The sequence below is a fragment of the Rissa tridactyla genome, chromosome 1 (genome assembly GCF_028500815.1).
Source record: "Rissa tridactyla isolate bRisTri1 chromosome 1, bRisTri1.patW.cur.20221130, whole genome shotgun sequence".
In the NCBI taxonomy this organism is placed as follows: domain Eukaryota; kingdom Metazoa; phylum Chordata; class Aves; order Charadriiformes; family Laridae; genus Rissa; species Rissa tridactyla.
Window position 1 is genome coordinate 168,974,976 of NC_071466.1, and position 71,185 is coordinate 169,046,160.

General features: G+C 41.4%; 2 protein-coding genes across 5 annotated transcripts; one reads left to right on the plus strand and one right to left on the minus strand.

Annotated features, from left to right (window-relative positions):
* The first annotated feature begins 5,330 nt into the window (after positions 1–5,330).
* USP44 (ubiquitin specific peptidase 44) lies at positions 5,331–28,642 on the plus strand. Of its 4 annotated transcripts, none has more exons than XM_054198299.1 (6): positions 5,331–5,414; positions 11,046–12,560; positions 24,230–24,428; positions 24,887–24,995; positions 25,807–26,012; positions 26,926–28,641. In XM_054198299.1, the coding sequence occupies exons 2-6, from the start codon at positions 11,127–11,129 to the stop codon at positions 27,123–27,125; spliced, it is 2,148 nt and encodes a 715-aa protein (XP_054054274.1). In that variant the 5' UTR covers positions 5,331–5,414; positions 11,046–11,126; the 3' UTR covers positions 27,126–28,641. The 4 variants fall into 4 exon arrangements, with proteins under 4 accessions (XP_054054274.1, XP_054054283.1, XP_054054263.1 ...); XM_054198308.1 differs by lacking the exon at positions 5,331–5,414 and adding an exon at positions 5,616–5,692 and having other exon boundaries at positions 24,917–24,995; positions 26,926–28,642; XM_054198288.1 differs by lacking the exon at positions 5,331–5,414 and adding an exon at positions 5,616–5,692 and having other exon boundaries at positions 26,926–28,640.
* A 7,544-nt stretch (positions 28,643–36,186) lies between these two features.
* METAP2 (methionyl aminopeptidase 2) lies at positions 36,187–53,216 on the minus strand. The gene is made up of 11 exons (XM_054198333.1): positions 52,956–53,216; positions 52,096–52,197; positions 48,737–48,802; positions 48,317–48,419; positions 43,546–43,707; positions 41,759–41,940; positions 41,580–41,674; positions 41,397–41,493; positions 40,778–40,881; positions 38,269–38,384; positions 36,187–36,979 (listed from the first exon to the last, which is right to left on the minus strand). The coding sequence occupies exons 1-11, from the start codon at positions 53,134–53,136 to the stop codon at positions 36,727–36,729; spliced, it is 1,461 nt and encodes a 486-aa protein (XP_054054308.1). The 5' UTR covers positions 53,137–53,216; the 3' UTR covers positions 36,187–36,726.
* Between the last annotated feature and the right edge of the window lie 17,969 nt (positions 53,217–71,185).

Sequence of the window (71,185 nt, forward strand, 5' to 3'; positions counted from 1 at the left end):
TTTGGTTCTTCTGCAGACCCTCCATCGTGCCAGTCAGCATTCAAAGATGCCTTTGGTGCCCATGGCCATCTCTAGGGCGTACATTTAGGCAACTAAATGTGTCTGCATTCCTGTTACAGCTGATGGAGATCCAAGGCTTGATTCAGTTGCCTACACGTTGGCATCTAAAGCGATGTGAGAACCCCTAAGGTATCTGAGACATATCTCTGGAGGTAGCAGATATGGCACATGGGAACTGATGCTTTCCAGAAGGGTAGCCTGAGACCAGATAGGTCATCCCACAGCTTCTCAAGTGGCATGAGATGTTCACAGAACTGACTGAGCTGTTGGTCCATGTATTCAAAGGAGTCTGGAGATTGACTCATTTAACTGGCCATCAGCTATTTGCTTAGGGTCATCCTAAGAAGATCTCCAGTGCTCAGTTCAGCTGTCTTGGCACCCAATACCATTTGAGAGGCTAAAGGCTACTCCATCTTGTCTCCAGTTGCTGCTCCAGAAGGGCGCTACAGTCCTGTAGATTGTGTGCCAGGTTGGCCAGCCCTGTCGGAATGTCTCACGCACCAGAAGTACCTCAGATATAACTGATGCAGGACTCCCTTCCTTCCCCAGCTCTACTGGGAATTAAAACACCTAGCTCGTATGTAGACACCAACATGTACGTGACTTCATCTTGAACTGAACTGCAGCCCAAAAATTTCATGGGCACTGGAGAAAATCCTGTGTTATTTTCAGGGTCGCACACACAGATAATTTCTGTTTGAGTCCTGAATCTATTTATAGATAAATTAAAGCATTTTGTTTGTATCGAGAAACACGGCAACACAACAAATGCCCAGTGCAGATGTTGCATGAAGGTAAGCATGCAAACATTCCCAAAACATGTAAATAACGGTGTACATGTGTATCAAGCTTTTAGACGAGCTTTCCAAGATTCCCTTTGTTATGTGCTGTTTTAAAATGCTCACACTGTTTTAGAAAAAAATAGTTTTCTGTTCATCATCGAGAGCTGAACTGGAAACCATCAAGCTGCTTGTATTAATATACACAACTTTGTGATTTATTATGGGTCCCCTCATCCCATCTATTTTCTGCGCCTCAGATGTGTAATTAATTCCATATTGTGAGACCCATCTGCTTAGGTCTACACAGGACATGTCTGTACTGTCATAAAAGCAAAAGAACAAATTTCCCAATCACCAATATTGCCTTGCACTTCAGGGAAGCCGCTGGCTCTCTGGGAGAAATTTCATGTAGGAACATCTTGAACCCGAAACAGTTCCTGGTGCAAGCAGTGTGGATGCGGGAAGCTTGAGACCAGAGTGGTGACAAACATGACCTCACATCCCAGCAGTGTGGCCACCAGGGTGACATCATACCCTGCAAGCGCAGTTGGGATGCAGGGGCACCACTCCTAACTGGGGTGCTGCAAACAACTAACGGTGTTCACATCAGCAAGAGCAAAAGGTGGCTGCATATTTGTTTAAAGTTCATTTTTCATTTCCTTGCCTTATATAAGGTTTTCTCATTGTCTCTCCCTTTTTGCCAGTTCTGAACATACAAACCACAAAACCAGACCCAAACCTAGTGGAGACAAAGATGCCTCTGCATCCAGTCTTCACTGATACGCTGTGTCACATCAACTTTCTTTTCAGACAGACTCAGAAGGTTTGGTTAACCTACCCCTCTGTTGTTCTGGAGTATCAAAACCTATTACTGTTTTATAATTATGTTTATGTTTGACAGAAATTTAAAATTTCAGGCATTTGTAAAAGTTTAGGTGCCTCATTCAAAATAACAGCTTATGATGTCTGTCTCCACCCATCAAATGAGCTAAGTAAATATTTTTTCAGTTTTATTAATGCAGTAAGTGCACAGAGGGTATACAATGCACAGTGTATCTAATGCTAGGGACCATTTTAAAAACACATTAAAACTATTTGCTGTATTGGAAAGTTTTTAACACTGAGTCAGAAGTGGTGTTTTCCCCTCCAGAGAATGTTTTTATACATAAGAGGAAGAGAGGAGGTTACATTACTTTTAGGGATTTATTATATTTGCTTGCTTCTTGGCTATATATTATATATCTGGCATGCATTTTCATAAATGCCCAATGAATTTAAAATTAAATTACATTTGGGAAATCAATTTCTGGCTGTCTCAATAAATCACAAACATTCTAGCTGTAACGTCTGGATGGTGGAAAGGAGCTGGGTCTTATGTGTGTCCCTAAGGCTCAGGAATTCTCTTACCAGCCTTGAATGTTTTTAATGTGGCCATTATTTAGGAGAATAAATACGCGACTGTGAGAAAGGTTAAAGCAAGGTGAAAAATGTTAAGTGGGATGTCACTAAAGGCACACATGAAGCAGGATATATATGGTAAGACCAGCACATAGCAATTCAGTGATTTGCCTGTTATGTCGGAGACAAATTCTAACTCAAATCAATACTTTGCAATGGATTAGCCTACGCGTCAGGAAGGGAGATTGAAGGCTGCCCTAAGCCAGTAAGGGTATGAAGTGTGTTTAGTAAAAATCAGCGGAAACGTTGTCCATTAACACGGGGAATCCACCCAAACAAAAAAAAAACAAAACCAAACAAAAAAAAAGAGGAACTTTATTCTGCGTTGAATCAGATACTGCAAGAGACAGGGCAAATCTCTGTTATCACTAGAACAGGATTTTGAAAGATAGGCACTATTTGGTGAAAGAGAAAAGGGTAGCACTGTGCATTAAAGGGATGATAGGCATAAAAATACCATAAATAAATAAGAATTTTTGAGGGTCATAATCACTTTGGGAATGGCTCCTAAAAGTGGCCATTTAGGGCATAAAGGGGATTGGTGACAAGGCCTCAGGCTGTGTCTGGATGAGTAATGGGCTCTGTAGTGGCATTAAGCATATGCATGGCTGAGAGCCACCATTTCCCATTTACATTGCTGGTCCTAGCCTTCCTGTGGGCAGCCCAGGATCAGAGTCTCCCTGGTTGCTTAGGAAAACCAGGATTTGGGATTATTTCTCAGTGCCCTGAATGGCAATACCCTGAGCCTCATCTAGACTTCATCCACCCGCACAACATGGATAAGACTTCCAGTGTGTGCGCGGAGCCACCAGGAGCTTGGGCTCTCCCCCTCTAGAGAGTTACGGGAGCTGAGGAGCTCAGGTGAAGGTAGCCTGCAAATGCAGCCGAAGAGGTTACAGTAGGGAGCCTGTCCGGAGAGCAGATCCAACATCCACACAGAACTGGGTTTAGATATGGAGCGTGAGAATATTTTAAGAGGATTCCAGTGATGTATCACTACAGAAGAGTTAGTTTCCCAACTATGACGGAAGAAAAAAACGCTACTGTTAAAGATGGAGGTAGTAACTTGACAGAAAGAAATATAGTTATTTGAAAATCGGGAAGATTGTCTTAAAAACACCTAAGAGGGATGTGCAAATACATGGAATCACCATGCATGAACAGTTTTCATTAATATTTTGATTAGGCAACAGTATTCCTCACTTTAAATTTACAAGTGAGAAACACATTGGAATCATGAGAGAAGGCTGGTGAGTTTACTTTTTCCGTATACTCTTTATGAGCTTCTGAAAGCACCATGATGAAGTGACCCTGCAGGAAAATTGAATTGTGTCTCTCTTGGCCACATCCTGCTAACACCACCTCAGCAGTCTCATTAGAAGCAGCAAGAACTGGAAAGTACTACTGGAGGAGACAACTGGGGCCTATAGATTTCATTTCAAGTTTTAAACTGAAACACATTTTCTGCGATGACACAATTAGAAACACAGAAACAGATGTGCGAGATTTTGATGCCGTCATGAAAACATCCTGATGCATAACGGATCCAGAACGAGAATGGGGGGGGGGGGGGATCTGAAGCGCTCACGCTCTGCATCAAAGCACCACTTGTTTATCGTGGCTACGAAGCAGCAGCACACACACACACCCCATGAACACGTTCAGCAATCACTAGCAGCACCGTGGGTAGTGTTCTGGGCAGGTTCATATAAACCAAGAGCCAAGCTGCTTGAGCACGGACGTTTGCTTGATCAAAAACGACCTCAGCCCAGCCAGGAGGGTGTTTTCACCAAACACCTCTTGCCCCCCAACACAGGCAGCCTGTGCCCGGCTGCCCAGTGCCTCCCAGGGCAGAGCAGAAGGCATGCCCAAGTGTAAGCTCACTCAATTCAGGACAAGCAGAACTGGAAAGCAGCTAAAAAGAGCTGGCTGCATCTCAGAAATTTTAGCTTTAAAAGGACCCGTGTAAACACGCTTCATATTTACAAAACAGGACATCTGCAGGATGTGAGTGTACAAGTTTTTGCCTATTCAAGTTTCTGTAATGAAACCCAAGACTGAACAAGTACCCAATAGATGGGCAATGGGGGCCTGATAAGAGCTTTTTTTTGATTATTACTTTTGTGTGAGCTGCCTGGCAGAAGTTCCCACAAACAACACACACACAGAGACGCTGAAGGAGCCTGAGCCCCCCTGTACCGTGTGTTTGACGGTCACGTCCCGGCACATGGACCCCAGGCACCAGCAGGGCCAGAAACAGCCCCTGGCAGCACCTGCGAGCCCGGGGATGCATCGCTGCGCTTGGCCTGCCAGGGAAACACACACAGAGGTCCTCTTCTGACTGAACAAGGATGATGCCACACGAGTGAAATGTAGGAAGGAAAACCAGAAAGACACCCTCTGCGGGCAAGCCCAAGACCCGTCGTCTTCCTGGTTGGCTGCAGAGTCATAGAATTGCCCAGGTTGGAAGGGACCTTTCAGATCATCAAGCCCAACCATCAACCTAACACTGCCAAAACCATCACTAACCCACGTCCCTCAGCACCACGTCTACCCGTCTTTTAAGTACCTCCAGGGATGGCGATTCCACCACTTCCCTGGGCAGCCTGTTCCAATGCTTGATAACCCTTTCGGTGTAGAAATTTTCCCCAATATCCTTATTAAACCTCCCGTGGCGCAACTTGAGGCCGTTTCCTCTTGTCCTATCGCTTGTTACCGGGGAGAAGAGCCCGACCCCCACCCACCTCTCCACAACCTCCTCCCAGGTAGCTGCAGCCCCGCCGCCGGGAACACAGGTGCCCGGCGGGCACAGGCCGGGCGGGCAGAAGGAGCCGCTCAGAAAGCAGTTCCCATCGCCCGCCCGCCTCATCCCGCCCGCCGCGCTAGGGCAGCAGGCCCCGCCGGCCCCCGCCCGTCTTCCTGCACCCGGGCCCCGCGGGACCGGCCCGCTTGGCCCGGCCGGCGGCGGCGGCGGCGGCAGCGGCAGCGGCGGGCGGGGGAGGCCGGGGGAGGTGGGAGGAGACGCGGGGAAGGACTCGGGTTGCCGCTACAAATCCGGTGACAGACCCGCCGCCGGCACATGGCGATCGGCCCTTCCCGCCCCGCGCTCGGCAGGTGGGTGCGGGGCGGCGGCACGGGCCGGGGCGCCCATGGCGGGGGGTGTCTGGGGGTGCCTACCGGCGCTCCCCCGCCGGCTCGACGCCGCGTGTGTCCCGGCGGGTCCCCGACCCCAGCGGCTGAGGGAGCAGGGATCCCAGCGCCGAGCGGGCGCGGGGGGGGCACGCGGGGCGGGGGGGGGGGGCGGCCTCTGCGCGGCGCTGACGTCGCCGAGGGGCCGCTCCGAGGAGGCTGCGGCTCGGGGCGCCCAAGATGGCGGCAGCGGCGGGTGACGGGTGCGTGCGGGAGCGGCCGGCGGGACGGGACGGGACAGGACGACGGCTCTGAGTCCTCGCCGCCCGGGGGCGGCCGGAGGGAACCCCTCGGGGGAGGGCAGGTGGCCGGCGGGCGGGAGCCGAGGGCAGCAGTACCCCTTCCCCCGGGGAGAGCGGCGGCGCAGTGCCCGCGGAGGGGCACCCTGAGGAGGGGGCGCCAGTTGCCGCCGGGGCCAGCCGGGCACGCCGCGGGGCCGGGGGAGCCGCCGGGGTGAGGTGGCTGCGGCCGTGCCAACGGCTCCGGCGGGGGAGCGGGGTCCCCCCGGGACCGTCCTGTCCCGCCGCCGTCGGTGTGTGGTGGGGGAGCCCATCGGGGACGGGTGAGGGGAGCGGGCCCCGCCCGGGGCAGGGGGACGGGACGGAGAGACGGACTCCCGGTCCGGAGGGCTCGGAGGGGCGTCGAGGTGAGGGAGAGCCGGGGGAGGAGGAGAAGGAGGGGAGGGTGTCGGTGTCGGGGCTGCCAGGCCGGACGGTGGGGTCTGCGGCGGGTGCCCTGGTTGTGGGCGAGGGACGAAGAGCCGCGCCATGCCGCGGGGCGCTGGCAAGGGCCGGGCGGTCGGGACGGTGGTGGGTCCCGCTCGGACTCCCGCACCCAGCCCACGGGTGAACTGAGCTGGCGTGTCCTGCTCGGAATCGCTGTCAATGCGGGAGCCAGGCGTTGTCCGAGGAGCTGTCGGAGCGGCCAGGGATGCTTGTTTTCCTAAACGGGAAGAACATTCCACGAGAGTAAATACAGAGTAATAAGAAATGCCGTGTTTTTCGTGCTTCTGGGGCAGTGCTTCAGTCTCGAACTGTTTGTTTACCTTGAACTCTTCAACTGCAGGAAATGCGCGGTTATTTTGCAATAAGAGACACGAGAGTGTAATGCTGCACCGGTGGCTGGTGTCCTGTCTGCTTCTGAGCAGCAAAGTCTGTATACATTCCTTAGCTGGCGAAAAAAAGAGAGGGAAAAAGTTAAATTACGATCTCTATGGCTCCAACGAAAGGCGGCTGGAGGGTTTCTTGTCAAAGGCTGTATAGTTAAAAAAGGGAAATAATGTACAAAATTTCCTTTTTGAAGCGCTGCTTTGATTTCTGAGTACTTATTTACTTCTAAATCTTACGCCTGCAGGACTGTAGTGCAGCGTGAAGTTACGGACATCAACGTTTTGTTGGGTTGTTTTCTTTAAAAAAAAAAATTGGGTAGGAAAGCAGAAAAGCAGTACCTCTGCCTTCTAGCTAGCATACTTATTATCTAAAACTGGAAGTTGTTCAAGTAGCCATGATTCCTGTTTTTTCGTATGAAACAGGTACTCTGAACCTGATGAAAATCATCAGGTTCTGTCATCTGATTTAAAAGCAGTAATATTAATGGCACGCACGAGCACAGTGTGCGTGTATATATATTAGTAAAACTACATACTGCATTTCTAGTCTAACGCTTGAGATAGGTTTTGACTTTTTTTTTCCATTTACATGCCAAGCAATTAATTACGAATGCAGTGAGTAAGGGAAAATATTTCCTTTTGTTTACATTTAGAGTTACAATTTTAAAATTTATCATCTGCGAAGATGAATCTTAAATTTATTGTTTACATGAAACACAAATGGGAGGAAAACATATTTTCTTGACTTCTGCGTTGTTTTTTAACATCGATTTTTCAGCTCATGAGTTACCCCAAAATGTACACTTTGCCAGCCATTTTTTGGTGAAACTGAAGAAACGAACATTTCAATAAGGTTGAAATGTGGTTCATTGAAAAAAAAAAAAAATCCTATTCCATATGTCTTTATTTCTCAGTTGTGAAACTTTGGCGCAAGAAAAGACTTTTGCATATCTCTATTTTCCCAGACAACTTAATGCTTTGAGTAGTGCTATTCTGTATGTTAGTACTCGTTATTTTGCTTACTACTTGAGCTCAGGTCTGTGCTAAGAACGCAGGGGGGCTTGATCTCTGAAGTGCTGGTCAACTAATTCACAGTTTCTTTGTGTGTGTGCACAGAACTGAACCTCGGGAGAGAAGAATGCAGGAACTAGTGCTGAATAACTTTCTTTAGGGAATTTTAACGTTGGAGCATTTGTCTGTACTATTTTATTCCAGCTGCAGCTTTCTTGTAGGCGTGGGAATGAGTATGCAGTATTTTTTAGGTTTCGTCCACCATTATCTGTTACTTCACTCCAGTTTTTTTTCCCCAAGCTATTCTGTCTTCCCCAAGCAAGGCTCTTGCCAGGTCTTGGTTCTAAGGTAAAGTTTTAAAATTTTGTGACTTGATGTAGTTTCGGTACTTCAGCGCTCCACGTCTGAAAGCATTCATGCTGTCAGTGTCCTGCTTGACATTTAGCTGAAGTTTTCTTGTTCTCAGTTTTGTATTTTTAGCTTTTTCACAGTCTTTTCGGGTATTTCTGTCTTTTTGACCAAACTCTGCATTTTGATTTCTTCGCATTTTCTTCAAAGAAAGACTTCTCCCGTGCCAAGATGTTTCCTCCCCCTCCCCCTTTCCACCCCCATCTCCTTTCTCCACACATCGACGTAGGTGGGAAAATGTCATGCTGGCTTGGTTGCTGGTGGGGGAGCTGAGGTTTTAGTTTTTTTCTCTTCAAGGCGCTGATCTTGCGCTTTCGCAGAATCGCATTGCTTTTGCGTGAAGAGCTTGATTGTGCAACCCCTGGTTTACACAGTGGTCGTCCTGAAATCAGCCGACTGTTTTTGTCCTCAGTCCAATATCTGCTTACCTTGAGGCGTGTAAGTAGTTTCACTCTTGATAATATTTTTAAAATGGAGAAAACCAAATTTTCTGACCACGTAATATTAAAAAGAAAGAAAAAAAAAAAAGGGCACAGTGTTTACACAGTGACTTCGACAAAACCAGAAAGGGTCGACCTCTCAGAGTCCTCTGACTGACAGCATTGCTGTATGTGACAGCCCTGTGGGAAGGCAGGGTTTAGTGTCCTTATCTGGCCTGCTGGAAAAGGTCCACTACTAGTATGTTATGCAGGAGAATCTATTTCTGTTAGCCCAAAAGCACAAAGATGAGTCTTGTCTCTATAAATCCTGTCTACCATATTTAATTATTGCAGCACGCTTTACATAGGTATTACTTTAGTATTCCAGGAGGGATTAACAAATAGTCTAACTCTGAAATCTATGTGAATTTTATCAGTGTTAAAAACAGCTCTGGGGAAAACAGGTTGTCAGAGTAGGTGAAGACATGGGATAATGTAAGTAGTCTTATTTATAAAGACAGTATAAAAAGCAAACTTCGTATGCAGGACTGTTTATAAAAGAATCTCATTAGCAGCCTATGAATAGACTACCTGTTAGAAGGAATGTTGTGGATGCTAGCAAGCTGAAAAAGTTCAGCAAGCCATTATTTTTGTGATCTGTTGACCATGGCACACAAGGGATCTCAACCTCCCATAGTACACTATGGCTGGTACTTAATCTGGGAATTACTGAATTGGGTACCCAGAGGTCATGGTGCCTGAAATCCTTCAGTGCAGTCAGTATGAACTGGAGACAAATCTTAAATAAGTTGAATGAGAATGATGAATATGGGCATGTAAAACTGTGTACATTTGCTAGTTTCACTACAGCTGTCTCAGCCTTTTCTGTGTTACGGAGTAAGATGTACGCAATGCTGGATACTGGCTATGTGCTTAAAGAATTATTAAAGCACTTATGCTGGTATCTATTGTAACATTTTAAAAGTCTCTAGCTGTGGGCCAATTAACCAGTCAAAGCCATTTTTTGCTAAATCTTTAAAGTACAGTTTTTATCTAAGTACCAGATAAAAAACAAAGCTGCTTTCCTATCCATCAGAACTGTAAAACTGGATAAATATTAGCATATTCAAGGATAATAGCTGTATTTTATCATTTTGGGTTCTATCCAGAGTTGTCTACATCACTTAGTATTTTTGTAGGCTGGTTTACTTACCTGTAAAACAGAATTGTGGACCTTGAAGTTCTACAGCTTAGGCCAATTCCACAGCGTGCATGCATTTGTAATAGCATAACTTGTCTCGCTTGGCATAGCCTGGATATTTGACAGACCCTTGGTACTTCTCAGATGAAGTAACCGTTTCATCTGGCACGTACAGCTTATAATAGTTCTGGTGCTGTGTGCTGTTTAGCCCTTCTAGTCAGTGACATCGTGGGCACAAACACCCAGATCAAATAGAATCACTTCCTGACACATTATTTGTCTCTAGATGATATCTCTCAACTAGACATAGTCAAAAGAAAGATGGTCAAAACTTAATGAATCCCTGTCTCTTTAATTTTAGTTAGTCAGAGCCTGCCTGTTTGGTTTAGGTAAATGCACCTTATAGGAAAAAGCAAATACAGCAGCTTTGAACAAGTAAATGCTACCACATAAACTTATTAAAGGATGTAAGCCAGTGCTAGCCAAATTTGTAAGTGATTTTTTTGAAGATATGGATTAGAAAGATCTGTTCAAAATGCAGGTTTTTATAAAGTTTGCAGCAACTGAGGTAGATATCTAATGGTATTTCTGTCTTAAGAAATCAAGTTCTGCTTTTCCAAGTCACTCTTTTTCTTTCAGAGATATTAGGCTGACATCTAAAAATGTACTTATTGAAGATACATTATTGTAGAAAGCAGTGGTATAATGGTCTTGCCCGAGCACAAAGGTGCAGTGATTTAATTAAAGGTGTGGTTTAATTAAGGGTTTGAGTTGTAGAAAGCCTCATTTGTCTGAACTGTTGGCACTGTGTAAACATAATAAATTTAAGTGAACTTTGCACTTCTGCACCTGTATGGTTAGGGACAGAATTAATAGGAGCATTTTGGAATCATAGAATCACAGAGTATTTTGGGTTGGAATGGACCTTCAAAGATCATCTAGTCCAAGCCCCCTGCTGTGGGCAGGGACATCTTCCATTAGATCAGGTTACTCAAAGCCCCGTCCAACACTTGAATACTTGCAGTGGTAAGGCATCCACAGCTTTTCTGGACAACTTGTCCCATTTTAAGTTGTGTTTGTATGCAAACTCTGTAACGTCTTTAAACGAAACTGGTGCTCCTTTGAAAAATCCATGCCTAATCTGAAGTGTAGCAAGTATGCTTCCATCCTCAGCCAGATGGTACTGGGAATATAAACAGTGTTATTCAGACCGTTTAGTCTGAATGTCGAACTGCTGTTGATAAAGTAGATTGTGGCTCCACATAACTGATTGCCTTTAATATGTTTGTTGGGACTTGGATGGAGATCATGATCGTAACCTCAAGTATGAGTTATTGAAATGCTGACATCTGTAGAAGTGATACAGCTGGGTATTTATGAACTGTAACATAACTTTTTTTTTTTTTTAGGTGCAGATTGAAATATCATGGACAGAAAATAGTTTGGATGATGTGTTTTGCCAGCGTGTCACTGCAGTTTCGGTTTTAACAATGGATAAGTGTAAGCACATAGGACGTCTGCGACTGGCCCAAGATCACTCCATTCTGAATCCTCAGAAGTGGCATTGCGTGGACTGCAATACGACGGAATCTGTGTGGGCGTGCCTCAGCTGCTCGCATGTGGCGTGTGGAAGATATATTGAAGAACATGCACTAAAGCACTTTCAGGAGAGCAGTCACCCAGTGGCATTGGAAGTAAACGAGCTGTATGTTTTCTGTTATCTCTGCGATGATTATGTTCTTAATGATAATGCAACTGGTGATTTAAAATTGTTGCGAAGTACATTAAGTGCAATCAAGAGTCAAAACTATGAGTGCACTACTCGAAGTGGGAGGACTTTGCGTTCTATGGGTACAAGTGATGATTCTTACCTTTCACATGGTGGTGCCCAAGCCTTGCTTCGGAATGAAGATCGCATGTTCACAGCTCTCTGGCACCGACGGCGTGCGTTCCTGGGCAAAATATTCAGATCGTGGTTTGAGTTGACACCTACTGGGAAAAAGATTTTGGAAGAAGAAAGACTTCGGGAAGAAGAAGAGGAAAGAAGGGACAAAGCTAGGAAGAGAAGACAAGAACGAAAGCGTGAGTTAAAAGCAGAGATGGAAAAGATGCCTCCAAGAAAGAGCAGTCGTTTACAAAATCAGATTAGAATGTCCTCAGAAATATCACCCTGCCTGCAAAAAACATCCCAGAACATGGAATCTGTGGCAGAGTTGGAAAAAATGTATACCTCAGATGAAGAACGATTGAAAAAAATAAGTGACTCTCCAATTAAACGAAGGCCCACAGTGACTCCTGGGGTAACGGGACTGAGAAACCTGGGAAACACATGCTATATGAATTCTGTCCTGCAGGTATTAAGTCACTTACTTATTTTTCGAGAATGCTTTTTAAAGCTTGATCTCAACCAAACTCAGGAACTGCTGGCAACAGCAACCAATGGTAAAACCAGATCTTCATCTAAACACCTGTCAATAGCTGCCTCCACATTGCATGTGAATGAGAACCAAGAGAAAGTAAAGGGATCGTCTTCTGTGAGGCGGCCTAGTTTATCCTCTGGATTAAGTGGAGGAGCATCAAAAAGTAGAAATATGGAACTTATTCAGCCCAGGGAGCCCAGTTCAAAGCATATTTCTCTCTGTCATGAGCTGCATACTCTGTTTCAAGTTATGTGGTCTGGCAAATGGGCACTGGTGTCTCCTTTTGCCATGCTTCATTCTGTGTGGAGACTAATTCCAGCCTTCAGAGGATATGCCCAACAAGATGCTCAGGAATTTCTCTGTGAACTTTTGGATAAAGTGCAGCAGGAATTGGAGACTACGGGGACCAGATACCCAGCTCTCATCCCTGCTTCTCAAAGAAAACTTATAAAACAGGTTTTGAATGTGGTTAACAACATTTTTCATGGACAGCTATTAAGTCAGGTATGTTTCGTGATTATTTTTTTTTTAAAGTGTGGAATGATTTGTAGTTATGGTTTTATATTGGTCAGTGATGGGCATACTTCAAAGGTTAATACATTTATAACTATTGAGGTGTTTGGGGGAGGGTATAATAAACACAATTTCAGAAGAAAGGTGGTTTCTAAGCCACAACAGTACTCCTAAAACTTTCAATACGAGAGTCACCTGATAAACATAAGTGTTAAATTTGGTATTTTAAAGCACACCTTTGCAACTACTGAGAAATATCTGACTTTACTATGAAGCACCAACTCATTTGCAGGAGTAAAGAATTTACAGTTTTGGGCATCCAGCTTATCACTATAGTGATGCTAGATAAAAGGTGTTAAGGAAGGTGTTAATCTCCTATAAGTGGAAACTGATTAGGTAATGGATGCCACATAGGCAATTATTTCAGTAAATACCTTGAATTTGAGATTCATTACTACAGAGTAATTGCCTGTCATGATGCTATGTATGGGAATACTAATACTTCTTTTCTGTTACAACACAAATAGAAGGCGCTGTCAACACAGGAAAACACCCCACCCCAAATTTGTGGGGTGGAGGTGATGCTTGTTTTCCTTTTTTTCTGCCTGACTACTCACCTTTTTCCTTCTTCTACTGTTAAGTATTTCAATGTGTCCACTTACTATTACGCATATCCCATCTGTGTGTGTGTTCAAACATCTGAGAACTGTGTGAACAAACGATGCTGGTTTCTGTTGAATTAATCTGAAAACTAACCAAATTGCAGCAGGAGCAGGAGCTGAGAAAGTCTTGGCCCCCTGGAATTGGTCTTTATGCATGCACACGTTAATGAGGGAGTCCAGAAGCATTTAATGGATGTGTTGTGTGAAGGAGTAGAGGTTTAATACAAATAAACAAAAATGTGGATGTTCCCATTATTCTGACTATTTGATGGCTTAATGTTTTAGTATGTTAAGCTAGAAATCCAAGTGGTTTTTGACTAAGGTAGGATTGTTTACTGCTATGATATCTATAAACTTTATAATAACAGGGCTTTTAAAATTAGGGCTGTTTGCAGCATATGATAGCTTTTATGTCATATGCGATTTTGCATAACTACTAGAAATTTTGATATTTACTAATAAAACCAGATCATCCTCTACCTTCTCTTTGTTCCAGTGTAAGAGCATTTCTGTTGGCATACTTCCTTTCCTCGGGGTAGTAAACATATCTTGTATCAGGGTTGCGCTAATGTAAGTGTCTAGTATATTATGTCATTAAAGCTTTCTATTTGAAAAACACATTCCTCTCCAAAATAGTAACTGTTAGTAAAACGAAGTAATTGCCTAAGTATACTGACAAGGCTTGGTTACATTCTAAGCCTTCTTACAGGGCTTGTTTTTTGGAAGAATTTTTAAGGCTCTGAAGACACAAACTTTTTTTCAGTAGTACCACTTCTTTCACATGTTTCTAGCTTCGTTATGTGAAGAGGCTTGTGACTAGAAACCCTCCCACCTTCCTGAAACCAGGGAGGGGAGTAGTGAGAAGTGTCATCGAGTAAGACTGAAAGGGAATTAAAACAGTTTTGAGCTCTCCTGTGACTACAACTCACAGCTCTTTTACTGCAGCTGGTTAATGTCCGTGTGCATAACACAGCCTTGATGAACTTCAGAACACCTAAAGTGAGAGGGACAAGGAAAAAGACATGGAGGCTGTTATCTGTAGTAATTTCTACCTGGCTTATTAAGCAGTTCCCACAGGCAGTGTCCAACATTTTACCTCCTAATGTTGCCTTTGTCTTCTGCCACTCCTCTGTTTCAGTTTAGTCTTTGCTAGCACTTTTGAATGCTGTAAGTATTAAAAGCAAAAGGTAGCCCCTGAAGATTTGTATTTCTTCCTTGATAAAATATGTTCAGGTCATCTTAATGATTTGGTCCCTGGTGTTTGCACATGGAAGGATAAGCTTTAAAAACTATTAGGCAATTACTTTCCTCTCCTCAAAAAGATTCCTGCTATCAGGATTTTCCTAGGCGTTTGTCAGAACTGGCACAAACTGCTATAATGAAGTTAACATAAAAGGCAAGGAAACATCCATACAGGGCTGAAGAAAAATATGAGACTTCTTGCTATGTCATCACACCTTTAACGATGTTAGCTCTTAAAAGCAAGGACTGTATGCTTTGTCCTTGTAGGCTTCACTTTATCTTAAATTTAACTACCTACAAGCTGTAACAGTACAACAGAATCACAGAATGGTAGGGTTGGAAGGGACCTCTGGAGATCATCCAGTCCAACCCCCCTGCCAGAGCAGGGTCACCTAAAGCAGGTTGCACAGGAATATGTCCAGGTGGGTTTTGAATGTCTCCAGAGATGGAGACTCCACCACCTCTGGGCAGCCTGTTCCAGTGCTCTGCCACTCTCAAAATAAAGAAGTTCCTCCTCATGTTTAGGCTCAAGTATTACAATATGCTCAGTATTACAGTTTCTCTCTAGAAGATGGCTGGAGCTGTAGCCTGCTGCATTTAGTCTAGACTATTCAATAAGCTACCTCTTAATTCAGCGAATAAGGGGAATTCAGAAGCTTGTTTCTGTGCAGTTGCTTTCCATTTTAAGATCACTAGAAAAGTTATTATACTTACTATCCCTTAGTATTGAAAATATTACTTAAAGATATTTGATTCTGTGAGATAGTCGAGTGCAGTGAAGTCAATCTTCTTGACCTTCAAACTTTATGAATACTGTGAACTGCTTCTGATACAGTACACAGAGGGTCACTTACAATCCAGATAAGCTGTACGTTTACTTAGGTTTCACATGACTTTTGCATGTGCAATAAAACATTTTCCCTTTTCTTCTAGCTGTTCTATTTTAACTTGAAGGGAAGTCGTAAATCTGAGTTTGCCATCAGTCTGTTGCTGTTGAAACGTCTGTCTGCTTCAGCACTGCAACTGAATTTAGGATTAAGAAAGGAGAAAATTGTGTGTGTGAGAATCTTAGGCAGATCACTTTTTGATAACTAGAAAAAGCTTTAGGTGATGTGAAAACAGCTGCACATTTTATATGAGTTAGTGGTTTTTGATTTTGTTTTGTTGTGTTCTGAGCTGATTTAAAGTAAGCCTTCTTCACCTACTACTTGAAATCTTTTACTATTTTATGGAATACTAATTTAGGTAATGAGTAACTCCAGGAATAGCATGAGTGTATTGCCTCTTGACTTTTTTTTTTTTTAATGTTTTATTTATTCCAATATCCTTTTTAGGATTACAGCTTTTTCCTCTGCAGTACAGACTGTGAAACTTCAATACCCAGTACATTGAAGGGAAGTAAAGATAGGATATATAGCTACAAAACCCTTCCCCTCTAGTCTTTCCTTTTTCACATGCCAGTCTTCCTCCAGTGAATGCCTGGAGAAAGTTGTGCTGTAGCATTTATTGGGCAAAGGAGCCTGTATCTCGTGAACCTGTGCTTTCAGAGGCAGATTTGCTGGAGCAGTGGCTCATCCCTTAACCCCGTTGGGACTGCAAGGAAATGCCAATATATATGTATATTAAAATCCCAGTTGTTTTCAATCCCTCAGTGTTTGTACTCTTGTGGGGAGGTACCCACTGTCTCCTGTCCTTGATTCTTCAATGGGAAAAGAGGAAAATACTGACTGCACAATGAAGTTACGTGCCACTGGTAAACTGACACATGCTCATCCACAGATCTTTGAAGTACACTTCAAGAGCTCAAGGAGATTAGCCACCATCTCCCTCAAGAGTTTTTTTTTTGTTTGTTTGGGTTTTTTAAATGTTCCCAGCTGACTATCACAATATGCAACAATCTTTAAATGATCTATATTTCAAGTTTTGTCCATACTAATCAAGGAAGTGGGCGGGTATATTAAAAAAAAAAAAAAAGCACAAAAACCAGAGGCTGAAGTAGCATATTTTATCTTTCAAAGTAAATGTATCTTTTCAGCACTGCTTTGGGAAAAATTGTGTCCCACATGTCTGCAGAAATCATACTAGCAGAAACTCTGGTGTGTGTAGTTATGCTTGTCAGGATGATTTATACTGAGGGGGAGGGAGGCAGGGAAACTAGTATGAAGAATTTATGAAAGCTGATGTAGACAATCTAGCTGATCTAGGAAGCTAGCCTAGCAGATCTAGCAAATTCACAGATCGCTGTCAAATCTTATGTGTAGACACAGCTTTTACCTCTTGAACTTTAGCATTTTAACTAAATTGGTTTGCCCTTAGGATAATGTTGAGTACACAGGTTTTGATTGTTTGAAAGCTAGAGGGCTGTTTTAGGTTGTATTTTTGAAGATTTTAATATTCACAAAAAGTATAAGTCAAAACTATCAAGACATCAAAAATGGTGAAAGAATAGACATGTGTTTCTGATACTGCTGATTTGATGGCAGTCTTGACATTGGAGCATAGCACATATATGTGCTAAATAAATTGCCCATATATAACTGTCCCCCAGTTCACCCCGTATGGCATGAAGCTTTCAGGAACTAAAAAGTGGTAGTTACTAAGGAAAATGGACACTGGATGTTTTATATATCTTGTGCTTTTTGGCTACTGCCTTGGGAAAACTTCTACCGCTGTGTTGATAAAACCTTAAGAATTTCCTAAAGTTCAAAGTAAGCTTCTTGTCATGAGAATTATAAGGAAAAAATGACTTTTCTGTAAGACAGACAGGATGATTCTAAATATTTCTACCTACTCTTAAATAATGCCAGAATAATAATTCAGATTATTGAATGTCTTAGTATTCTTATTTTGTGTATGCAGAGATGTAAAGGCATGTTTGAGTCTAATAACAAAATAAATTGTCAAAATAGTCACCGAAGATCAAATCATTTATTTTAGAAAACTTTTCTCTTACCAAAGATTGTTTATCTTCCCTCAGTTGCTCAGCTTTCATTCCTTATTTTTCTGATAACTTCCTGACAGTTAAATTCATGTGTACTTGTGTGCATGCAGATATGCGCATGCGCATACGAATGCACATACAGAATTGTTGAGGTTGGAAAGAACCTCTGGAAATCACCTAGTCCCACGCCGCTCAAAGCAGGGTCAGCTAGAAGAGGTTGCTCAGGGCTGTGCGCAGTCGGGTTTTCAATAGCACCGAGGATGGAGACACCACAACCTCTGCGGGCAACCTGTGCTGGTGCTAGGCCATCCTCACCCTACAAACACTTGCTTCTTCTGTCTCAGTGGACCCTCCTCTATTTCAGTTTGTGCCCGTTCCCTTTTGTCCTGTCACTGGGCACCACTGCCTTAATCCCCCCCTTATCAGGTATTTACACACATGGATAGGATCCCCGTGAGCTCCCCTTCTCCAGGCTGAACACTCCCAGCTCCCTCGGCCTCTCCTCATATATCAGTTGCTCCAGTGCTCAGATGCCCTTTCATCATCTTCCTGGCCTTTCGCTGGAGTCACTCCGGTAAGTCCGTGTCTTGTACTGGGAAAGGCAGCACCGGACCCAGCCCTCCAGCTGCGTCTCACCAGGGCTGAGGAGAGAGAAAGGTTCACCTCCCTCAAGGATGCTCTGCCACATGCAGCCCTGGAGGCTGCTGGCCTGCTTTGCCATAAGGGCACATTGCTGGCTCATGGTTTCCTTGTCCCTGGGGACCCCGGGACCTTCTCTGGGGAGCTGCTTCCCAGCCTGTACTGGTGCCTGGGGTTATTCCTGCCCAGGTGCAGGACTTGGCATTTCCCTTTGTTGAAGTCCACGAGGTTCCTGTTGGCCCATTTCCACAGCCTGTCCTCTCTCTGGAAGGCAGCACAACCTTCTGGTGTACCAGATGCTCCATCCAGGTGGAGCAGACTTGATGAGGGTTTAACAGAATTGTCCCCAATATCAACCCCTGGGGTACACCAGTAGTGTCTGGGCTCCAGTTGCATTTGATGCCGCTGACCACGGTGCATTGAGGCTGGTAATTCATTCAATTTTCAGTCCATCTCACTGTCCATTTATCTAGCCTGCACTTTGTCATTTTTTCTGTGGGCGTGTTAATGGGATACAGTGTTGGAAGCCTCACTGAAGTAAAGATAGACAACATCCACTGTTTTCCACTCATCCACTAGTTACCTGTACCAGTCATCTTATCGTAGGAAGAAGGCTATCAGGTTCATCAACTGTGATTTTCCCATCATCAGTCTTAATCTGCTCCCAATCATCATCTTATCCTTAGTATCTTTGGAAATGGTTTCCAAGATTATTTGCTCCATCAGCCTTCCCACAGGTGGAGGTGATGCTGATTGGCTTGTAGTTCCCCAGATCCTGCCCCTTGAAGACAGGAGTGACACTTGATTTCTTCCTGTCCTCAGGAACATCCCCTGATTGCCATGACTTTGCCAGGACCTTTCAAAGGTGGAAGACGACCTTGCAATGCCATCAGCCAGCTCGTTCTGTTCTTTCAGTTTAATCAGGGGTAGTTTCTGATTCTAGGGAAGCGGAAACAGGACAGTTGATATTTTCTGTGGCTAAAAAAGGCCCAGTAAGGGAGGAGAGAAAATAAGGTTTGTGCTGATTTAAGTGAAAGCTGCTTGGGTACGTAATTCAAGGAAGAAAATGAATGTTGAATTATGAAAGTAGTGTTATACTGAACTGGCACATGTTGCAAAGCAGTAAATAGTTGTTGATGATTTCTTCATAGAGCACTCTTGATGAAATTCAGATTTAATGTAAATGATCAAAGATATACCTAGCCAATGTAATTTTAACATCTTTTTGGAGTGGTGAGGAACCCTTCAGAAACTGTTTTGCTTGGGGTTTTGAAAGGCAGTGAAATCCTCTTTGTGAGGATACCACTGCTTTTGAATCTGGTGCCTTATGTAAAGCTCTTTGCCCAGATTCCTGTTACAGCAACACCAAACAGCAGTGCAAGTGAGGAGTGGTGGCTGTGCTGGTGTAGTAGCGAGTTTCCTTTACAGCAAAGTTGTGATTAATTACCGTTTCTTCTTAGGACAAACCTATCTTGGTCTGTGAGGTTTTTTTCTCAATAATTCACCATTTATTACAGCGATGCCTAGTAAGAACTAGCTTTTAATATCTCTGGGCATACTTAAAAAAAAAAACAACCCAAGTGGTTTGATGACTTCCTGATGATGTTTAAGGTGAAATCTGAGCAAAGTGCCTCCCCCCAGCCCCACTCAGCAGGGCAGAAGAACAATGTGCAGGGAAATGAAGAGAAATGAACAAAGAGAAATTAATATGTCAAGACCTAGAGAGTGAAGTAGGTTCTAGCCAATGTAGTATGCAAAATATATTTAAAGTTTTAAAAGGCAGTGGTTCTCCTTGTAAGTCTTGCTTCATTTACTTGCTCAACCGATGTATTTCAGGACAGATTGTCTGAAAGAAGCGGAAATGTGCAATCTTTGGGTTTTTTAAAGCCCTTCAGTTTTGGGTAGTGTGCTGTGAGTTAAAAGTTTGAGGGAGAATGCTGAGGGTGACCAATGTTGCACTGTGAGACTGTGTGTGACTGTTAAAAACTATGAGAACTTCAGGTAGGTAATAAGAGGATTTGCACTTAGCCCCATCCATGACCTGTATGCTGATTTCTATATTCTGGTATTAGTCTCTGTGCTTTTCTGTGTTGCCTGAATGACAAAACGATTGTCAAGTTGCTTTCCAAATAGATGAAGGTGACATTTAAAAAAATGTTAATCCATAAGAGGCCATTGAATCGCAGACCACAGTTTGTTATCATTATGCTTATGTTATTCTGTTAAATAGGTACAGATCATTTTGGTGATGGTCTATGCTCACCACTACAAAGTTTAGCTATTTTTATAACTGAAGAAATACAGTATAGACTGTCGTGTGGAATTACATATTATAGCAGCATCCTAGGAGTCCCCTTCTCTTTGATTACTTTGCTGTGGAAAAATTCAATTACCACTCTTTCTATATATGTCTCATATAGCGAAAACTTAAGTAGTAGGGAAAGCATAAAAATGGGGCTATTCATCTTCCTGTTCTTAAAAACCAAAAAAGAATTAGAGCAGAGATGGTAACAGTTGTCTCTCTTCCATGCAAGTGCAGGGAGCATAGGCTAAACAGTTGATGATGGAGTTGGCTTTTTCTGCAGCAATATGTTAACTATTTTCTTTGGCTGCATTTAGGCTGAATGCCATCCGGGGCAGTGGCTGTCCATCAAATAATTGTGGGCACAATGATGCTTGTCTGAGTGGCCTCCGTGCTTAGCTTGAATCAAGCAATTTGATCCAGCTCTTTTCAGCCTGGCCTTTGGCCCATGATTGAATACTGAGCTGTAACCAAACAATTGTATGTAGCACCCGCGTTTCAAGGCGTGAGCGGGTGGTCAGGACAGAACATAAGGTAGAGATTTCAGACTAGCTAAACCCAGTAATTTACTTTCTTTAATGTAAACTTCTCATGTAACTTTGTTATAAATGACAGAGTTAAGGCTTCTTAGAATAGCAATTGTGGAATATAATGGGGAGGTGAAATCAAACTCTGAATTTGTAAAATACCGTCATAAAAAGATACATGTCACTGACCAGATAGCTAGAGCAGACTCACTTCCCTATTACTGTTGTGCATGCTTATACCATAAAAAGTTACACTGGACAGATTAATAAAGTTTTTGCTAGCCCTTTGAGTTCATGTTTGGGGAGGTTTTGTTTTGTTTTGTTTTTTTTATAAAAACCTCACATCTTGTTCAACCAACTTTTGAACAGTTTGTACAATTTCAGTGCTTTTCATGAAAAAAGAAAATCTGTGTCGTACTGTGTGAATGGTAGTGGAGTGTGAGATAAAGGAGTCTCATTTAGGACAGAAAGAGAAGTGATGGGAATATTGTGAAGCCCATGCTGATGGACAAGCCAGTGCAGATGGATTCCACAGAAGGGCAGGGACCCTCCTACTTGTTGAGTAATCCAAATCGTAAGCTTAGGCCTGGCTAAGAAAACTACTTCCAAGCTTTTTTCCAGCCCTGATTTCCCTCTCGCTTACCATTGAGTGAGAGTGTGTACAGGAGCAGTTAGCGCACTGGGGCTGATATGCTTGGGTTGGGTGTATGCTTATCCAAACATGTCACTTGGCTCTTGGCAGGTATGGAAATCCCAGATAACTCTTCAGAGTTTAACTCCGCTGCGGCCTTACGGTGAGGAGTGTCTTGCATTTGGGGAAATAAGTACAGCTCTGTATCACTACAGGATTTTGTCAGAACAAATCAGCTTTGCTCACAGTTGCATGACGAGATGAGAAGCAGCATGTTTACCTTATTTTGTTTTTTTGGGAGGCAAAAATTGGAAGCTGGTACAATTATTTTTTTCTTTGGGATAGAACTTATAAACCAGTTGTTGAAAGAGGATCTTAAAATAACCTAGATTGAAAACATTACATACTAAATTTTAAACCCCAGAAGTTGTTAAAATTATCTGTACTGAGTTCATGTATGTACTTCGTCCTGAGCCTGTTAATCTTTGGTGTGCATTCATGTGCAACAAATTCTTAAGTAACTCATCCATTAAATAAACTTTTGGCCCAACAAAATCACCCATTTGTACAGCAGAAATCTATTAGTCATTCTGTGTTTATGCTGAGAGTTAGCTTGAACTGTGGCCAAACATATCATTTTGTCTCCAAGTCTAGATTCCAGCTCTGAATTACTAATAGTTTGTGGCTTTGAAACGTTGCCAGATGTTAGCACTTAAAAAGAAGCTCCTGTCAGTGTAAATTAAAACAGAAGATTCTCCTCTTTTCTGCCATGTAAGTTCAAAGTTGTGTTTTCCAAGAACAAGGCAGCGGCCTTTTCTTCTTAGAACTTAAAGCAGCTAACAGCTTTCCTAAAACTCCACTGCTAAACACGTGTGCTTGTACACAAATACACATCCACATGAGGTAGAATGCATGGATCATGTGTAAACTGTTTCAGCTAATGAATGTATCAAATAATTACTCACAAGAACACCTAGGAAGAAGGTACCATAAGGTGGGAGATCTGTCCTCTATAAATGATGATGAAATAACAGACAAAGCAGGGTGAGTAATTACGTAGCAGAAAACCTTCAGAGGAAAATAAAGGAGCTCTTGAACAAAACTGAGCGTATTTTCACACTTGTGTAGGCTTACTAACCTAATTGAAGGGAATGACACTAAACGTATGTAGAACAGCAACGCAAAGGCGTGCCTGTGAAATAGCGGTATTTGGATCCCTCATGGATTTTCATTCCTTTATTATTACATCTTTGTATTACTTGTTCCAAAAAACTTGTGGTATTTTCCTAAACGGGAAGCATGCTTATAGAGGTTTAATTTGGCAATTATTTACCCTTGTGGTGCAAACAAATAAGGAAATATTTGATATTCCATTTACTGTAAAACACAAAGGGTGGTGTCTCGTCACACCTGGCTGTTATCCTGAGCTAGTAAATAGCAGTACCTTGACAGTTGGTCCTATATGAAAATTTTGAGTTCCTTTAATCTTTTTGGTGGGAAAGTTTAATTGTTGGGGAAGGGGGTGGGAACATGTTGGATGCTTACGGAAGTTCTGTCAAAGCTATCTATGTGAGCCCAATTAAAATTCAACTTACTGTCCGAATGCGTCTTTTCTAGAGCAGTGAGGTTAAAGCTGCTTTGAGTTAGGGGTCAACTGCAACTTAAAAGCCAACGGTAGAAAACTCAGGTAATTACTCTTCAGGATTGTATTGTACTTGGTTGCACTGAACATACAAAGGTGAAGATATATTTAGTCTCTCACACACACTTGGTGTTTACTGTTATTTCTTTATAGCTTTTATGAATTACGCTTGTTACAATCTAAATGGAGTTTCACTACTGCGTAGGTCAGCTGCTAGTTGTTCATCCATGTGCATGGTGGAAGGGTGGAGGTCCTTTGGAGGAGGGCTCGAGTGATGTGACACTCTCCTATAATCAGCTTGAGCTGGCTTTTAGAAACTGCATTGCAAATCAACACCTAATGTGTTGCCATTCCAGCGTAGAAGAGCTATTGCTTTTAACTTACTTTCCTAAATATTGAATGTTATCATAAATTGTCCCCTGCTGTATTATCTGCATTTTCCAGGTTGACTCACTTCACTTCTTGACATTTTATTTATGTTGTCTTACTGCTTGTCCTTTCCCTAGTGTGACGATGGATCCACTTACTGAAAGAAGAAATAAATTATTTTTACCTGTTAATTTTTCTTTGAAGAAGTGTGCTTCCTAATCCAGGCTTCCCTGGAAGACTTACAAAGTAAGAAGGATATGACTTTAAAATCCCCAGCTGTGTGTTGTTTTGTTTTGTGACTTTTTTTTTTTTTTAATTAACCTAAACTATAGTTTCTCTCTTTCATGTAAATTTTCCTTTTGGAGTGTTTCTTTTTGGAGAAAAGACTCCTGAGACTCCACCAGCTGCTCTCTCTTGGACAGGCCCAGACAGACCATTTTGACACGGCTTTTGTTTCTCAGTAAAACATAAGAACACATACCTATTTGTGATAACAGTATTGGACACGCTGCTTCAGAGAAAAGAAATTAGGTGTATTGTTTCTTTTGTTAAATGACTATGTCGTCTTGTCTTGTCTTTGGTTGCATCAGTTATCTGTAGGGAAAAAATATATATTTTTATTTTTTTTTTAGAGCTATGTTATGGTGGACTTTTAGCAAAGGAAGTTTTTTGAGTGTAAGCAACTGGTGAAATACTGTTTTACAGGTTACGTGTCTTGCCTGTGACAATAAATCAAATACAATAGAACCTTTCTGGGACCTGTCCCTGGAGTTTCCTGAGAGGTATCACTGCAACGGCAAGGAGATGTCGTCTCAGTATCCGTGTCTGCTGACAGAAATGCTGGCCAAGTTTACAGAAACTGAAGCTTTGGAAGGAAAGATATATGCATGTGATCAGTGCAACAGTGAGTAAAGGCAGTATGTACTCACGCATACATTCTCTGTGTAAAATATAAAGTAAACTGACTGTGAAAGCGTGAAAGGAAAATACTAAAAGTCTTAAAAGTATGTTGCAAATGAAGTCCTGGTGTGGTCACTTCACAGCTATTACTTAGCATCTAGTACATGGAATTGTTCAAAGGATGTTTTAAAGTGTGATGCTTCTCTTACATAAAGTCTGATCGCACATTAATGGGGATTCTGATACTGGCAGCTGAAGAACCTGTCAGCTTTTTAAATTAAGGTGACTAACCCAAGTGACCACAAGTATTTTATACTTGCACCATAAAATAATCTTTGCAAAATGGCTCTCAGAGTGTATCTTTTTTAAGGATAGACAAATTTGGTGGATAAATCTTAGACTGAAATACAACACAAGGCTGTTATTGAGATTTGTATTGTGTAACTGTGTGTTATGCCTCAGCAAAGCGAAGGAAGTTTTCTTCTAAACCAGTTATACTCACAGAAGCTCAGAAGCAGCTTATGGTGTGTCGACTACCTCGGGTTCTCAGATTACATCTTAAACGGTTTAGGTAAGTAGTACTGCAACAAACAGTGTTGCAAACTGATCAGTTCAGTCCTGCTCTTCTGCTGTTTGGGGTCAATGTCTTTCAGCATCAGTGTCATTTCCCTGTATTAATATGATGAGAAATAGTTATTAGAAACTTAATTTTTCTTGTTTAATTTAAACATCAGTAAGATACGCTGTAAGTAGAGGATTGACCTTTTGGATTCCAACTACTTGCTACTTTAATACCAAAATTATTTAATCCTCCTTTTCAGTCAAACCTACTAACCTTGCTGTGAACTCTGTCGATAAAAATTAATCTTGCGTTATCTTCAGGTAGAGTAAATGCTTGTATTCACTAACGTACAAACTGAGATTGTGTTCAGTGGAAGTCTCACATAACCTTCACATAACCAAATACATTAATGCATTAGCCTGAGAGTAAGGAAGTAGAAGCTGCATCTCTGTGAACTCTTAGTCCACACATTAGTACAGAGTCTGTCCGGAATACAAAGGAAACTAAAAATGAGATAGAATAAATGAGAAATACCAATGAGATATGATACATGGGAAGTATTTCCCACTCACCGTTACATAGATCTTAAGATGGATATTTCAGAAGATGAGAATAGTAGGTACCATTAACACGTTTTAAAAGGCCTTGAAATAAAAGGGAAGTGAAAGAGGAAGCCTGGAAAAAACATGTGCAAATTAGCATTTATTTTGTGCACAAAGACAATAGTGAAGGTAACACTTGTTATGTCAAAACGTAATTCAGAATGCTGTGTTCGTTCTTTGAAAAAAACCATAAATTTTCATTTGTCTTAACTTCCCAGGTGGTCAGGACGCAATCATCGTGAGAAGATTGGGGTACATGTTAATTTTGATCAAATGCTGAACATGGAGCCGTACTGCTGCAGAGAATCCCTCAAGTCCCTCCTACCTGACTGCTTTATCTACGACTTGTCTGCTGTGGTGATGCATCACGGGAAAGGATTTGGCTCAGGGCACTACACTGCCTACTGCTACAATTCAGAAGGAGGTAGGAACCAGCTGTGAAATCAGGAGTGTGGGAGAAAGGGCTGTTCGTTAATTCTAAACTGATAAGCTTACTGTCTGTTCTCAAACGCAAAAGGGAATCGCTTGTAGCTGAACTGCCTGGAGTGAGAATCGCAGTTTTGTAGACCAGAACAGTTCAGTTTTTGCATTGGCTTGTTCAACACATTCTGGCTATAAAGTCTCATAAATCTGAGAAAGCGTCCTGGTTTCAGCTGGGATAGAGAGAATTTTCTTCCTAGTAGCTGCTGTCTTCTGGATTTAGTATGAGAATAACATTGATAACATATTGCTTTAGTTGTTGCTAGGTAATGCTTAGATTAAGTCAAGGACCTTTGTAGCTTCCCATAGAAGCTGAGAGGGAGCATAGACAGGACAAGCTGGCCAAAGGAATATTCCTTACCATAGGTGTCATGCTCAGTGTATATAAAGGGGGTTGGTTGGGGGGCAGGGATCAGCAATCGCTGCTCAGGATGGTCTGGGCAATCGATCATCAGGGGGTGAGCAATGGTGTTGCATTACTCATTTTGTGTATTCATTTATTGTCACTGTTAGTGTCTTCGTGTCTTCTCTTCCATTACTTTTCTGTTAAACTGCCTTTATCTCAACCCACGAGGCTTCCTTTTTTTCCAGTTCTCCTCCCCTATCCCACTGCTGGGGGTGGAGTGAGTGAATGGCTGCATGGTCCTGGTTGCCAGGTGGGGCTAAACCATGACAAGAAGCTAAGCTGGGGTTTTAAAAATGTAGAGGCAAACATGCTAGATCAACTGAAACAGTATACTATTTCTACACAACTTGCTAAATGATATTCAGTAATTAATTATTAAATGCAATGCAATTACCTCAAATCGGTGTCCTGATGACTTTTTTTTTTTTTGGGGTGTATTTCTTCGCTGCAGGATTTTGGGTACACTGCAATGATTCGAAACTCAACATGTGCACTATGGAAGAAGTCTGCAAGGCTCAAGCTTACATTTTGTTTTACAGCCAACGACTTACTCAGGCAAATGGACGTGGCAAAATACCATGTCCCAGCACAGCTGAAAGTCAGGAGCACACAGAATTAGCTGCCTGTTCCATGCACGACAGTAGCAGCTAATCCAAAGCCAGTTAACTGTGTATGGTAAAAGTTCGAGTTGTCATAACTATATATTTTTAAATGAAATGAAAGTACAGTATTGTACTTTTTTTACTTTGAATCCGTGTACAATGTTTATATACTTTTGTATTAGTTAAAGTACTCTTTACAATTGTTAGTAAAAGTTTTTATTGACAGTAAGTAACCTAGAATTTCAATACAGCTATTTTTTTAAGAAGAAGATTGCTACTTGCATTTAACTCTTACCTCAGGCTGGTTTTTTTAAGCTGGTTTTGTATTTTGATAATCTTTTTGAATTGGTTTAGAAAAATGACTTTGAATGGGCAACTGATGTTTCTCTGGTTAATTTTCTATATATGCTTCTGTACTTTTTATAGTATAGTTCTAATGATATCATGATTCTTACTGTCTGCAGGAATCGCTACTAGGTCTTAGAATGTTAACATTCACCAGCAAGGAATGTTTTACATGTCAAATAGTAACTGAACTTTTTGTAGGAAACTTTCTGTATATTCTTCATGACTGAAGTGAAATTATTCTGCAAGCTTCAAGGGAGCCTTCAAGGGAGCTACACTAAAGATACGGTGATAAAATTTCTTAATATCTGAAATTGAGGCAATAGAGCATGTACTTATTTTCATATAAGTACGTAAGAAAGAGGAGCGTTTAATAACACAAGAATGTATCTTTACCAAGACTTCCATGTTTTAGCCTTAGCAAGTCTGACAACTTAAAACTCGAGTGCCAAATTCAAAGCACCAACTTTGACAACCAGGGGCTTTTTATTCCAATAACTTAAAAAGCTTTCTTAAAAAAGAAACTCAACAAAACCACGCTCACCCACCCCAATGTCATTGCTACAAGAACATTGGCACCCCCTTTCTTGCATTGGACAAGCTTACTTTAAATTGTAGCAAGCGTCACCTGTCTCAGTAATCTCCAACACAAACCACTGAAGAGAAGCTGTAAAACTTGTACGAAAGCGTTTTTTCAATCCGACTGGTTTCCTTACCTCCTGCTGCTGTACCTTCGCTGCAGCCCTGCCACTAGCATTAACAGAAACTGTGCATTGAGGAGAATCTAACGAGCAGGAATTAGCAGTCTCCACATACAGTAGTTAATGCCAAGTAAATTTTAATCGTGAAGTTATTTTGCATAAGTCCTATGCAAATTGTTACCTCATCTTTTGCAAAGTTTATACCTCAATAAAATGCCTTGATGTGGACAGAAAACTGTGCGTGTACTGGAATTAGTTCCTACATTGTCATTACAATTTTTTTATTAAATTATTTTTAAACTTAGTCTAACATGGGTTAAGGCATAACTATAAGAAGGCTTTGGCCATCTGTCACTGATTTAACTGCATTTGAGCTGGTTTTATTCCTGACTTTTCCTACCGCTTTTATCTATGTTTCTGAAAGACACCACGTTATAGCGAGCACATAGTGGCCTCAGATCTCAAACTGTCTTTGCCTTGTGCTCATCCTAATTAAGTGTGCAAAAGCAGTTTAGTCCCATTTTATTTTTTTTAAGGCAAGGGCCACCTGCTGAAGTGAGATGATCTGAGAAATCTACTTCTTACAGCCGTGCAGTCTTTCAAATTACTTTCCTTCTCTGCTGTCCTTTCTGGTGGGGAAATTAATGTAGTTTAAACACTTATTTCTACTTACAGGTAGTTTAGGGGAGTAGAAAGGAAGGGGAAAGTGTTGTGCTAATTGCCTTTCAGACTTCTGATACTTCTTCCCCCAAGAGTGCGTCAACCAGATACATAGGGGTCCTCAGAGACCGTTAATGGAAGAGTTTATCTTGGGAATTGTAGAGAGCCACGGGACACACACAACTTTTCCAGCCTCAATCCATCAGTATTAAGCAGATAATCAAGTCCCTTAGAAGGAATTTTACCCTGCCATTGTTTCTAGAAGGATGTGCCTGGGCTGTGCTTACGGCGGGTCTCCTGCCTTTGTTCTCGCTGCAGCAGGCATTGCTAAGTCTCAAGGCTTTCTCTAAAAGACATCATTAGCTTAGCGAAATCAAATTCTGCTTTCTTCCCATTGGTGCTCACTTGGGTAGAACAGGAGAAGGGAAGGAGAAAGGACAGACTCAACCATAGAGTTCTAGTCCCAGTCAGTTCTAGTCAGTGGGAAGGATAGCGATGATTACTGCAGTCCAGCGTAAGGCTGAGATAATTCAAGTGCGTTTCTCAACAGCTTCTGCTTTGGTTCTTCATATTTGCTCTTTCATGTCTCTGGCTCTGCACCCCTTACCTAGAGTAAGGCCTAAGCACAGCATGAGTCTACGTGCTTATTTTCTGCCTTGCTTCACTCTAGTAAGTATTGAAAATAGAGCTCTAACCGGAGCCAAGAAGTGGCAAGGTTCAGGAGCAGAAATAACCATAACCAGTGCGGAAGCCTACGTGGTGCTGTAGGCCTTAAGAAACCAGACAACTCTTGATCAAAGGCCACCTACCCGTTTTAGCAGCAGCTGTTCCTGGGGTCAGGGTTCCACAACTCAAGGGTCCAGCACCTGTAGCAGCAACAGGGATAGAGTGAGGTGGAGTGGTCTGTTACAACAGAAGAGACCCAGGGGCAAACCCACCTGATGGTTCCAGAGCTCCCTCCTTTATCAGCAGGGAGCTGGTCTGGTAGCCAAGGTCCTTGCATGAAAGACTAATCATGTGAAAGCATCTCAAGAAGCCCTAACCTTTGTCTCCTCTACTCTTCACCTTCATTGTAATCTACATTCAGAAAACCAGGTTCAGGTTGAAGGCTCTGCTCCACTGCTACCTTGGTATGAACTGTCTGCAGCCCAGATACCTGCTACCTGACCACCTAGAACTCCATCCTCTGCCCTTGCTGAATTTCCTCTCGCGGCACAATCAGCGCTTGTAGGAACTCAGTAAAGCAATTACTGTTAATGAGAGGTTCAGGACCCTCTCGTGCACACAGTAACACTCCATAAGCAGTAATTTGCCAGCCAAGCATAGGGTGAGCATGCACACAGGCTGTAGCTCAATGTTTCCATTGATAGAAATGTTTCCAGTAATTCTGGTTTTACGTGCATTTGTGAGATCACTTTCTGACTCCCTTCCTCAGTCCTTCAGGAGAATGGCTGGATTCCTCCCCCCAGATACACCAGGGAAGTGGCACTGTGCCGTAACCAGTCACTTACCGAGTATGTTTGAGGAGAGTGCACAAAATTGCTGACAGCAGAAGGGAACCTCTGGAAATCACCTAGTCCCACGCCGCTCAAAGCAGGGTCAGCTAGAAGAGGTTGCTCAGGGCTGTGCGCAGTCGGGTTTTTCAATAGCACCGAGGATGGAGACACCACAACCTCTGCGGGCAACCTGTGCTGGTGCTAGGCCATCCTCACACTACAAACACTTGCTTCTTCTGTCTCAGTGGACCCTCCTCTATTTCAGTTTGTGCCCGTTCCCTTTTGTCCTGTCACTGGGCACCGCTGAGAAGAGCCTGGCTTGTGGTGGTGTGCCCTCCCCTTTTCCTCCCCTGGCTCCTGCTCAAGCCGTGGCCATCAGCGGGAGTTGTTATGAGTTGCATTTGAACTGTGGGAGATGGCTGGCAACATAATCAAAACACTGTCTGGAGTAGGGACCTAGGTGTCTTGTTCCCATGAGAATACGACTATAGGTCAATTCTCTTACTCCGTAACTAGCGGACAGCCCAAGAGCCCTTTGAGCTCTCCTGCACGGCAGCGGGCTGCACAACAGGATCTCCCCTTGAGTGGGGACGCTCGCTTAAGGTTCTTCTCGAGGTTGAGAGATTCCTCGCCGCAACAGATTCTCGGTAAGTGACTAATAGCATGCTAAACTTTGAAATCGTAGCTAAGTGATACAAGGGTTGATTGCACGTATATAATCCTTTAGACATAAACCATTGACCAAGTCTGGGACTAGGATTGGATCCAGCCGCACCTAGACTCCTCTCTGAGAAGGAGTTTAGAAAGCAAGGGGGTCCTTTCTGAACCTCGTGACTCAATGGGAGGGTCTCCCTGGCAGCTTGTCTGACCCTGGCCTCTATGCAGTAAATAATCAAGTGTACCCTGGCATCGAATCTCGTAAAACACTGTCGCACTCACTACTAACTTTCTTAAATCACTGTTTTATGTTAATAAACATTTCACTACTTCTCTCGTACAAGTGAAGTTAATCACTCTGCCCACGACATGGCTCCATCTTCCTTAATCCCCCCCTTATCAGGTATTTACACACATGGATAGGACCCCCGTGAGCTCCCCTTCTCCAGGCTGAACACTCCCAGCTCCCTCAGCCTCTCCTCATATATCAGTTGCTCCAATGCTCAGATGCCCTTTCATCATCTTCCTGGCCTTTCGCTGGAGTCACTCCGGTAAGTCCATGTCTTGTACTGGGAAAGGCAGCACCGGACCCAGCCCTCCAGCTGCGTCTCACCAGGGCTGAGGAGAGAGAAAGGTTCACTTCCCTCAAGGATGCTCTGCCACATGCAGCCCTGGAGGCTGCTGGCCTGCTTTGCCGTAAGGGCACATTGCTGGCTCATGGTTTCCTTGTCCCTGGGGACCCCGGGACCTTCTCTGGGGAGCTGCTTCCCAGCCTGTACTGGTGCCTGGGGTTATTCCTGCCCAGGTGCAGGACTTGGCATTTCCCTTTGTTGAAGTCCATGAGGTTCCTGTTGGCCTGTTTCCACAGCCTGTCCTGCTCCCTCTGGGTGGCAGTGCCCCCAGCTGGTCCACCAGCTACTCGCTCTCCACCCTGTACCACTTGTGAACATGCTGAGCGCCACCCACACGTCAGGCAGGTCAAAGTAGCCCATTCTTAAACTGAAAAGTAAAACCATTTCCCAGCCCCAGGTGGCAATAGATAGACGCATCCAGAGAGCAGGCAGTGGGATTACGTGTCTTCACTCTCATCTAGTGGTAAATGAGGCTTCTCTACAGCTCTCTCCATTTCAAGGGCTTCAGAGATTTGGCCTTACTGAGAAAAAATGTTAACTTCAAGAACTGGGAAAGCAGACACCTAAAGCCCAAAAATGACTAAAAGCCTTATTCTGCGTCTTAACTGCTGACTAGTCTACACAGCTTGTTGTTGTTGTTGTTTTTATAGCACTGTAGCTTTGCAAAATAAGAGTGAAGTCAGCATCAGTATAAAAGCAAAAGTAAAAATCTATGACGCTTAACCTCAGCTACAAGAGTTGGGTGGCTGCCCCGACAAAAAACACACATCAAAAATCCTGAGAGTCACAGCACAGTTGTCTAATTATTCTTTCATGTACTTTAAAAGTACTCAAACATTTCAATTTGTAAAAAGAGAACTGCTTCCTGAATCCATGTAGAAAAATACATACTATTGAAAAAAAAAAATGACGCTATGCTGTTCTCAAGTTACATTGTCTTTATCTCTAAACACACCTTCATAAAACCATTTGCCAGAAACATTATTTTCTGAATGGACTTAAGGAAATACACTGCCTGCCTTCTGTTTATGGACAGCTGATAGAAGTTCCACGGAACGCTGAGTACCAACAAGCTGGAAGTGCAAAATCCTAGCAAATGATTACCTACAAAAAGCCTAACTCTCTTCTTCCTTCCTGAAAGAAAATAATATTTGAAATAAGTAGCATTTGACAAAGTTCCTCTGCCTCCAAATACCACCTGTAGAAATCAAATTAACAAATTCCAGTCACGTTTACATATCACATCATTAAGTTTCCGTGATACCATCTTACTCTGGTTTTGTACTTTTAATGCAATATGGATATTATTTTGATATACTGGAGGCAACGGGAAGTTGGAAGGCGCAACGGCAGCTTTCTTGCTGTAACAACGACTTTACCTCCCTCCCTCAAATGCTCAAAAGTGAGTTATACTCGCCCTTAAAATGCCTGCTCCCTTGCAAGCCGGGCTGCTACACGGCAGCTTCCACACAGTTAGTGCTAGAACGGCTTTGTTATTTCCAAGCTAGAGCCTGAAGTAGAAGAGCGCGTCCCTAGGGACATACCTTACAGCTGCTACTTAGCACCAAGTTTATTTCCATTTTTCATAAAGTCTGCCGCTAAAAAGGGAAACCCTTGATCTTTCCAGTAAGGTGGCATTTTTAAGCCAAAATGACAAATGCAAAAGTCGTAAGGTAATCATCTACCACAAACACAGGCAGAAAAACAGCTTTGAACAGGAGCCCTGTGACTCTGAATACTCCGACCTCTTTAAGTAAAAGCAGTAGAATCTGGCCTTTAGATGGAAAGGCCCTGTAGTTTTAACAAAATTTGTTATGCTGTACAGAGTACCCACGCTGCAGAAGCTTTGAGAAACAAAGATGACCAAACCACCTCTCCACGCAAGACTTCCCCTTTACGGCTGGCAGCGTTTGCATCCCCCGGCCCTGCTTCCCCTGTTCCACGGCATTCGACACGGGCCTTGGGCGCCGCGTGATCCTGCGCCCAGCTCCAGCCCCGGGGCCACCCTGCCCGAGGGAAAGGGAACGCACCAGGGCAGCTCACCCAAACTCAAATGCGATACAGCTTTTTTTTTTTTTTTTGGTTGGGGACAATGTCAAGGGCACTTCGCTTTGGCAAAAGCTGCAGTCAAAAGTTTCTGCCTCGTCCTGCTCCTTTCGTGCCAGCAGAGCGGGCAGGATTTAAACAGTTCCAACAACCTGGGAAAGACTCCCGCAAACTGAGGGTGCCTGCTGCCCCCTGCGAGCGCCTGCACAGCGTCAGGAACGCTGCTAATGCGATTGAACATGAAACGAAGTAGCTACGCTATTTTACAGTCAGAAAACTAGTGTAAGGGTCCATTAAATTAATAGAAGACTCATTCTGGTTGAAGAGTTACTCAAGCGGGTAATCAAGAAGCAGGGGGGGGTGGGGAGAACCCCAAAACCCAAACCCCACATCTAAGAGGAGACGCATGTTGTTCAAGTCTAAAATTAGTCTCCTAATGAGGAAAATCTTAGGCCATACCTGCATCAAAAGGACAGAGCGTGAGGTCCTGCTGTACGTTCTGTAATGACGCGTGTGTCTCAAGGTCTGCATGAAGGAAAAACCCTGCAAAGTAGGTTCTGAACTCTCTACTTTGGCACTTCTAATAAATATACTCTCTACAAAAACATACTCAAGAAACAAGATGATTCCCACCTTCTGGGTATTTCAGAAAGACAGACTTCAATAATCTGGCTCAGAAGTCTTTGATAAACTTTTTTGTCAAGCAACAAGACAGTACGGTACACTTATGAGACAGCATGGCCGGGACTTTTATAACTACACTTCCAGCAACAGGAAAAGGCAGCCTAAAAAGCATGAAAGCAGTAGAGGGATTTTATTTTTTTTTTTTAAAATGCAAGGAAGAGGTGGAAATAGAGCTTGCCTTCTACACTGACAGGTATAAGCGCAGGATGGTCCGCAGCACAGGAAGCACGTATCGAGACAAACCCAATTAAATCTGACGGCAAGAAATCATCATCATGTTCTGCAAGTATTTTTCTGCAACATTTCCTCTACAATTTGTTACACGTAATTATCAGCTTCCATACGTGAATTAGCACACAGCCAGTAAGTCAAAAGAACAGGCCATAGTCCAAAGTGGCTCTGCTAGGCTGGATCTGCCCATTGTGTTCCGGTAAAAGAAAAGACAAAGGGAGGAAAACAAATCATTGATCTGTAACACTAAAGCATTCTTAAAGTAACCATCAGGAAGATTAAAAAAGCCTGAAGCTGTAGGAACAGTATCAAATGCCAGAGATACTAACAGACTACCTTTGTAGAAAGAAAAGTCTGGAATTAGTGGGTAAGAGGCCAGGATCCAAAGCGGATTTGTCTTACTTGTTTCTAGCAGTATTTGTAGTAACCAGGCTCGTTACCAAAATAGGGTGAGCTGGAAACCATTAATTCTACCCTGTTCATCCCAGATCCTTTCAAGGGCCAGTTTTCACTCTGCAATGCACAAGCCCATACAGTAGCTACTGTTTGTTTGGAAGTTGAGACACACATGCCCACACAGCTGCATAAATTACTTAAAATTCATTGCTGGGATGCCGAGACTCCCAAACAGCAACAACAGGAATACACGTTTCAGTATCCTATTTCATCCATTTCTGCAAGCAGTACTAAGCTTCGACAATACTTACAAACAGGAAAAAACCCACTGATGGGTATTACTTTTACGGCGGTACACGACACTGCTCCCCTCTAAACTGCAGCTAACATACCAGAGTTTTAAAGGACAAACTGCAGCTTTTACCCAAAGACAGAGGGGGCAAGAACTGATATTTCTAAATTAATATGAACTCCTCTATAAATAAACACAGGCTGTCACCATAAAGGAGCAGGTGAAGTGTCTCTGTTTCCTAAGCAGTGTAAGGCACTGTTATTGACCTATTAAGGAAGCTGATGTTTGTGTTACCAGTAGCTACACAGAATTTTAATATGCAAGTTATGCATATATATCTATATATCTACACACACACAGAGCACTGGAAGACATATGGCACCTAGGCCTGAAGACCCATGGGATTTAATTCACCTTTACAAATGAGACTCACCAGTCAGATTCGCTGCAGTGGGAAGACAGATAATGACCGCTTATGTCAAGAAAACATCAAATATTCCAGATTAGTTTGCCTGTATGGAAGAACTTTCAACACTCCAAAATAATGTTTTCGTTGTCCCCACAACTTGTCCAATCTAATGTGTATACTTAAAGGAGACGGGGAATCACACAAAGCAAAATTTCACTCCATGCAAAAAGGCATGCCAATGGCAAAGAATATGTAAGGATATATACTAATATTCACAGTTGACATCAGCCCGAAATGCATGTTGCTCGTAACAGCAACAGAGACCAGAAAACGCATTTGACATGTTCCAAATACAGCTAAAATCTAAGCCAAAGGCTGGCACTCTCAAATCACAGCACTCATCTCTATGCGTCTCTACTGAAGTCACGTTCTGTCCTGCAAAGCGTTGATGACTTCTTGCCCTGTATCCCAGCACTGACAAGACTATTTAAATAAGGACTAAAAGGCAAAGGTTCACATTAAGGGTAAGACAGGTCCAGTTTCAAGACAAGAAATGGCAAATCAAGTTTGTAAAATATTTAATAGAGCAGTTTCCCAGCAGACTCCTGACCAGAATCATAACCAGACTTCTAAAAAGTATATATATTTTTAGATCTGAAAATTTGTCTTTATTTTTTATAAAATGGATTCCAGGAAGTTTAAAAGGCAATATCATAGAGGACTTGGGCGCAGAAATCAGGTGTAGTCATTCAAAGCATTCAAGTAGGAATATGGTAATATAAATATTTGAAAAGCATCTTTTATCATAAATGTTCAAAACAAAATGTATAACTCATTCCAAACTAAAAATTGAGCTTTATAGCACGTATTTCCCTGAACAGAAAAAAATAAGTAACTTTTGAAATATTTCTAAAGGCCTGAAAGCTTTTTTTCTTTGTTAGTTACATTAGAAGACTTGCCTTTGATTAAATTTCTTCCTTTCCAAATATGGAAAGTATTACATCAGTCCACTGTTAAAACAGACAATATGTTGCAAATTAATTCTGGTATAATATGTTCCAACAAAGCCTGGAGTATAAAGGTGCTGAGGTGGCTTTGAGTTTAGTAGTCATCTCCTCTGCTGACAACCTCCTTGCACGTTGGGCGCAACAGTATAGTATGCTCAAACTGCGCTGTGTATGAGCCTTTAATGTCGCATAAAGGAGGATATGGATCCACTATACCCAAGTCGCACAGGTTCTTCAATGCCATTAGGTATTTACTCTCTCCCAGGCGATCTAGCCATCTGCGGCAGAAGGCAAGAGTACCAAAGTTTTCGTTGATAACATTTAGCAAGTGTTTTGCTCTTGGAAGCCTGAAGAAAAAAAAACAAAACAAAAACCCCAAACACGTGTGAGAAGAAAGAGGTATCATCAGCAAGCATTCACTACAGAAATAGAACACACCAATTAAGAAAAGGGTTAGATTTCAAGGTGGTTTAAGACTGCCCAGTCTTGGGATGTCTGTTCCTACATCAATCAGGTGGTGCCGGTCGCAAAAGAAAGTGCATTTTCCTCCCGTAAAGAGGTATCCTTCAAAACAAATCTGAATGCTGCCAAACACACCGGCCATCCATTTCAAATCGGGGAAGTTAGATTGTGAACATATCTGCATCTAACTACCCAAGAAAAACTAAAAACGCAGTGACAGGAATCATTCTCTTATATAATGAAAAGAAGACTCATTTTGTAAAGAAAACCAGAATTATTCTTGATCCGAAGTGGTTAATAATATGAACTAATTCAGGCATAAGCTTAGTGGTTTAAAACTCTGAAGTTTTACTTCTGAAGCCAAATACCTGGTAGGCCTTTTATTCATACTTCTTACGATATATATGGATAAAAATTAGGGATTTACAGATCTGCTAAGAAATAAACTTATTTCCAAACATAAGCAGTTCCTTTCCACCCTTAGATTAATTCTCTTCCCCCTCACCTTTTTCATATTACTAGACTGTTCTATGGAGACAAAATAGAACTATCAGGAGAAGCATGTCTGCCTGCTAGGCTTCTAACCATAATAGCCTTCACTTCAGAAAATATGCTGCACTCCTACAAATGCCAAAATACAATCCCAATGAAAACTGAAAATTAATAAGCTATTTCATTTTATAGCAATACACTGAAACAAGAACTTAAAAACCACAAAATATCCATACAAACAAAACAGATGACATGAAGAGCTTGCTATATTCTGGGAACAGCGCTAAGACAAATATTGTGACACAAAACCATAATACAAATGTTGATTTTAAAGAACACAAATCTATGCATTTAATATACAAACTAATATATAAACATAATCTATATATTATTAATTATAAAAAAATTACTAATGATAGGATGTTAAAAAACAATCTAGACTTCTGAAGACATAATCAAGCCTTTTCTCCATTTCCAGATTCTTCGGAGTAAATTCCATATTGTTCCAGATTTACAATCAGAGCACATTTCATAACACGAACATTGCTAACACCACCTTTTGAGTCCTCTGACAGCCTGATTAATTAGTGAAGAACCTGCATTGTATCAAATTTGAACCCCAGGAGAGTAATAGCTCTATCACAATATACCAAAGAAACCACCAACAACAAAAATATCCAACCTTATTGGCACATGCCCAACATCAAAGTTCTTCATATAATGAGAACACTCCATATCATCATGAACAACACCTTTTCCTGTGCTACCGAAGGTTTCTATAGCATATACTTCACCTTCCTAAGGAGAGAGAAAAAAAGGGAACATGTTGCAACGTGAAAATAACTGACATTAGGCCATTCTGATATAATGATCTCAGTATAACAACTTCTGAATACAAGTAATTAAATGTGAATAGGTTCAATGACCAAATCAACGTAGAGAAAAATTCAATACGGAGATTTCGCACGGTAAAGTTACAGACATTTCCAGAACATCAGCTATTTATGTTAGTACCATTTTATTTGTTTCAAGCCATAAATATCAGCATGTTTCAGTCACAACTTCTCAAAGTCATTGCAGTTAAAACGTTGTCAAAGTAAACATCTAACATAGCCAAAAAACTACATTCTGTTGCAAAACATTTGCTAACTGGAAGTAATTCTCCTTTGCTATTCAGATAGAAGTCCTAGGAAACGTATAGTTTAGATATAGCAAATACATGTTGATTACAGGGACTTACTGCACTGAAGAACTTTCTGCCCAATTTCTGCAAGAATTTTCTGGTAACAGCTGCTAGTATAAACCCTTAACCTGCTCATTTCCACTCCACAAGATGAATTTCTTCAAGAACTGAAGGTGATACATATCTGCAAGGGCATTATCAAAATTCTAGCCAAGAACATACTGAAATGCCATTATATAAACTCATTCGCATATCCTCAACGATAGGACTGTGAAAGGGACTTAACAAGATAGGGCATCAAACATTAATGGACAGCTGGAGCTGGGGTTTTCAGTTTATTACGCTACTTTGAAAGTCACAACCTAAAAATAAGAAGCAATGTGGAAAGCAGTAATGCAGGCTTCAAATTCAAGACAAAAAAAACTCTTAAAGATGCCCTGAATATTCAACTGCTTCCATTTAAGAAAAACACCAAAACACAAACACACAAAAATTCCCACACGATCCCACAAAAAAATTCACTTTACGGCCACTTTTTCAGAATAAGGACCGTCAGAAGCCCTCTTTCTCACTGTCACAAAAAACTCATTGGATTGCAGTTTGATACTATAATTAGCACAGTACAGTAAGAGTTTGGCTATGCTCCACATTCTTCATTGGCAAAACTCGCTGTCTTTAATGATGGAGGATTGTGTCCTGAGTAACCTACAGAAGCTGAAGAAATTAAAAAGCATCTTCTCCCCAGTGTCTGGATATTCAATTAAAACAATCTCAAAGCTCTGAAATCTTTAAGTAAGGTTTGCTTAAAAACCACTTATGTTTTATACTAGTAATATACTAATGATGGATGATATACAAGACCTAACCATTCACTAAGCTAAAACAAGAAGGGCACACAAGCTTTTTCTACCTTCCTTTTCCAACACACTTTAATCCCTTTGCATGCTCCTATAAGATGAGAGTTGAAACTTTGTCTTTTTGCTTACATCATTAACAAGGTGATAACAATTATGATACAAGTTCTGGGTGATGAGAGTGAGCCTGCCTCAAAAAACAATTCTGTCCAGATCACCCCTGTCCCTATTCAGCTCTTACAAGTCTTATTTACTCTGATAGGCTTACTAGTGATCATTGCTGTCAGTGACCAGGCTTAGAATGAAATTAAAAGCTTCTTATCTCATTAACAATCTTTTAAATAAGCCTTCTTATCTTGTTAGCACGCAAGCTTACATCAAAGTGGTAGCAGCTAAATCTCAGGTTACGGATTTTAATACCGCCTTTCCTATTGGTATAGTTTGGTACGTCATGTACAGCAATTTCTCTTCCCCTGCTCCAAAACGTATTCAAACATCATCTTTCATCTAACCTCTCACATTAACTACAAATATGCTTATTATTTTGTATCTCTAAAGAAAAGCTGCACTGGAAGCTTTTCAAGAAAGATCTCATATCTAACTGTACTTACAAAAAGTCATCCAAAGCTACAACACTACAGAAGTATTTCTCAAGAATTATCTGAGCAAAAGATGATTGTTACTTTGTCTTTTTATTTACAGAGTGAACAAACAAGGAAAGTGCAAATGACTGGCAAGTCCAAACACCTTTCGGGAAAATTCTGGTCCCCTCAAGTTCACCCCAAAATCTGAAACTCTTATGCAAGAGTTTCCATAAACATCACTGAGGCCATTCAGATTTCAAGGTTTTTTGGTGGTGTTTTTTTTTTTATTATTGTTTGGTGGTTTGTTTTTTTTAAATAGCAGGGTTCCAATGCTTCAATTCCATCAACTGTTAGATACCACAACACTCCAGGGCTAAATGGAGGAGCCACTGAGATGAAATGAGAGCGATCACTTTTTTACAGGAACACTACAAAGTACAGCAAAGTTTCTCCTCTGCTGCTATTATCCACTAGGATCACAAATACTACACATCAGGAGAGCACGAGAAATACTAGCCTTGCAGTGACAGCTGGGGAAACTTAACAGAAAGATTTAAGAACTCCATTTACCTCCATTCTTGTGGCTTCTCCTCCTTTCACAATGGGCACCGTTTTTCCAGCATGTATCCTATATGGCCCAATCGAGTGTCCATTCAAGTTGCGAATTGGTTTCACTTTTGAAGAAAACATTAATATTACAGGCAATTTCCTAACAAATGTTAAACCCTTTAAGGCAATTCGGTTTGTTAGTCCACATTGAAAGTACAATACCAACTCATCATATTGCAGAGGAACTCAATACAAAACTATTCACACATCTTGTGGAAATTCCAGCCAAGACACAAGTTAGTTTTGTATGCTGTATCAAACCTTCATTATTAAAGATCAGCAACTCCATCAGTAACAAGGGTTCATTAATAAAGTCAAACAGCAGGTATCAAATAATTTGTACATTCTGAATCAGTTGTTTAGCCTTCGTCTTATCTGTTAAATATCCAATACTTGGAAGGACAAGCCAAGAACATTCCCCCAGAGGAATGGCAAGCCAGCCAGAAACTTGTTATTTATGCAAGTCACTCCGACCATACTTCTACTACGGAGGTCTTTTCAATATGATGCAAATAAATCAATATTTGTACAAAGATACACACTCTAAGAACACTATTCTTACACAAAGAAAAGAACTTGCCTTGGTATGTTTTGCCATCAATTTCAACCTCATAAGACTCCATAACTTCTTGTATGGCCTCCCCAACATCACAGAGACGTACATCTATTCCAGCACACTGAAAATAAAGCGCAAACATGAATGGAAAATAATTGCAAAGTTTACTGTAAAAGACTTGATAAACGACTTGCATGATGATCATACCTTTATTCCAGTATTTGTGGCATCCTTTACGGCTTGTAATAATCTGTCATATTTTGGATTGAATGTGACTGTAAAAGCACAGTCAATAATACGACCTGAAATCAGCAGAAGTTAATTAGCATCATAGTCTTTGCACTGAAGAATGTTCTTAAAGTTTTGATTCATAAATGAAAACTAACCACTAATATGTGTCCCAAAATCTATTTTGCAAATGTCATCGTACTGCAGGACTGTTGGATCTCCAGCATTGGGAGTGTAGTGGGCAGCACAATTATTCAGAGAACAACCAGTAGGAAATGCAAGACCTGCATTTAAACCATTTTCCTTTATCAGCTTACGTGAGCAGTCTTCTAGTTTTTCACTAAAAGGCAGTGGGGAGGGAGAAGAAAAAAAAAAGAACAGAACAGCTGTCATTAATATTTCTTACGATCACTTCAAATATATCAATGCAAGAACAAAACCTCAGAAAAATATTCAAGCAAGTGTTTTAATTTGAAATCTTAAACTACTTGTATGCTAACTAGGAGACCCTAGACTGGAAAACATAAGCACAACGTAACAATCTTCAGTTCTTGGTGTTGTTTCTTCTACCCTTTTCTTAGGCAAGATTGACTACCTCACTAGTGTTTTTACTCTAAATTTTAAATATCCATCCTTTACAAGCTACATGTAGCCCACTCTTCCTCAGCAGCAGAGATGGTTATACAACTAAAGTTTAGTTAAATTAAATGAATTTTTTAGAATTACAGGGATTTAAAAAGGAAAAAAAAAATAAAAAAGGAAATAGCCCTCTCATTTATTTTAAAAAAATTCTAATTAAAGAAGAACAGTAACATTTTTTTAATTTAAGCAATAACTGTGATAAAATAACACCTTATGAGACTAGCATTTGTTCTTGGTTTTTGTCTACTCTCAAGCTGTTAGATACTGGAAAGCTACATGTCCACCAGTGCATATTCTTTTAGTGGCAGTGGATGATGTAAACTGCAGCTCACACCGGTGCATCAAAATCTGATTTTATTTAAGAAAACTATTCACTCAGAGCAATCTGGAAAAAAAAAAAGAGAGCTTATTTTAATAGGCAAGTACCCAGAGCTTGAGGTACTTCAGGAAGAAAAGTCATATTTTGAGAAAATTATTGGTTGTAACTGTAACAGTCAAACTGTATAATTCAATGACAGATTTGTTTCAGCCAGACTGGTGATTAATTAATGCAGCTGTCTTTCCGCCACTTTCCCTGATATTATTTCTTTCCATTTTCTTCACACAGTTACCTTGAGGATCAGCTCTGATTAGTTTCCTTACTATCCTACTCTCGTCAGCACAGTCCTCAGTCATACCAGGCTGAAAGCACGTGATTATTATGACTACTACTAATAATAATGATAAAGTTATTTATTATAAACTGAGAATAACACAAAGAAACACTGTGTTTCTCCAGAAACATCAGTCCATGAAGACTAAATATAGACGAAATCTTCCTGCCCTGGACCGAGTACACAGCCATGCCTGTTTTATGCCTCTTCATCCATTCCCAACCACAGACTGCACCTGAATTGCTCGTTCAGGTGCATTTCACTGTAGCATTTCACTGACAACTCTGTCAAAAGTGAGGATCGTTTACTACCGCTATTGCTGCTTCTCTCAGCACCACTGCAGAACTTATACGCAAGAGTAGCCTGAACATTAAAATCAAGCGTGTGCTCCAAATAAGTGAACGTAACTCAAAGCTTAGCTTGAAATTCAGTATGCTCCCAGGCCCTGTAAAGCTGCATATGCTAAGAACATACTTTAAGAGGAAACAAAGGAAATAATTGGGGATACTGGTTGCATACTTTAAACAGAAATCCCCCCCAAGACTCATGACACAGTGAATTAAAACACAAAATTAAGACTAAACGCCTCCCCCTCTGGAGAAAGAAGGAAAATCTACAGCAGAGGTCTTTGAGAAGATCTGTATCCTCACCAGATTTCTATCATTGTCATTCCAGGTTTTATCCAGCTCATAACATATTTCCTCACTTGTCTGTGTGCCTCTGCAGCCTCCCGAAAATCATTCCAGATTTCCTCACTGGCTTGGTCTAGCGCTTTCTTTTCTTCACTAGTTGTTCTCCAAGCAGCAGTTCGCCTTCAAAATAAAGAAAGCGTGTCATTAAAAGTTACTATAATCACAGTAGTTATTACAACTTCTGTCTAAAGCCTGCAAAGCATTTATTAATCAGTCAGGTTTGCATTCGCCTATGCAACAGAAAAGATCCTGATCTATAAAATTTTCAGAAAAAAGGTAGCATATAAAAATCTATAAGCACCACAGACTGGCACCCTTGAATGGCAATAACATTGCAGAAAAAAAATAAATCATGTATACATAGAAATTAAACCCAGTTAGACCATGAACCATATTATTCCCTTTACATTTTCAAACCCTCCCAACAGCCCAGAGAAGTGGCATGCTTGAAGGATGCAGGATTCTTTTCAAAAAGACAGAACCGAGTGAAAAAAATTCTTATCAGCACCTGCAATTCTACCTTGAGTTTAGCAGGGCAAATCACTGCAACATGCTCTGCTCGTACAAAAAGCTTATTTTTTGCACAATCTTCCTCATTCAGCCAGTGCTCTTCCTGTATGCAGAAGAATCTCACCACAGTAGTGTAGGCACTTGTCCCCGAAACTTTTACTGACACAGAGACAAGCAGCTCCTTCAAAATTTAAGAGCGTGCAGTTCCAGTATTATTTTTGCTCAGCCTCAGAATATTTAGGTAATAACACCTAACGCAGCGCATAGTAACTATGACACATGCTAGGAAGTTACTTTCTAAATTTGCTGGACGGTGAATTAACATTTGTTCCAGGAGAACACCACTCATTTTGGCTCTTTGGCAGGCTCACAGAACAAAAACAATAATTTTCAATACAAGACTAAATATAAGATTAGTTTTGAATATATTTTTTTATTATGCAAGAAACCATACAATTAAGGTTCCAAGAAAGCAAACAAACAAAAATGTAATTTAAGCACTCCAGCAACTGTCAGAACTTAACCAAGACTACTCTTCTGACTACAAAGTAGAGATACCCTTCAAATGGTGAAGCTGAAGTCCCGTAATGACGCAAAAAAAGCCCTGGTGAAAACTCTAAGAACAACTCCATACATGCTAGGCAGCACAAATACTACTAAAAACAATAGACAGCTGCACATCCTGGTAGGTGGGTCATAAAAGAAAAGGGACGATAAACCAGAAGGACCAAAGATGCTGAACTACACTGAAGTTTCTGAATTTAGAAATTAACTTTTACCTTTACGTACGTGAGCTGATTCTAAGCTAGCAACAGAATATGCAGAGTTAAAGGCTTACTTTTTGAAATACAAAAGTGTAGCTACTTACCCGTTTCATAGACATGTAACTTGGCTCTACTCTTAAGTTTCCTTCACAGCCAAAAAACAGGCATGAGGGAGCCAAGAGACTATGCCCTGCAATTTTGCTGCATTTTGAACTCAGTATTTATACAGCGTTAAGAGGTCTGCAATCCTAAAGCAGAGCTGAAAAGATAAAGAAGGCTAACAGGCTAGTCCATATAATTTTTCTCAGGATGACCAGAGACTCCACGTATTTTGAGACCTTGCTTCCCTTGAACTTCTCGGTCCTTTTCAGATAAAGTAACAAATGCAAAAGAGAAATCCCATGCTTACTTTCCTGAGCAGTCTTCTTGCTCCAACAGCAATCATCACACATACTACTCTTAGAATTTGCCTTATCCCTGGTAAATTCCACCAAAAAAAAAAAAAAGAAAAAAAAAGCTCAACAGGCTGCAACACCTGAGCCCCCTTACTGTGCTTGGAAATTAAGACTACTGCCAGACCAGCAGTCATGGCACACGAAGATGGAAAAGGTATACTGCAGAAAGCCAGTGGGGAGAGGGACTTGAGGATCTTTTCAAACTGTTCTGGATTCCAGCAGCGAACACCCTCTGGTAGCAAGAGCTGCTGACAGAGTCTGGGCAGCTGCTCTGCCACCAGTCTTGGACTTAAGCGCAAACTCCAGCAAACTGGCAGAAAGCCATCCTCCCTCTATCCTACTGTATTTCAGCATATAGTCACTCCATGCAAGACAACTGGGGGCAAAATAGCCTCTACATTTAAAAATACTATATCAGACCTAAAGCATTTTGCTGCCAAAGCTTCACAACTGCCACCTGGGAGCTCAGGAAAGGAGGTGACATGAAATCCCACTTGGGCCTAAGCAGTTCAGGACATGTGAGAAGTCCATCAATCAGCTAAAGGTCACACACCAAACATCAAGTCCTCTGACAGGTACATAAGCTAAAAAGCTTTTCTGAGGACAGTTTCCTAATGTGCTGGCTACCACATAAGTAATCCTAAAGAGTTCACCTCTTGCTCCAAGTCATTTGTTCCCATCTTTTCACTCCAGTTCACAGCTCCCAGTTTTCACTAGTACGAATCTTTACAGGATTGTGTCACGCAGATTTTAGTGATCAAAGACAAGAATTCCAGAAAGTAATTCCCCCAGATTATTTTAACCCAGACAACAGCACAGGGGCAGAAACAAGCAGGCAGGGACAAGAATTCCTTAATCCCACTTTAACCAAAGAGTGCATCATGAAAAGCTTATAGCTTTTCTGGCCTTCATGTGGCATCACTTCAAATTCAGGTGTCTTCATCACAAAACACAAGCCTTCAAATAGAACTAAATACCCAAGATATAAAGAAACCAAAGCTGTTAGTGTGTTGTCTATAAGAATTGATTCTCTGCTATTTCTTCCCCTGAAAATCAAATTACACCCACTTCTCGTTCAACTTCCCACACAAAATACACAATTCTAGGTTGATGAGAGATAACTTTAGAAAGCACGTGACATCAAGAGTTAAGAATAGAAGTGCAACTCTTTAAATAAAAAAATCAAAGACAAAACCCTACTGACCTCAGCATGAATAAGTGAAGTGGCACAAAAATGCTTTACTAATATATAAAATAAAACTACTATTCATAATAGGAAATATCCTAGCATTCATGTCAGCTACTAATTTAAGTAGCTGATTACGCTAGGAAATGCTAAAGTAGCATCATAAGATTTAAATATTTAAATTAGGAGCAAAACCAAACATATATTTGCTTAAGCAAATTATATAAAGGTACTACCTCATGTTCCTTAGAAGAGTGTATTCTTCCATAGCAGAACACTACTTGGTACAGAAAAGACGTCTCACTTAAATCCTTCTAGAAAAGGTGGTTTGGTTTTGTTGGATTTGTTTTTATTCCATTTCAAATGAATAACAGCAAGCCCAGAATAAAACATTTAATCCTCAATAGCTGGATATGTAATAGAAGTGTAAAAATCATGTGTCATTTGTTAATAAACTATGAACATCCTTAAGATGTTTATAATTTAATTTCCTGAATCGCTTAAATCATGTCTTTCTGAACATGGCATATGCATATACAGTCACTTAACTCTTAACTATGAAAGAATCACTCCTGGATCAGCCCGTCAGGACTACCCTGCGGAAGTCCTTCATTAGCATGCTAACATTGTGCATACCATCAAGACATTTACTTATAAATACGAGCACACCTTGTGATCAAATTGAGCTCATTAAAAAGAATAAAAGGCTGCCTCAAACCAAATTTTAATCTCATAAAAATGAAACCATATTATCTGGGAATATCTGTACGAATTTGTAGGATGTACGAGACTCTTAACTACGTTGCTTACACTCTATGAGAAACCGGCACTGACTTTAAACAGCCAATAAATGTTTCAAAGTAATTTGATTCTGAAAAAAAAAGCAATTGAAAACTAAACAACATGTCCAGAAATACAAATATTTATCTACTCTCCCGCCCCAGAACCCCTTTGGTTTAGCCTATTTTTTCGGAGTTTTGATTCAAAATTTCCTGGGAAGTTTTCAGTAATACTTGGTCTTTTCATCCAGATTTTCATGCAATTGAAGCTGATTCCGCCCCTACTACCCATATGAGTAAAACAAGACCTTCCACAACACTTCATGTAGGAAAAATCAGGAAACTCAGTCAATCTGGTATATCCTAGTTCCTAATAAAGCATAAGGAAGTAGTAGCACCCTATGAAAAAGTAAGGACACAGATCTCCATTCCAGTAAACCACTAGCAGCTGTTGTTTGTTTAGTAAAATTGCACATTACTCCCACATCACTACGAATTATAAAAAACGCTTTAGGTTTTAATAACTATATATCCATACAAACAAAGAGTAGCAAAGTGCAGAATATACCACTTAGGCTTTTAGATTAAACTGTCTTATACCCTCAGATTGACATATGTCTACCAATAAATAAAAAAAAAAAAAAAGTAGTAGTTGACATCTAAATGCCCCCCAAAATGCTGCATAATAGCGTCTCATCCCCCTAAATTTTAAACGTTCACTCGGTTCTAATTCAGACCACATTCTTCCTACAAACTGCCTACTGAAATCCTGTTGGTCCCTTGGGTCTCCTGCCTCATGGCAATTCTGCTCATACAGGCTATACCTTAATTAAAAGGTTAGGGAAGGAAAGGAGGAATGTTTCGGGCCTGAAGACTTCTATTCAATAAGTTCTTAGATGATCCAGTTAGGGGGGAAAAAACCAAAATGAAAAACGCACATTGGAACTCACTTCGTCTATTTAGTTGTACTTTAACAGTTTTGCAGTTCAGCACATCCAGATGACAGCATCTATTTTTTAAGCTTAAAACACTCACCCATCTTGTGTTGGTGGGTATTCACATTCTTCTCCCTTTGGGAATATGTTGCTGGGAAATAGATCACATATTGGAATAGAAGGTGGATCGGTCTGGACCTTAGCTGTTGAGTATAATTTAAGAAAGTTTTACATATGGTACACTGGAAATACTAAGTACCTTATTTCAACCATAAAAGTTAAACAGCACAATTATTTAAAATCCCCTTACTAGAGTCTGAGCTTCTACCAAGCCAACATCATATCACAATGCCCTCATATGACTTTATTTGGCCAATGCTCAAGAAGAGAACTCGGCCACACTTAGCCTACAAATGCAAACTGCATCCAAAAATTTGTTTCAACTGCCAAGAACAGCAGTTACACATGCTTATACCAAATATTCATGCAGTCTATCTTTATTTTTGTGCTTGATACCTACGTCCTTTCTTCTTTTTCTTCTTCTTCTTCTTTTTCCCTGTTGCTCCATCTCCTTCACCCTCTCCATCTACAGGAAAGAAAGCGCTGAAGTGAACATAAAATAACCTTGAAGAACCAGAGAATTCTGAACGAGACACAAAAACATCTGGACTATCTGGAAACACTTCCTTCACAGCAGAATTTCATGGATTAAAAAAAGACAGATAGAAGCTTTCACCAAACCATAAGCATTTTCAGTCCCTACACCAAACACAGACCTAAGAAAATACTTTCTGAAGTTGATGACTTAAACACATCACCAAACAGAGCGGAAAAAAAGTAGCTCAGGGAAAGAGTTTTCAGAAAGTCCTACTTTAAATTCCTCTATTCTCAATTCACTCAAAAAGAAGCCTGGGGACAGGGGAGGGCGTGAGAGAAAACTGTATTAGACACAACAGCTAACAGAAAGCTGGGAACTACTGCTTCAAACCCATCTTCTGATGCTTCAGCTGAAGGAACTTTATGCTTCTGGAAAGATAAAAAACCCAAGCAAGTAAAGATGACAGCACTTAGGTCAGGATGAGTTTAATCTGGAGATAACAGGGAAACTCACAACCAGCACTGAACAAAACCACTGCATGTGGGATGTACCAGTGGGAGGTTTTCAGAGAGCACAGCACGTAAGCACCATGAATCGGCCACGCCATGTTACAGTCACATTTGGGAGCTAACAAGAACCCCAAGTACTTCACATTCGGATACATCTAACGCTTAGTTACTTCATACACAATGAATTATTTACCTAATGTGATACCACCTAACTAAACTTTCTGGACCTAACCACAAGTTCATTTCAAAATGGGTAAGTACCAGTCATCTACATTTATAGCATTTATTTTTATCTAAAGCAAAAAGTAAAATTGAAAGAACTTTCAGAATCAAGTGAAAGCACTGCCATTTTGAATGCATCTACACAGCAACTTGTACATGCTTACTTATTTAAAAAAAAAAAAAAACAAGCCAAAGAACTGACTGGTTCTTCCAGTCACTAGATTTCAAGCCTCTCATGATGGTCAGTGTCATCCACGTTTTTATGCCATAATGACTGCTGTAATCCTGCAGCTGGGGCAAATTTCAGTAATGTGCCACCCCTGCCCTTCCTCAGCTCATTTTGGCATTAAGTATCTTACACTTGCAATTTTTTTACAAAAATTCAAATAACTTGTACTAGTAGTGTAACTACAACGCAGTCCAGCCTACCAGACTCTCCATCAATCCGTATTTCATAGATAGTCAAAACCCCTTAACAGCGCATATACGTTTCCTTAAAATGTTGTAACTTTGCCATATTTCTCTTGACCTTAAGCTGTTCTCAAACCATTCATCAAAAAAAGAATCAGACATGACTCCATTTCATTCACCAAGTGATTCGGCAATTAGTTTTGTTTTTTTTTTTTTAAACACTAGGCCTAACAGCATTTCTTAAATGTTGTTGCTGTAGCTGTCTGCTTATTGTGGCTTTTTCATACATCACTGCACGTGAATCTGCCAACTGCAAGGCAAACTAACCGGACCTACACTCTCATGTCCTTGAAGACTGCTGCAGACTAACTGTGCTGCCAGAAACATAACTACTGCATCTGACCAATACCCTGTTTGTCTCCATGTTATTCAGCTAATAATGAAAACAATTTTCAGCAGAAAAGCAATTTAAGGTCTTTGCAAAACTGAAGCCCATCCTTATGCCATTTTAGTACAGCTTTTTAATAACTTAGCCTAATATCATTCAAGAGTGTTATCTATCAACATGTTTTAACACTGCAATGGAAATGTGAAGAGCACTTCCTAATCTCTCCCAGATTTCAAAAGGTATACAGTCTAATTTCTGAAGTCACTCAGTTATGGGTCTATCAAGGGGGAAAAAAAAAGGGGGGGGAGGAAGGTGTTTTATTGGTTTTAATCTAATGCACCACTATGTCTTAAGCAACAGCTCTGAAAATACACAATTAAGATGGCAAGTGGTAAGAACAAGCACAAGAAAGAACACACAGTTGTCTTCAAAAAGCTTACAGCAATTTTTTTTCTGAAAAAAATTTAATGTTTTTCTAAAAACACATCCAAGTCTAATACGTGAAAAAAAGGCAGATTATCATTTCAGTGATAACACCACTTCATTTTTTTATACTTTCTAATACTGCAATACTAATTGCTAATACTGTAAAAAGTATAAAAGAACACTGCACTTGATCTGCAGCTAACAATGTTATTTATCCTGAGATGGAACTAAAACTATCCTAATAATTTTCAAAGATTTTTTTCATTGTATAAAGTTTTCACTATCCTCCTCAATACTTCTTAGCTTAGTTGCAATGATGGCAAAGCACATATTGTGTTAATTATCTTTCAACTCCATAACCTGAAATATACTATAAAACAAATAATCCATCAGAATATGCTTCTACTGAAAGTAATTGCATAAAACCGGATGCTATATAAAGAATAATAATGTTCAAAGAGCATGCGTAATTTTATATATCTTGGCACATTTATTTCATTTTTTTTAAACTCCTATATATAATATATTAAATTCTGGAATGTTGAATTCCAGCAATAGTCAACTAGGAAAATTTGTAAGCAGAACAATAAGGACCATTTTAGGGTGCTGCGCGAACTTTAAATGCTAGTTTACAAGAAGGAAACTACACTTCTAACTTAAGAGATACATTTTCTTAAATGTTTCTATTGAGAACCACTCATCGAAACAAAGACAGCATTTTGATCTCATATTCCTACAGGAAAGATGCATCCAGCCTGCATTTCAGTACCAGGCATTTGCTTAGAACATCAGCTGCATAGCACAAGCAACACACAAGGTGTATGCCTTGCTTGTGTATTAATCTCTCCCCGGTTCAGTTTTAATGAAAAATTACGATTACACATGGACAGGTTTCAAGTGACTGGTACAGACTCTGAGACCTATTAATTAAAATGCTCCCTTATAATCTTCCTCTGTATATTTTGTTCTAAGCCAAGAATAAGACAGAATTTGGAACATAAATTTATACTGACCATGGTAATGCAAGTGAGAATGATTTATAGCTTACCTTATCTTAAATTAAACATTTCCCTGCAGTAACAAGATCCTTGAAAACAAGAAACTTTATAAAGCTGTTGTCCCTGTTATTTTTTTATATGTATGCGTGACAGCTAAGTTGCTGCCAAAAAAGTAAAAAGTATATATAGCTACATCTCCGCTCACTCAAGCTGAAAAAACAATTAAGCAACCCAGAATCAAAAGACATTTGTAAAGGTTTGTTAAAATGGGAGTCTAAGAAGTAGTTGAAATTTAAAACGACAAGAGAAAAGGTAAGTTGCACTTGCCTTCATCATCATCATCTTTTTCTTTCTCCTCCAGTGCTTGTTTATCCAATTGTTTTGCTACATCATCGAGAGCACCTTCCATTTCCTTATCTGTTTCTTGTCCTGTTTGGAAAATCAAAGTATGACTTACAGTAAAAGCATAAGTCCACATTAGTAAACATCAACCCTCAAAACTTTATAGAAATATTATGCTGTACTCATCCTGCAGACACCAGAGCACTTGCTGGGTTTTTTTGTTGGTGGTTTGGTGTTTTTTTTTTTGGTAAAGCAGATTCAATGTGTAAGGTTGTAGGGCACTTCTTCTTGCCATAGCAGCAGCCTGCTCTTGTGAGATAATATGGGTGTGAAGTAGATAATTATAAACGCACAGCATGATCACCACTAACTGCCAGCCTGCTAAAACAAACCCAAACCGTAGCTCCTTTAGACTGTTTGCCCAGACTTGCTCCAGCTCTCTCAGCGAACCTGGGAGGGGTACGGAGACTCCATCATGCGGGATGACTTTTACAGCAGCAGCCTTACGCCTTTCCCCCCTCAGGGCACAGGAGGAGACGAGGGAAGGGCTGGCTTCCCCTACGTGCACCGGAGCCGGGAAGACTTCCCTCACCCCAGCTCCCACGGTGCTGAACGGCACCAGCCCCCAACAGCCCCCTCCTCGCCGAGGGGATCCCCCTCAGCCCGCACAGCCGCCACGGCCCGGGGCAGCGGCCTCGGCGGCGCCCATCGCCCTGCCCGCCCCCCGGGACCCTTTAGCCACCCGCGTCCGCCTACGAGGCCCGCTCTGACGGGTCGCGGCCCCCTCAGGCCGCCCCGCCGGCCTGTCAGCTGAGGGTCCTGGCGCGGCGCGGCCCGGCCCCTACCCGCGGGGCCCGCTTTGCCCTTCTTCTTCTTCTTGCGCTTCTTCTTGGCACCATCCTCCGCGCCGAGCCCCGCCGCGCCGCCCTCCGCCCCGTCCTTGTCCTCGGGCTCCGGCGGCAGCTCGCCGTTAAGGTGCTTCTCCGCCTCGGCGGCCGCGCTGCCCGCCTGCCCCACGCCCGCCATGTCGCCGCGGCCGCGCCGCCTCCCACACACGGGGCGAGCGAGAGAGGGCGAGCGGCGGGGCCGGCCCTGCGCTCTATGGTAAGCGCGGGGCACGCCGGGAAGGCTGGAGGACTCCGCCGGGGAGGGGAGGAAGACGGGGAGGAGGAGCAGCAAAGGCCTTCCCTCCCCCCGCGCCGCCCAGCTACGGGCCGGCGGCCTCTGAGGGGAGGTGGTGTAAGGGCTGCGCACGGCTTTCGGAACCCCGCTGTCCCTCGCCGCCTGCCCCCGGGTCACCGGCCCGCGGCGTGGGGCACCGGCGCCATCGCTGTCCTCAACCTCTGTGGGGGGGGGCACCGATGGGTGCGGGCGCCATGGCCGTCTTCAGCTTCTCGGGGGAGGGGGGCCGGGGGCACTATAGTTAAAGCAGAATAAACCTTGCGTGATGGATCGAGTGAGCCATTTAATGCTTGTTGCTATTTTCCAGCTGGTTTGTTGCCCCTACTCCAGTCAGAATTGATGTTGTCCGAGGCTGATGAAGAGAGCCGTGGAGGAGTAGCTCTTTCTAATACTGAGAATGGATGACACAAAAGCACGTGCACTAATGTTGCCTAGAACACTTTATTGCTTTCTGTTCTGGTTTTCTAATTAAGTAGAAGAGGAATCTATAGAGCTGGGGTTTTTTTTTGTGGTTGGCGGCAGTGGGAGGGGGAACATCAGGGGTAATTCACTGAATTCTCCGTTTTGAGTCATCTTAGATCTTCCTGTAGCCGGGCATTGTAATGGTGTCAAGAGATCCTATAGCAGTGTTTCTACTTTTGTGTTTGATTTTAATCCATTAGTCTCTCGTATACCAGACTGTTCTTACCCCTCGCTATATCCCCTTTTGGTGCCTTTGACAGCTTGAAAATGAGAGTTACTAGCTTGTCCTCCTGGTCCATTCACTCTGGTATGTGCCAAAGCAGACAAGTTGCCAGACCATGGATTTTGTTGACTCTAGAACTGAAGTCACAGATAAAGGAGGCCATAAAGTCTACAGAAGCCCAGGGAATATAGATGGAGAAATATTGACCAGAGATAGATAAAGGAAAAATAAGGCACGTAAGGATACATCTTGTGCAGGGGCCGCAGACATGAGATCCAGAAGTGAGGACATCAGAGAAAAAGGGACAACAAGCAGAACAGATATTTCTGTGATCGGCAGAATTAATGAAGCCAGTTTTCTCAGAGGGTTGTTTCTTTCCTTCCTAGAATGACTCCAGCACCATTCATAATCAGTGAGGTACCCCAATGAAGAGGGAGATGGCTTGTGCTTTTAGTGCTACACGTGCAGTTGGCCAGCTGACTGGTGCCATGTGGCTCAGCAGAGTTTGGCCTGCCTTTTTGTTTTTTTTTTTTTTTTGGTGGGGACACTTCCTCGAGCCTCTGTCATCTCCCCAGCTGCTGATTTTCACACAGTCCAGGCGTCATTGTCTTCGGGTGTGTTATTCTGCCAAACCTGGCTGAAACTGGGCATTTCCGTAAAGTGCCTTTCCTTAAAAAAATAGGCTAAAAATAAATCGTGGAGGGGGGTCACACTTTACTTACCAAAGAATATGAATAAAAAAACTAGCAGAGTGAAAAAATTGGCAGTGAGCTAGAAGGGGTAGGATTTAACAGTGTGTCTCTACAGTTTGAGGTGATGTTATGCACTGAGTGCTGTTACTGGACCCGGGAGCGCTCCGTAACCTGTGTTCATTAGGCTTGCAGGGAAGAGACCATGTAGGATGGAGCAAAGTTAAGCACCTTCCGGGCTGCGCTGCTTCCAGACCCAGAATTAGTGCTATACTCTCTATAAGAGAGTACAGACAGCCAACCGGATAATAGCTTGATAACCAACGTGCAAAAATAGGAATGCTGAATGAAAAAAATTGCCAAGTGGGAGTAAGAAGCTGGACTGACTGCATTAACAAAGCAAACATTAAAGAAAGACTGACAGCTGGATTCCACATTCCCCACCCGGCAGCTTTGAAGAGGACCTGGTCTCTTAGAAGCAGAGAGAGTAAGCCACGTCTTGTAGCATGCCCTTACCAGCTCAGATTTTTTTTGCCCCCATTCTGTCATTGCCAGTCAGCTGTTCCTAGCATTTAATACACATTATAGTAACGAATGCTACATTTTCCAATTTCATGCTATACTAGGCAGCATGATAAGAAGACAGTATTGGACAGGCCGTAGGCCAGAAGAGACATGTGAATGCCATTTTTAGTTGGATAAAGATACTGGGGTTTTTTGTTTTCTAACAGGGGTATTCCTTTTTCTTAGCCAGCCTCCTGGACAAAGGCAGGCAGTGGCTGGGGAGTTAAGGGAAGGGATGAATGCAGTCCAAAACATGTGGTAACTAAGCAGCAGGGCTTGAAACCCTGTCCTGAAAGATAACAGAGACTCACCTCTTCTTCTTCTTCTTCCAAGGAGGCAGCTCCCATTGCACTATTTTCCTAGCAAGAGAAGTTATGATCTTTCAGGGTATGTTATGTTTTCTTTTGTGTATTCTTTTCAAGCTGTATGTAAGTGTCAAGAAATGGCATGGAATGGAGTGGGGGAACTGTCTCTGACAGCTGCAGTTTAATCCTGGAAGAAAGGGAGGAAGGACAACTAGGGAGTAAGTGGCCTGTATCAGTCCCAAGAAGAGTTGAGAAGAGGGATGTTATATTTGTTTCTGTTTGTACTTCTGGGACTGATGCCATTATTTATGTGTTTATCATACTTTAATATTCTTTTTCCTAGCTTAGCGCCAAAACTCATAGTCCTTACTCAGCTCTAAAAATCCACTGAAGTCAATGGGATAATTTTTATGACGAGAGTTTTAATATTGTGCCTAAAGGCTGGATGTAGACAAAGGAAACGTTTCTTACATGAGAGCAAATATGTCTTATGAAGTCTAGAAGGAAAGATATTTCCCCTCACCAATTGCTGAGGACAGAGGACACTTGTACTTCCTCAGCCATCATCACCCATAGCATTTACTGTGGGAATGACAGCTCTCACCAAAAAGTGTCTTCCTTAGCATGAGCAAGACAAAGGGCTTCCTCAATTCTGAAACCATTCCTTCTCTAAAATTTTACTTGAAACCTAGATGAAATAGCTAAATCAAAGTTAAAAGTGACAAAAGCAGCCAAAGAATTCACATTTAACACTGTTTACTGTGGACTTCTTTCAGCATTCCTTAGCGACTTTTTTTCCCCCCACCAAACACCAGTTTGATTACAGCCTGTCAGCCATAATCCAAACATACTGGCTTGTATCAGCTAGTGTCACAACATCTGTGTCCTTCGGAGGACAGATTTTCAAAGGATGCAAGGAGAGCTTCTAAAAAGAAACAAATTTAATCTGTTTTACTGCTGAAAGTCACCTTGAGAAGCACAGGCTGCTGTTTGTACACTCAGACTGGGACAAAGCACACGCTTTTCAGTTTGCATGAATAGATGCATGCTGTGAAATATAAAAATAAGTCAGTTTATTGCCTCCTCTGGAGCTCATTTTTGAAATTGCTTTTAAGCGACAAGATTCACATGAACAAAACAAACCATTGTCTGGACCAATGCTTCAAAAAGATTCCTTATGTTTCTGTGATAAGGAGCTATTGCACTGGGCATCTATGCAGATGTCTGCGTTAGGATGTGCTACAGTGAGCGTCTCCCTGGCAGCAGATCTGTGTGCCTGGGTGCAGTCTTGGTAGGGGATGGAAAGGCAGCACAGAGTCAAGGTACCACACTGGTATCTTTCAAATAAATTTTTTATATTTATGATAGTCATAAACCTCCTTTTTCTAATAAAAGCATATTTATTGATGTACTCACTGAGTCATAACTGCAGATGGAAGCAGTCTTCTTTTTCAGATTGCAAATGGAGACATTGCCTATCCTCAGAAATGATTGTAGGTCATATCTCATAAAAACACTAGTTTAGAGTAGTATGAACCTAAATTATCAAAAACTGATATTTTGTTCTTCAGTTTTGTAATCAACTTCATATAATTTAATCCACTGACACATTAATGTATTCCCATTCATACAGTGGTGGTTCCTGTATTATTTGAAGCAGATATTCAAGGCCTCACACAGAAAGTAATTCCTCAGCTTTGCTGTTAGTATAAAAAAAAATGAACAGTTTCTTTCTCACAGCCTGCTGACATAACTATGTCCCTCTGGGGTGCTCCATCCCTTCTTCATTCCAGGGAGTAATGGAACCAGTATTTACAGCTGCAGCACTGGAGGCAGGACCTGTATGTTTCTTTGTCAAGGTATTTTCTTTTATATCCAGGATATTATTCTGCTTCCCTCTTCCCCTTCACACCCCCTCCAGTCTTAAATTTGAAACATTCATTTTGCCGTAGATGAAAACTAGAGAGGGGCCAGAAGATACCAGAACAACTGTCCTCATATTTCACTACAGATCTTCCCACGAGACACCAGTAGTGATGGGAGCAGGGAAGTTTCTGTCAACTAGTTTTCAGGGAAGACACGAAAAGGCCTCCCAAGGTAGATGTGGCCAGGCAGAACAGGAGAGATGGGGGAGGCACATGACGAGAACTGGCATCCCACCCTGTAGTGTGAGCAAAGGGAGACAAGCGGGAAGGTGACACTGTCCTATACCTAACCCTGACTCCTTGGGATGTAGTACCTAATGTTCATTTCTGCTGTCAGCGTTTCATGAGTTTAATATATTTAACATACAAATCTTGAGCAGTTAGTAAAAGAATGCCACATAATAGCCTTGTTCTATTGTTTAGTCATGGACTGGACAACAGCACATTTTACAGCTCTGTGGATTTCATGAAGTTTATGTTTGCTGACTAATGTACTGAGAGCTGGTGTTCACAGCATTCCTCTGGGGTGTGACTGCTCTGGATAACTGGGTTTTAAATTCAGGTTTCATTAGTTTTGCTTTAAACTGATCTTTTTGTTCCAAGGACAAACCTTGTTTTGCCTAACTTGCTTTTGAATTTCATAAATTTACTCCAGGTTGTTTCAGTCTATGAACATGTTTGTTTGCACTCAACTTAAGAGTGTAAGAAGCTACCATTGAAACTGGACGGGGTAACCATGTAGTTATAGCTAAGCTGTAAGAAGCTTGAGGAGTAAGACTTTTTTGGTAAACTTTCTTTGTATTTTAGATTTTTAGATTTGTACTTTAGATTTTAAAACTCCTAAAACTTGCTAATAAATTGTCCATATTGGCAGTCCTCTAATTAAACTGTTATAGTTTAAAATAAAGATGGTCCTTTCATTACCGTGGAAGATCAGAGTTCCCAAACTGAGAAAAAAAAAAAAAAGCCCAACATGAAATAGGGTATATAGAATCAGCAGCTAGAGGAGAAGACTTCTTTAGACACTCAAAGTTTCATTTCATCTAAAAGTCCTTTGCATGTCACATCTAAGAAAGCAAAGTTTTGGATTTAATTGTTTTACTGAGGCAAGAGAAGATAACTCTGCATAGGAGAGAAGAAATCAGTCAGCATGTTACATTACAGTATGTTACACTGCACTTCAGGGTGCCTAGTCCAAAGCATACACTGTCGGTGCAGAGACTCCCTGGTTTGGCAATGGCTGCACTAAATCTCCTTGTGCTGCTGTGCACAGGTATCTCTGAGCTTGCTCTAGGAGCGTCTTCCTTGGGAAGAAATGTGGCTCAGTCTCAACTGTGAAAGGGAGCCCTGCCAGCCTGTCCACGTGCGTGTTACAGACAGCAAAGCTAACAGGTCTCTTTTCTGTGTTCAACTGTTACTGCTCTCACTTAACGACACAGCTTTTTTTTTTTCTCCTCAGCCTGATTGAAGGCATGAGTGCCGTTTGTGTAGATGAGCATACAGAAAGCCATGAAGATGGTTTCTTAAACAACGATAGAACAAGAAAAGAAAAATATCCAGTTTTGCAACAAGCGTCTTGTCGTTCCTTGTGTAAAACCACTATGGAGGACTCAAACCCAAAGATCTCCCTAACACCTTTGATCCCACAGGCAAATGAGCACTCACCACGTGGAATAAGTCTGTGGCTGCCAACACGTTACAGGAACTTGGAGAAAGTTGCAGCTCCTTGCTAGCATGAGACTGGTTTCCCTCAGGGACTCGTGAATGTGCTAACCTGTAGCTGGAGAGAACTCGCTGACGGGGCTGATTACCATAAACGGCACCAGAAGTCACTACCATACAAAAGTGTGAGATCCAGGAGAAGCCAAGCCTCAGAGGAGGTTAAGAGTGGTGCTCCAGGGTCCAAATGTACAGAGGGTGGAACGACTGCCATCAGAAAAGAACGATACAAGAAAAGCTTTGCTCTACCAGCCTGCACGACAAAAGGAAAAAAGGAAAGCCTGAGACAGCATCAAACATGCCTGTAGGAAGTAAAGGTGAGGTTGTGCTGTGTAAATGTGCTGTGTTGTAATGTTTGGCCACAAAAGGGCATAAAGCACTTTCTGTTAAGACTACACTCTCTGTTGGCTGGGTAGGCCAACATGCTCCACTTTATAGCTTGTTATCCTGCAGTTCTCTGCAAAGCATTGTTTTAGGACATGATGAAATAGCTTTGCAGCTGAAGCAAGAGGTACAAACGCTTAGAAGAACAAAGCCGGTGAAACTGGGCAATGTTTCAAACCATTTATCAAAGCATTTTTAGTCTCTTCTTTCAAGGTGAGTGATAGAGTCATAACATATTGCGCCAGTATAAATCATTTGCATCCAGAGCATTTCATTCAGCTAGCATCAGTAATCCTCAGCGCAGAGCCATAGGTTGGGGTCAAGCCTATTCCAGCTCTATAGGTGCTGCTGCAGTTTTCCTCCTTAAAAAATAAGAATAATCTTTGGTTTTATGTTTTTGAAAGCTGACTCACCCTTACACCTATGAGCATAAGCATTGGACTCTGCTTTCTTCCCGTCTAGCTCCTGTTGTGCACAATGATGCTTGGCCAGTCACCCATCACAATCAGCTTCTCACTGTCATCCAACATTTGTGAGGAAAGAGGTAAGAGTAGCAGGCAGCTCAGCTGGATGGCTGGTGCTTGGCCAAGGTTGTTATGCAGTACCTGGGCAGCTGTTCTGAATGCCTGAATTAATTAAAGTATGGATTAGCATGAGAAGGGAGTAATTATCAAGCAATAACCCCCCCTGCTTTTTGGATACAATCTGTTTTTAAATACCCAGTCCTTCTCTGATTATCTCTGATCATCTGCCAATAAGGTTTTCTACATAGCCACTGTAGGTCCACTACTCTTTGATAGCAGAATACAGGGTGGATAACTGCTCTGGGATATTATTTAAAGCCTTTCTCTACTGGAAACTCTCTGATCACATATATTTGACTTAATAACTTTTACTCTGAATGGGAGCACTAATGCACTAACTGAAAAGTTCCTCACAAGGTATTATACCAGTTCTGCCTAAAATGTCAACAAATTTAATGATCTGAAGGGAAGGACTGCTTACTCTGCACCTCTTGTTGGATTTCTTTAAGAACATTGCCATGTTGGGGTAAAAAAAAAAAAAAGCATTTGTGCATTTTCTTCCTCATCCTGGCCATGAAATTGGTCAGGCGCCACTAGGACTGCAGAACTGAAATTCCTTGGCCGGTGAAGGTTAAAAGTGCTGCAGAGACACCACGCAGCCTAGCATGGAGGAATAACTCCATCAACAAATATATAGGCACTGATGGGAATTATACCCTCTTCTGTTGTTTTCTGAAAATGGTACATCCAGTTTCTTCTGCTTGTAACAAAGCATCGGCACTTCTGAAATGCTTTGCTGTAGAGTTGGATGCTCTCAGTGTCTCTGAGCTATTAAATTTGCAGGAGTATTGATTCCACCTTTAGCTCCTGTGTTCACAGGCAGCCTCTTTATTCTTCTTTATTCTTCCGTCTCAGTGGTCCCCAGACACGCACACTTCCCTTCAGCTCTCCTCTAGTGGATCTGCCAGTGCACAGTGTAGTCAGGCAGCTGTTGGACTTTTCTTAATCACAGATGAACGTTTAAAGGGTCAAGACAACCAACTTCCACTAAATCATCCCTACCCCTTCCTGTCTCATTTGCTTGGTCTGTCATCACAGGTTTATTTTTTTTTGGTGAAGGGAATGCCCAGCAGCAGGTCGTGCATTTCTGTGACTGCAATTCTAACCACTGAGTTCTTGTTTCTGACTAACTTGCTCTTCAGTTTGTGAAACAGGAAATCTAGGGAAACTGAGCTCCCCTCTATTAATTTTAACAACTGCTTGGCCCATTCTCTATCAGTCTGTGTCTGTAGCCGTTCTTAACCTGTTCATTTGGACTTTCACATCAAATAACCTGATTTCTTGGTAATAACCATTGTAACGGAAGATGTTCAGATGGAATAGAGATCACACCCTGACCATTCATCTTGGGTGTTCTCACCTTTCAAGAAAATCGAGTGAGAATAACTGAGAATTTCCAGAAGTTGAGAAGTTCCTCCACACTCCCATAGGCCTTCTGAAATCATCCACAAATGCTGCAAGTTCAAACTAAGTAAAATAAACCTGCCACAGTGCAGCTGCAACCACAGAGGTCTAACAAAAATGCATGCTAAAAGAACTCTGTGCCCCTGCTGCTCGAAGTGATGCATGGCTTAATTTTCCAACTACTTCTCCAGATTGCTGCTGAGAATAATTGAAGAGTCTACATTCTTTTTCAGCAGCAATCCTGGGCTGTAGATCAATCAAACAGTGACTGTGACTGAGGTGGGAAGTTAAGGTAGTTCATATGAAGGTCTAATGTGAAATTTAGCTGAAGAATCCATTTTTCTGGATGCCCATCCTCTTCATAGACATAATTTTCTGTTTTTCAATTGGAGGCATGTACAATGCACATTCCCTCTTTCTCCCATTGTATTTTTCAAGGCAAAGAATCTTTTTAGTCTGTTTAAGAAGACAATTCCCAAAGCTTCAGCACTTCGTGTTCATATGAATGAACCTTAATTTCTATTGACAGATGCCATAGAACAGGACTGACATGAGTATCAGTCTTTACTTATGCATCTGATTCTAATCTCTCATTCTGTTTCTCTAGGTTGGATGACTGAAATTCTGAAGATATTCACCAGAAACTGCTTTGTTTATGGACATGGGAGAGGCTAGAAAAAATTCAAAACCAAATGTAATGAACGGAGGTTTTTACTTCCAAAGTTAGAATAAATAGCAATATTTTCATGATGTAGAATACAGATTATGGGAGACCACTTAACCAAACCAACACGCCTGGAGAGCATTATTGCTCTGAAAAATAGAGTACTGCTTAACGTTTCACTATTCACAGAAGAGAAACATATACTTTTATTTTAGCTATAATGGAAGATAAGAATTATCTCAACAGAGACATTTTTAGGGACTAGTGGTGAGGCAATATTTTCTGATTATGATGAATTTGCAGATAAACTTTCCAATAGTTGTGAAAAACTGTTTGAGTATCTTCTGCGAAAGAAAATGTGGTTCATGAAAACCATTTTGCGTTTTGATAATTTGCTGTGATCTGTAGCCTGTTGCCTTGCCAGGGCCTGCAAGAAGATTGCCGTAAGATATTGTGGCCAGTATCAGGCCTTTAGACTTCTTCATGCTGCTTATACTTAAGCCTTCTATTTTTACAGAGCACAAGATAGCCTTAACATCCTGGAGGCTCCCCATAGATCCATGTGTTTAAAGTGTATGGTAGCTTCCAAATCCATCAGCCGTTCTCTGAGTACCAACTATAGCTCTAAAATAGTATCAAGGGATGGAGGAGGTGTCAGAAATAGTTACGATTTACCCTGCCTGATCAATTCTCTCAGGAAGAGTTGCTGGAACTTATACAGCCAGCTAAGTTTAAATGAAAAAAATCTTTGCTGATAACTAATTATAAGCATTAATTACTTACAAAGTTAATTACTTAGTTATTAAAGTTAACCTGTATAATTTTGTATCTACAGCACAGTTTCTGAATTTCAGCTGTTACATGTCCTGCTATTTAACTGACAGTTCCTGTACACTGTCAAATTTATAAACATATTCAGATTTAATAAAATCATCATTGTATCTTAGCTGAAAAGTCATTATTCATAATAATAGGTTTATCAGCTAGTGGCTGTATAAAATCAAGCAGTTTTCAGTGTTTAAGAGTGTATATGCTACAATGTATTGTACATTGTACAATATAGTACACTAGCATATTATTCATCATGGAAGGGGTTATTATCACTGCTTTATTCCTTGGGGAACCGAATAGCCCAAAGTCTGGAAGAATTGATGCTGCAGCAAAAACTGGGAGTTTGTGTTGTTTGGCCAACCTCTGTATGTCAGCCTCCAGTAGCTATATAATGTGTTTGCAAAGCCAAGAAAAAGAAAAGCAACAAAAAAGCTTAATACTTGAGGCTTATACTGGAAACATGGTATTTTCTGATTATTTAAAAGAGTGCTGTTGTCTTCCCACCTATAAGACATATCACGTCTTACAATTACCTGTTTTAGAGAACACTCTTAAATGTACCTGTCATTTATCCTTCTGGATTCTGGGTTTTGGGATACCCCAGCTTGCAATTGTTGAAAAGTGGGTAGAGCTCATCCAAACACTGAGGATACCTGTGGCTGCCTGTGGTGCAACTGTTCTGGGGTCTACCATATTACTGTTCCCAAAAGCTCTGCAGTCAGCTGATTTAATCATCTAATTGAAGACAACATGTATGCCACAGATAGGGTCACAGGGTCTCCCTACAAGCAAAGTGTTTCCTTTCACAGGACCTGAGCATGTTTGCAGGATTTGCAGACCCTGATGGCCCATCAGGTTGGAAGTAAAATGCTGCTTCTCGTATTGCAGTGCCCTGATGCTGTCACCAGATTCCCGTGTCGGTGCCATGAGAGCTGGCTTAGTGTTCTTGAATATTTATGCTTAGCCTGGTCAGCAAAAAGTTTATACTGAGCAATATTTTATGGCAAAATTGAAACAGCAAGAACTATTGGCTTGAAGACAAAAATATTCCTTTGATTTCTGTCAGATGATGTTTTACATAATTAGCTTCCCTCAAAATTTTGTGCTCTTTTTTTTCCTTTAATAGTTTCATTTACCTAGTACTACTGTGACCTGCGCGTTTTTATAACTGCTTAAAGACTAACAGATAAAAGTATGGATGCATGCATTCATATATATTTATACATGTAGAACAGTACACATAGAACATCTGATTGAAAAGGATGTCAGCCAAAGGCTGGCAGGACTAAATAGCTGTCTCCTAGGTTTGGGTTAATTTAGCCAGCCTCAAACTCTCTGCTTCTTTCTCATGATCAGTCATGGGACTGAAATAGGGTCTGGAATGGGTCCAGCGGAGGGCCACAAAGATGATCAGAGGGCTATGAGGACAGGCTGAGAGAGTTGGGGTTGTTCAGCCTGGAGAAGAGAAGGCTCCGGGGAGACCTTAGAGGGGCCTTCCAGTACCTAAAGGGGGCCTACAGGAGAGATGGGGAGGGACTCTTTGTCAGGGAGTGGAGCGATAGGATGAGGGGCAACAGTTTTAAACTCAAAGAGGGGAGATTTAGATTAGATATTAGGGAGAAATTCTTTACTGTGAGGGTGGTGAGGCACTGGAACAGGTTGCCCAGGGAAGCTGTGGATGTCCCATCCCTGGAAGTGTTCAAGGCCAGGCTGGATGGGGCTTTGAGCAACCTGGTCTAGTGGGAGGTGTCCCTGCCCATGGCAGGGGGGTTGGAACTAAATGATCTTTAAGGTCCCTTCTAACGCGAACCATTCTATGATTCCATGATAAATTTGTCTGCTTCGTAAAGAATTTTTAAAAATATTTAAGTATTGTTCTCTCTGAGAAGGATGAAGTAAGCAACAGCAATGAAAAGTAGAACAACAGATGTATGGAATACAAGATGGGGAACGTGAAGAAAAAAAAATCAGGTAGACAGACTTTCAGCAGAGGTAAAGTTGACTGCCCCTCGCAGTCAAAGGATCTCTGCTGTGTACGTGTGTAGAGGGTTGGTGCAGTCAGTTCTGGTGGCAGCTTAACCACAGGTGACTTATGTGATCTTGGGCGACTTACTTGACCCTTAGAAAGGGATCTGAGAGTAATGTGTTTGATAAATATTTATCATCAATGTTTACAAAGCTCCTCGGGATTCTCACATGAAAAACAATTTAGAAGAGTGCAAAATCGTATGATTAGCTGTAAGGGCATTGATGAAACAAAACAGAAATCTGCCACTTCAGTCTTATACTGCTTGGGGAGGGAATTGGGAAATTAGCAGGTTCTTCTACATTAAGTAGAAAGGAGGAGGTTATAGAAGAACAAACATTTGGGTACATTTTACTCATACTGTAGCTGGAGATATAGACCTAGTGACTTGCTGAGATAATTTTAAGTGTACAATAGCTGAGTCTTTAAACCAGAAATTTTCACTTCACTCATGCTGGCCATGCTGATCAGTAAGAAGTCTGAACTTCCACACTCCACTGAAACTCATGGGCTGAGTCCGGTGACAAAGCACTGAAATGTCTGTAACAAATTCAACAGGCGATGGGGCTGTCTGCTGATGTCTGTGAGGCTGCCTGAATTCCTACCTAAATTAGTAACCTGGGTCATTTCAGTCTCAGCTGAGAAACTCACAAATTAAGATATGTTTTCTGCTTAGGTCAAACTTCATTCTAAATTAATGGAACTGTCGTGTGAGGATTCTGCCTAGCAAGAACCGATCGGAGGTGTAATTTTTTCCCTCCCTCATGTAAGGAGAGAAGAGGAGACATCCAAGCTGAAAGAAGTGGGGTTTGACAAACCAATTGTTCTCTGGCATTATGGTGATCACAGAGAAGAAACTTTCTGCAAGACACGTAAGGTTCAGACCGGCATGACTGTCACACCAGAGCTGACATACGGCAAACCGCAGATCCCAGTTGTCAAGAAAGCAGGCACAGTGGAGAGAAAAGTGCACTGAACGATGGCTCATCTTTCGTTTAATATCCTTTCTATTTACACAGCACATGTGAATTCTAGCAAGAGCATGAGAGGTAGTGGGAGGACTTCTACAGGAGGAAGACTCAGACTTAATGTGTAGCTGAACAGATTCCAAGGCTCAGCTACATGAAAATGTTCGTTTCTTATCAAACTTTATTTATACAGTACCGGAACTATAGCCAGGTAGTCAGATTATAACAACAAAGTCCAGTACATGTCAGGCGGGTGGACATGCCTCAGAAAGAAATATTCCAGAATGAAAAATGCAGTTATAAGTTAATGGTGTCTGACCGCAATCTATTTAGAGTATAAACTTGTCTTGAACAAAGATCGCTTTATCAGTCACAGTCATCAAAGTGGATTAGGAACAGTCTGCTCTGTCACAAGGGAAAACCACCAAAGATATTATGCTTCATAAACATCTTTCTGATTCATATGTTGTTCCTGCAAAGGTCACTTGTGGCCTGTGCCAGCCGTGTTAGCTTAGGGAAGATGGGTGGATTTTGTACTGAGAACTCCGTCCCTCCCAACCCACTTGTTCAAGGAAGGACATGACTGGGTTAGTAGCTTCACTTACCTGTGTGCATCTGGACCCAATACCCTGGATACAGAGCTGGTAGAGAGTGTTGGTCCCTGTCTTCTCTGCAGAGGCATATAACAGAAGCCATAAAACTGGAGAGTGATAACAACTTAACTCCTTAACTCTCATTTTAGCTATCCTTCTGAGTATCTTGCTGTTTGCCAAAGCTGCTGCAGTATCCCATGTGGGGGTGTCTATACCAACATATTTAGCCCTTCTCCAGATCACTCTATAGTTGCAACTTTTACCCTTTTTGGCCGTGGCAGCATCTGTTTTCCTAGCAGGTAGGTAGATGCACTACAAGCACTTGCTTGTTGCTGCAAATCAGAGCAGAGAGAGTGACGCTGTTATACAAGGCTGTGAACAATGTTCAAAACCATGATGAACAGGAGAAAGGCGATATGTTGTGCAACCCAATTTTTTTTTTTCTGCGGCTTGGAGTCATATCTTAATTGGGTGTCTGATAATGGGTTGGGTTTATTTTGGCTGGTTCTTTTTCATCTACCTTCTTCACTCAAAAAAGTCAAGCCAGGGACAATCTTTGGTGACCAAACTTTTGTTCAGACAGACTATGATAGTCCATGGAGAGCTTGGCATTGGAGGAGATTGACATCTACATGTGTGGGAAGATGAAAAACACCACTTCCATCTTGTTTGCAGGTCACCTGGAGGTGAAGGAACCTGGAGGTGCAGGAACCTGTCCCCTATACAAGGACCCTCTAGGAGTCAAATGTCACCATTTTTTCAAGCAGCCCGAAAGCACTGTGTTATCTAAATTGCTAAGCTAGAGAGAAATCACTGTGAAAACTGAATTTCCCATTTGTGAAACCAATGCTGTGAGGACAGGATGCGCTTTGGCTCACAAGAACATATACACATACAAAGGAGACAGCAGGCAACTGGGAGCCAGCCTCTGGTTGCCTTGGATGCATGACATGAGCTGCAGATGGATATTCCACGCAGACAAAATGCAGACACGCTCTTCCCTGCTCCACCCCTGCTACTTCTTAGAGCCTCAAAATGCAGCATTATACAAGTCATAAAAAGAGCTGATCAAATGCTATTCTATTTTTTGTTCAATCATCATAATGATTTTCTGTATTAAAAATAATTGGCGTAACTTTATGAAGAAATTGGAGCTACTGACCTAATATGGTATAATTTACACACAACAAAGAACTTTGTTCTTAAAGAATCTTTGTGCCTGGCCGCCACCAAATACTTGCAGAGTTGTTTGGTCCCTCCCTCTATTTAAATGTGTCGAGTGACTTCTCTAAGTCCCTTCCAGCTCCTTTTTCTATGGTCTGTTTTTAATAAGGATGTAAATTAAGGCTATAATTGTCTTCAGTAGATCTTAGTTAGATGCACGTTTTAAGAAAAGTCCTTTAAAAGGTTTTGCTCATGAGTTTACATTTTCATCTGGATTCTATTTCTTTTACTGGGTTTCGTTTATTCTCCCAGGTTTGTGTTACACCACTGTGTTAAAACAGTTGCAAGGATTTGTTTGGATACTTATCCTTCTGTACAGCTTTCTTCCTTTTGTGGGTGGGTCCTCTGAAAGGGCATAGATTGATCTGTCATTAAAAACCTGTCTAACAAAAGCTGCAGCGTGAACACTGATACTCTCAGTATCCTCTGTGTCGTTTTCAAATGTTGTTGTAAAGAGCTTTCCACTTTCCTGTGTGGAAACACACAGGTGATTTCCTTGGAAGTTTCAGGGCCACCAGACCACGTCAACTGAACATCGTCAGTTCTCTTCTGTATAGTATTACTATCTGTTTACATCTCTCTGTGTAGTTCTTTGCACCTTTACATGAAAAATTATGATTGATTCCTACTTACAGCACAGGATTTTCCTTGGTTTTCCTCTTTTATGCTTCTTCAGTGAGTTTGGAGTACTCAAGACATTTGGGATCAAAATTTCATGCTCTGCAGAGAGGAACAGTAGCTAAAAACGAGCGACACATTAACTTGCAGCTGCCTTCATTTTTAAAGAAGTCAAGTTCATTGGCTTGCTGTCCTGAATAGGCTCTTGGGGTTGGAGGAATTTTACTGGAGCTGTGCAGGGAAGGATTGTTCAGCTCTGGTGTAAAAGGACTTTAAAAGGAGTTCAATGCCCCCATAGCTAGTGGAAGGAACTTGCCCTTGTTTATTAAAAAAAAAAAAGTCTAGAAGTCCAAAATATTAAACCCCCCCTTTTAAAACAATTGTTAATTAGGATACAGAATCAAACTGAGCAAATTTATCTACTGGCCAAACTTACATTATGGAAAAGCAAGCAAAAATACATATAAAATGTAAAGTACAAGCATTAAATCTCAGGATTCCTTGTGCTTCTTGCTTTGCCCTTGTTGATAGGTGTTTGTTTTTCATAACCTAGTGGAAACTCAAGAAAAGCATTGCTATTATGAAAGATTCAGTTGCTGTATTCAGTTAATTTGTGAGGAAAAAAACCAGCAAGCCCAGGACTATCCTTGGTACTTTAAACTATAAACCCCAAAATTGCCCAATCCCCTGTCTCCAGGGAAGACCATCAACACACAGAATCCACTTAAAAAAACTTTTGATCATCCGAGGACCTTTTCTATGTGTTTCAAAATATATGTCTTTGTGCAGGTCACCAAGTGTTATTTGTTTATGGGTAGGTAAAAGAAGCATCAGAATACACGTTATTCTTAATAAATATTACAGATAGAGACATAAAAATGTTCCTGAAACTGTCAACTGAAGGCTTGTACATGTGTTGCATCTATGTGCCGTTTTATCTTGTTTCTTCCTTTAAATTTACACTAGAATTTGAAGTGTTTTAGAACTCCTAGGAATGTACTAGTAAGTGGAAATGGCATTAAAATGACACCATTTGACACCAGATTCTTTTTAATTGGAATTATTAAAACAAGAATTTAACCCAGCTTTTTTGTCTGTATCACCAGGATAGTAATTTATACCTGCCTCACAGGCCTGCAGCATGAGAAAAGCTTGATGCAGGAGCAGATATGCAAAGTGGCTTTTTAATTAAAGACGCGTAGATCAAAGAGAGCTTCTTGGATTGCTTAGGTTTTACTGAGATTCACCAGGAAAAACAGGTTTCATATTTCTGCTTGTTTACAGCAACACCATAGCAGCGATGTTTAATCAGGAAGGAGGTCTGGTGACTAATAAAGATGAAGAAATGGCCAGAGAATGGAAATGGCCTCGGGATGGCAAGCTTGCCCAGCCAGTTATAGCACAGGTAGTGTTTATTGCTTTACTTTTCTTACGGTTATTCTTACCCCTTTTATTTATTTATTTATATTTATTTATTTTTAATTTCACATCTTCTGGTCTCTCTGAGGTGTCTTAATTACGAGGAACATGATACTTACATTTCTTCTTCTTTAACACATTCTTTACAGAGAATGGCTCTCCCAACAGCCTCTACATGAATGGGTATCGTTACCTCTGTTTTATTCATGTGGCAAGAAGAAGGAAAAGCAAATTGTCTGGAACTGTTTTAACTCAGGATTTCAATAAAACAAAGGCCCATCTTCCCTGCTGGAAGCATCTTGGAAGAGTCTTTTCTGAGCTTGGGAGTATGAATGAGCCATTCCTCATTTTTCTTTCAGGCATGTTAGTAGTAGGCAGTTGTTTGCCTTGCTTCAGGCCTGATCCAGTTTCCACTAAAGTCCATGAAAAATCTCCCACTGCTTTGTAGTTACCAGAGCTGGGCCTAGCGTGCTGCAAAAATACCAGAAACAGAGGTAAAACATTTGTGACCCAAGTCAGTAAGCGTGCCTTCAGGCACAGAGTTTGTAAAAACACCCGTTTTCTACAGGGGTTGGATCAGGTGTTTTTTTTTTTTATTCCTTGCTGCCTAATATGGAGGCACACAAGGCATACATAAAGCCCTGACTGGATGACAGGTAGCCAAAGCCATACCAGGTTTTCTTTACTTTTTTACTTTACAGACTGGCAGCTGCCATGAAGGAGTAACTTCTAACAAATGGCAATAAAATTCTTACCAGCTGCCGTGACTTTCATATATGCAGATATTCTTATTTGGGGTTGGACTTCTGTTTGTTCTGTAAAATCTGCAAGAGTTTGAGATTTCCAAAATACCACGCTCTATCTGCAGTTTTGGTTTTTACAAAGTCTGTAAAAATTAAAGCAGGTAATTATTGAAAGAGTTTGCTTTATCAAATACATATTATAGAACATTACAGATTATAGAATGTGAATTATGTGCTGTATCAAATTAGTTCATCAAAAGCTACATGAAAATAGAACTGAATTTATAGTAAAGCTGTTAGTTTTTGCAACAAAATATTTCCTTTGTTTGGATGGGGAGGAGTGTCAGAGCCTGGAAAAGGCTGGTGCAAACTGGCTTTTGGACTAGATGGAAGTGGTTCCAAGTCCCCTGCTTGGTGTCGCCAGGGCATTCTTCGTGGTCTGTGTGCACAGACAATGCTAAAGGCTTTAGTGACCATGATTTTAAGAAAGTACTTTGTATGTGGCAAAATGCTAATTCTTTACTGGGGACTAAACTTTGTCCAAATCC

What these genes read in the sequence shown, in the direction of transcription:
- METAP2 (XM_054198333.1), bottom strand. Translation starts at nt 53,136, where the DNA reads ATGGCGGGCGTGGGGCAGGCGGGCAGCGCGGCCGCCGAGGCGGAGAAG. An exon ending in AAAAGATGATGATGATGAAG is followed by an intron (nt 48,803 to 52,095) that starts GCAAGTGCAACT and finishes TCTTTCCTGTAG; the next exon opens with ATGGAGAGGGTGAAGGAGAT. An exon ending in ATGACAATGATAGAAATCTG is followed by an intron (nt 41,941 to 43,545) that starts GTGAGGATACAG and finishes ACTGCCTTTTAG; the next exon opens with TGAAAAACTAGAAGACTGCT.
- USP44 (XM_054198299.1), top strand. Translation starts at nt 11,127, where the DNA reads ATGGATAAGTGTAAGCACATAGGACGTCTGCGACTGGCCCAAGATCAC. An exon ending in TTACATCTTAAACGGTTTAG is followed by an intron (nt 24,996 to 25,806) that starts GTAAGTAGTACT and finishes TTAACTTCCCAG; the next exon opens with GTGGTCAGGACGCAATCATC. An exon ending in CTGCTACAATTCAGAAGGAG is followed by an intron (nt 26,013 to 26,925) that starts GTAGGAACCAGC and finishes TCTTCGCTGCAG; the next exon opens with GATTTTGGGTACACTGCAAT.